At 47.8% G+C, this 72,089-nt stretch overlaps 2 protein-coding genes and 1 pseudogene across 3 annotated transcripts; 2 read left to right on the forward strand and 1 right to left on the reverse strand.

Moving 5' to 3' along the window:
* Positions 1 to 8,589: 8,589 nt before the first annotated feature.
* On the reverse strand, positions 8,590 to 31,027 carry LOC136465866 (subtilisin-like protease; annotated as a pseudogene).
* An 11,854-nt stretch (positions 31,028 to 42,881) lies between these two features.
* LOC136465867 (uncharacterized) lies at positions 42,882 to 43,322 on the forward strand. Its single transcript, XM_066464436.1, has one exon. The coding sequence runs from the start codon at positions 42,882 to 42,884 to the stop codon at positions 43,320 to 43,322; it is 441 nt and encodes a 146-aa protein (XP_066320533.1).
* Positions 43,323 to 50,723: 7,401 nt separating this feature from the next.
* LOC136467318 (gibberellin 2-beta-dioxygenase 6-like) lies at positions 50,724 to 55,904 on the forward strand. Of its 2 annotated transcripts, none has more exons than XM_066465968.1 (3): positions 50,724 to 51,486; positions 53,144 to 53,525; positions 55,218 to 55,904. In XM_066465968.1, exons 1-3 carry the CDS (start codon positions 50,969 to 50,971, stop codon positions 55,446 to 55,448), a joined length of 1,131 nt encoding a protein of 376 aa, XP_066322065.1. In that variant the 5' UTR covers positions 50,724 to 50,968; the 3' UTR covers positions 55,449 to 55,904. The 2 variants fall into 2 exon arrangements, with proteins under 2 accessions (XP_066322065.1, XP_066322066.1); XM_066465969.1 differs by having other exon boundaries at positions 50,725 to 51,486; positions 53,186 to 53,525.
* Positions 55,905 to 72,089: the final 16,185 nt, after the last annotated feature.

Genomic DNA, 72,089 nt, shown 5'->3' on the forward strand with positions numbered 1-72,089 from the left:
TCCATATTAGCGAGCTATAGATCAGATTCAACTAGCTAGTAAACCTTCTCAAGATCAGACATGCCTTAACCACGTACTATGCATGATCAAGATCGAAGTAGAACAGCCGATAAAACATAATTCGTCGTTTAAAGTAAGAACCATCGTGATGTGACAAAATAAATGATGGACTAAAAGGATGTGAGGCCGATCTAGATCGATCTTGATCGGATAGGTTAATATTGCTGAAACGAATGACACAAAGAACACCAGCAAGATCAGTAATTTAATGAATCTACCCGAAGAACGCCACCATTGGGTAGAGCTGATAACTTGACCTTAATCTAATTCGAGCAATGGAGGTCAAACTTAACCGATGGAGCCATACTTGAACTAGATAAGGATCGATAACTAGTTTATACTAGAGCTCGCAAGAGGTTGGCCGGACCGATGTAGCCTTACAAACAGAAGTATAAGCCATGATGGTACTTACAGACAAGTCGTAGGTTGGCCGGACCGATGTAGCCCTGCTTGTTGAAGAACTCGCCGAGATCTACACCACTCCTACTCCTAAGGGTTGACGTGAAGCCGAAAAAGTAATTGGTATTGATTCATTGGATATCTTGATACAATGGCCGGGGTTTATATTTATACCCTGGGCTAATAAGAGTCCTAAACGAACATGACTAGATAACAAAAAGAAATATTAAGGTACATGGACTCTAATTTCTCTTATGAAGAATTCTTGCTGATAAAGTTTCCTTGACCGATGTGTCTTCTCTTGTTATGCATCATTGAATTCACCATATATGCGTATATGCACGCCGATCTTTACTTGTTTTTGCATGCACCACGTAATAATCCTGGACCTGTCTTGGCGTTTCCATTCTTTTCATTGCTTCTTATGATACGGATGCTTTCCGTATTGCATGAGACTTGAATGGATGCGACCAAATATTAATTCGCCATGCATGCATAAGCACCCCTGGTAACCGACATAGAAGTCACGTGATGCACATCTTGTCTCTCCTTGCCGAGTATTAAATAATCTTTCCTTCCAAATATATTAAACATTCACCCTGTTCGCTTGTTGGTTTCAGCCAGGCTTATTCAACCAGCCAACAGTGTTTTCCTCTCACAACAAACCAGCACCAGCCAGCCTAAACCAGCCTAGAAACCAACCAGCGAACACGCCGATTGTCTCTGGCTCGTATGACAGCCGGACTCATCTCCTTTAATTCTTAGCTTCCTCAGGTACATGCTTACGTACAGCAGCATGCCAACCAATGATAATCACGTACTTGGAGATGCTTCCCCTCGCAATACACAGTACCCCATATCTGGACATCACTGTCGGTTCAAAAACCCCCTTCACTACCGGATTTTGAACCGACGGTGACATACCGGTAGTGATGTGGGATTGACATCACTGTCGGTTCTTAAAAACTGACACTGATCTACAGACAATAGTGTCGGTTCGTGGCTCCACCCGACAGTGTCTAGTTGAATAACACTGTCGGTTTGTAGTCCCCACCGACAGTGACGTTTGCTTCAAGAGTGTCGGTTCTTGCCCAAATCGGCAGTGTAGATCAAGCCAACACTGTCGGATTATGGCTCAAGCCGGCAGTGTTGATCAAGATAACACTGTCGGTTCTTGACCCAAGCCGGCAGTGTTGAGCAAACCAACCCTGTCGGTTGATGGCTGAAGTAGGCAGTGTTGATCAAGACAACACTGTCGGTTCATGGCTCAAACCGGCAGTGCGGAGCAAGAGAACACTGTCGGTTCATGGCTCAAGCCGGTAGTGTTGAGCAGTCCAACACTGTTGGTTCATGGCTCAAACCGGCAGTGTCGAGCAAGAGAACACTGTCGGTTCATGGCTCAAGCCGGCAGTGTTGAGCAGTCCAACACTGTTGGTTCATGGCTCTAACCGGCAGTGATGGTTATGACAACATTGTCGGTTTGTTGCTAACTGGCAGTGATGGTCCATTCACATTTTATTGTTTTATAATTTATTTTAATTTATATTTTTTCGTGGGATCGGGTTTCGCTTTATATACGCTACGTAGACGACATGTCCATAAATATTAAACATTACAAATGTTACAGTTACAGTTCAAATGTTATATCTAGATCTCGATCTCTCAAAACAAAAAAGAAATGTTCTCAGACTTCTTACAATAATCTGGCGAGCCGCTCTGGGCCATACTGGTCCTTGTACTTCACGGATTGTGCAATGGAAAATAGTCCATCTTTTTCCAATACCTCGGCTAAGATGAATTTTGACAGCTCCGATTATAGTGCGACGATCTCCATCTCTAGCAGCCTTTCGTGCTTAAATTTCTTGCGCTGTCGTTCCAAAAAGATGATATCCAAAGAGGAACAGTAAATCATTTTATTGAATTATTAACAGACATAAATGAAATGGGGATTATACACACCAACTTATCGGCTTCTTCCGATTTCCCGCCGATGTAGCGAAGCATTGCCCACATTACATAAAACCCGCATTCGTTGTTTCCCGCCGGCTGTGATAGGTACTTCCCCTCCATTTTGACAACCTTGAATGGGACCGGCTTCCCACCGATATAGCTTCTTCGGACACTGAGCAACATTAAAAGGAGAAATATTAGAAAGCGGGTATGTGTGATTAGAAAATAATATGTTATTAGGATCGCTTACTAATTCAGCACTGACACCAGTGCATCCAGATGATGAAATGGTATTTTCTTTGAGTCCCACACCTCGAGCAGATTTTTGGCAAGATTAATACAAATGAAGACGAAATGGTTGCTGCAATCACATAATCTTAATTATCGAATAATCTTAACAAAAAAAGAAGCATAAAATTAAAAGCCGAGAACACATACTCGCAGTTGTAGGCTAGAAGTATGTGGGTTTTCTTCTTCATCGTGAATTCGTCGAAAACAGCAATCAATCTCTGTTTCAGGTCTTCCACATCACATCCATAGAGGCCTAGACATGTCCTCTCATTGACTCGCATGGGGTCCAAGAAGCCTATGTAATCCCATTTGCTTTTTAGAATGCAAAATTTTGCTATACACCTACGTAAAATCAAGGGAAGAGCTCAAAAGTTAACAATTTGTGTATCGAGAGTGTAGTTAATTGTAATATCGTGCGTGTAGGGTACTTACATAGTCCACAGCGTCAATAGTTGAACATCGAGATCGCGTTTCTGGTATAGCTGGAACAAGCACTCCCACTCGACATCGAACTTCTCTTCTTCAGGATAATTGAAAACATGTGGCGAACGGATAATAACCTCAAAACCAAAGTTGTCCGTCTCTGTTGCTTGAGCCATGTAATATTCATGTAAATGGCACATATATGTTGCTAGATTTTTATACTCATGATCGTGAACCAAAAAATTGCCCCTTACATACTTCATTGCTGGTGTTGCCGTCCCTTGTACATCATAATAGATGGTCGCGGCCTCTTCCATGGTTAATCCTGGGTTGTCTTCGACGTACTTATGTATGTTCCTTAAATCTTTATTGTGTATTTCTTCGTTTCTTGTTGTAGCGTATTTATTCTGTGTTTGCCTTTCGAATTCGGACTTCAACATAAACGAAGGCAGTGAGGCACAGAGATTGAAGAAACTAATACAATCTTCCTTCTTGACGTGTGCTGTAAATTTTTCTTCCATCAAGGAGGTAACGCTGCCACTAAACGGCCTTTTTCTTTTCTGTTGGTCCACTTTGGGAGCATTAGCGACCGAATCCAAGGACCTTTTCTGCGACTGCGAGGATGTCCTTGATCTTGTTTTGGGCTGAGTTGGAGGAGGAGGATGACGACGAGAATTCTGTTTTCCCGACGCTGATGAAGATGGAGTCAGACGAGGAGGAGGAGGAGGAGGAGGAGGAGTCTCTTTTCTCGGGGCTGATGAAGATGGAGTCGGACGAGGAGGAATAGAAGGAGACCTCTATCTTCTCGGGGGTGATGGCTCCGGATGAGGAGGGGAGTGATCTCTATTGGGAGATGGTGAGTTATCATCGTAGGTGGGTGAAGACTCGTAGTCGTCCTCATCATCAGAGGACAGTTGGTGGTCAAGCTTAATGAAGCGCTTGCGCCAGGCCACTTAAGAGCCCTTGTTATGACCAAGTTTCGGCGTGTCTTCCGCTATGGGGTACTCAATGGGTATCTTGTTATACTTCTGATCAAGTATTCTATCAATGGTGACGCGAGCGTACCCTAGTGGAATTGGGCGGCCATTAATTATCCCGTCTCCCATAGGCCAGGCCTGGCCGAGCGCCACCTTGTCCTTTGTCCATTCTTGACGAATGTACAACCTGACATTGACGGGTTCAGTGATGTCGTCCACCAGATGAGGCACATTCGCCTCTTCTTCGTCGAGCGGGGTCGATCCGCAGCTGCTGCGACCCCTAAACTGTGGGCTAAAGGCAGTAGGAGTAGGGTTTTGTGGTACTGCTGACCCCTTGGACAGTAAAATTTGCTCGACTCGTGCTTCAACAGTCGCCTCAATCCGTGCTCCCATTCTGTCTTTCATCTCTTTTAGTCTCCTCAAATACTCTGCCTCATGTTCCTCTCTACCCCTCGAGCGGCTCCGGTAAGTGTTAGATTCTTGGGGGAATGCTAGTTTCCAAGGAACAACACCGGTTCCTCTAGTGCGACCAGGGTGCTCCTTGGTTCCGAGTGCTTGGGTGAGCATGTCTTTCTCCCTATTAGAAGTGTGAGTCCCTTGCCTCACCTCCTCAGTTACCTAGGAGATCCTCTGGATGAGTTCGCTCATGGGTACATTTGAGGAGCTAAAGCTCCCATCCTTGGCGTGCCGTACATTCCTCCCCATACAGTATATTACCGATCTAGGCTCCCAATCGGCGGTCTCAACCAGAACGCCTTCCTTAGCAAGGCGATCCATCTTTTAAAGTTCTGCTTCAAATTCTGGCGTCTTTTTGGCGTAGCCACGAGAGCCAAGATGATGAGGATTCGTCGCTTTCTGCGAATTCTCCATATTCTTCCTGCTCAGTTCTAAGTAGTCCTTGGATAACCTGTATTCCTTGAAAGCCTGCTAGAAGTCCTTCTGTTTGCTAAACTGTCCACCATCGAAATCTGGCTCTTTATTTTGGAGGACAAAATTCTTGTATAATGTTCCCTTGAAATTCTTGAAGCATGTTCCCATGATTTCTTCTGCTTTTTTCTTGACTAACTCCCTGTCATACTCGGCTGGGAAAGTGAAATACTCTGGGATCTTGACATCCCATATGTAATCCTTCTCGCTTTCGGGAACCCTCCACCGGTCATCATCTTTCCCAATCCACTTCCTGTACTTAATCAGGATGAAGTCCCTAACAAGTAACCCGAGGATGGTCTTGTATTTGGTCAAAGCTATAGGCGGTGAGAGTGGATCCCCGAATTCATCGAACTCAGTAATGTGCCAGTGTGCATTCCTACCAACAGGAACCTTTGACACGCCTCGCTTGGATCTGGCCCTCCTGCTACCCGAACCCTCTGGCTCCTCGACCGGTGGAGGCTCCTGCTAGAGACACCAAGTAAGCTATGACCCTCTCAATTGATTAGCGTGTGTGGCTACATAGTGACATGATACCAAAGTTACCTAGCCATCTTGGTCATTTTGACCCAGATCGAGCAGGCCGGACGGGGTCCATGGCTGCTCATTCTCACCGACCTGATTGACACCGTCACCGTTTGTCGGATCATGCGGCTTCTCCCGTCCCAGCGATATCTACCGCTTCTTATTGCCGATCAGTTCTTCGGCGACGGGGTAATAGGCGACGATGAGTCATGGCTGTGACACGATCATGGTTAGTTTTGGCCGCGGACAACTACTAATAGCATATGTTCATATATATATAATATGTTTAATGTAAAGTCTAATAATATGTCCACATACAACAAAGTCAAATAATAGCATATGTTAACCTAGAACAAATTCATTGTTTGATTGACCACATACAACAAAGTCCACCTACTCTTCTACGAAACTAAGCCTACATCAACTTCCAAATAAGAAAAGCGATGACCATAGCCATAAATAAAAGCATGACATCTTTCCAAGACCAATGAGCAATTCTCCTAATCTTCACACCTCCGGCGGGTGGCTTCTCTTCGATATCCAGTGCCAGCGGATGGCCATGGTTTGCATTCATTGGACCATAGTAGGCTGGATGCCCGTGGTTTGCAAGGTAGGCCGGATGACTATAGTAGGCCCTCAAAGCTTCAGCTTCTGTGTTGTATTTTTTGTGCAAATTACCAGGGTAGCGATTGACTTGAGCATAGCAATCTTCCCAGGTTCGATAAATCCCAGGCATGTGACCAACATGCACTACATACCATGCCATGGTTGCCAATACATTTAAGTAAATTAGGCATGCGGTAAGTGGTAATGGTAACTCACTGAACAAGAGTTATTATTCAAGTTATATGGCCAAACTAATTCTATTTAATGTTCTTTATCCTTGACATGATAAAAAATTACCTCAATAATTGGACTGTTTATTATTCGGAAATCAATGTGGTTTAGTAATCATACTTGCTGCTGCTGCCGAGCTAATTTTAAAAGTTGTTTTTAACTTTTTTCTAGAACAAACATCTATAGATGCCTTTTAAGCATGCTATACATTCCCCCTAAGATTGAATCCCCAAACAATCAAATATTGCTATAGTGTAATTTGGCGGTCTAGGACTGTGACAACAGGTCTCTGAAAATAGCATTATTTTTAAAATATACTAAAACTTATACAAGAAATAAATAATTTCTTATAGTATATATAAGAAAATATTAGATGAAAGGTCAAAGCAAAACATCTACAACAGAAAGGAAATAGGCAAGTCATTGTAATTAACCAACATGACCAGTCAAATAAAGTAGGACCCTATCAAAATATTAGAGTTGCATACATTCTTCATCTTTAAAACTATTTAAAAAAATTAGTTCTATAGGTCTAAAATATATATACTCCATCCTCACATCCAAAAACATTGAGCATCGGTGGCACTACAGACTAGACATTCATGATCAAACTGTATGCTAGCATTGCAATAAAGTAGCAGTAACATAAATTATGGCAAGTAAATTATCATATCAAACAATAAGTTGTAGTACTTGGTAAATGAAAAGCCTCTACTGATTCAAGTAAGCAGTTGTGGGACAAATTAGCCAGAAATTCTTATCTAACTCTTACACAAACAGAACACTTAGCGGGCATTTCATCTAACACTTAGCGGGTAGTGAGCCATGCACTCACCGTGTGGGTGGTAAAGCAGCTGTCCGCGGGCGCTCCTGAAGGCCTCGGCGGTGCTCCGGCGTCGTGCGATGGACGGTGCGGGGAGTGCTCCGGCGTGGGGCGGTGCACGGGCGTCGGCGTCGAAGAAGAGGAGCGCGGGGCTGGGAACGGCGGCGCAGGGAGCGGTGGACGGTTGCTCCAGTGTGGGGCGGTGCACGGGCCTCTGCGTTGAAGAAGAGGAGCGTGGGCTGGGAACGGTGGCGTGGGGGCGGTGGATGGGTGCTCCGGCGTGGGGTGGTGCACGGGCATTGGCGTCGAAGAAGAGGAGCGTGGGGAACGGATGGCGTGAGGTTGAAATTTGGATAATTTCAACTCGCAGCGGCCTTTTATACCAGATCTCATCACTGCCGGTTCTAACTAGAACCGACAGTGATGTACCCCCATCACTGCCGGTTCTAATGAGGAACCGACAGTGTTATGGGTACATCACTGCCGGACCATTCTTTAAACCGCCAGTGATGCAGGAATATAAATTGAAAGAAAATGCAAAAAAATTGTGCTGCATCCCTGATTCGAACCGAAGCCTACAAGTTCCAGAGCAGCGGACAAACCATTGAGCTATTACCTGATTTCGGAGAGTTTGAAGGAATTTATTCCTTTGAGTGATTATCTGTCCCTGCTTTGCGCGTAGGCCCTTCAACTCCCCGACCACGCTGGTCGCGCAGTTCCCATGAAGATTGAATAGCCGCTGTTTACCGAGGAGTCCCCACGAAGAGACACCATCCTTAGATTGGTCGTGGCCCTTCAGTTCCCCACGAAGAGACGCCGCGTTTACTCCCCGGCCACGCTGCTCGCGCCGGTTTCCAAACGCAGGCGCACGCGCTCCGTCTTCCCAATGCATGCGCAGTGGCAGTTCAATGGCGTTCCCAACGCAGGCGCGCTCCGTCTTCCGAGGGGTGGGAGTTATTGCACCATGATTAGTTCCACCCATAGACACGCCTATATAAGCCAGGCCACCATGCACGCAGTCGGTCGCCATTGCACCATCGCGCGTCAAGAAAGCGAAGCACACCCTTCCCACGCACACCTCGCTCCGGCCCTCGACGACCACCCGCCGCAACAATGCCTCGCCGCTTGAAGACAACATGGGCGATGCAGAACCCGTCGTCCTCACGTCACCCCCCGACGCCTCCACCGACGCCGTCATCCGAATCGGACCTCGAGGCGAACCTCGAGGACGATCCGGACCGTGAGACCGCATCGGAGGAGGAACCGGAACCTCTTCCGATGGATGAGGTCGTCTTCGACTCGTTGGACACGACTCGGAAGGAGGAGGAGGACCGGCACCTGCGCACCATTACATAGAAGGAGACCGACGACTGCATCCTAAAGCGCATCATCGAGATCTCCAAGGAGGAGGAGCGCCACCACGAGGAGGAGCGCCACTGCGAGGAGGAGGAGGAGCGCCGCCGCCGCTAGGAGCAGGAGACCGAGCGGCGTCTCGCGATGGATGCGGAACGGCGCCGGCGCAGGGCTGAGTGAAAGAAGCGCGAAGAGGAGCACCGACAGCAGGGGGACGACGACGCAGGCAGCACCGGCAATAATTAGTAGCACTAGTGATTAATCTATGTCTTAGGACAATGTAATAATTTATTGGTGCTCAAAAAACGGTGTCGTCGAATCCTTTATTTGATCATCTTCACCTTGGTGCTGAGAAATACCGTGTTGCAGCATGTCTGTGTTCTAGCAGTGATGGGGGTACATCACTGCCGGGCCATTCTTTAAACCGACAGTGATTTCAGTGTAGCGGTTATAGCATAAGTAAATTATCTTTTCATCTCCTTTCGAATACCTCCTACTGGCACAACGGTTAAGACCCCACAACTTAGCCCCCGATACCCGTGTTCGAATCCCGAGCACCCCAATTTTTTGGTATAATTTTATTATTTATTAAGCATTGTAAAGGTAAAAAAGACAAAATAAATAAACCAGACATAGATCCTATACTATTGCAGCGGTTAAGTGTCTGAACTCTGTAGTCCGAGACCCGAGCTCAAACCCAAGGGCTGGCATAATTATTTTTTAATTTTTTATATATCATCGCCGGTTTTCAAAATCAACCGATAGTGATAACAAGCATCACTGTCGGTTTTTTCTCATCACTGTCGGTTTATTGAAACCGACAGTGATGTTTATATATATTAAAAAAATTATTTTACATACTGAATAAATAGAAGCATATGTATTCCTATCTCGAAATGGCTTGAAATTTTTTTGGCAAGCTTGTACACCCAAATTAAGACCCCAAACAGGATCTTAGGTTTTTATGATCATTTTTTTATTTATTATATTTTTCTCTGTGCCCAATGAGACAAAAGAGGGTGAATTTCATCTTAGACCCAATAGATTTTTTCATCCACCCCCACAAAATTCTTATCCCTAGGGCACATTAGAGCCTATGTAAAAGTTTGGCACCATTCTGGATCTTTTGATGGGTAGACTCAGTTCAACCTATAATTAAACGGTCTCATCGCGCGGAAATTCAATTAAACCTCAGAAAGTAGCAAACCATCTTCGGAAAATCCAAAACTTGGTGTTTCCTTCACACGTGGCATGTGCAAGCCTGAGAAAAAGTTTGAGACCAATACGACATCGGAATGCATATGAACCACAGAAACCTTGGTAACCTATGTGTATAGTCATGGTTCGATAAAAAGGCATATGTACCTCCGTGAAGCATGTATACACCGCCTATGTTGAAATGGCTTGAAATTTTTTTAGCAAACTTGTACACCCAAATTAAGACCCCACACAGGATCTTAGGTTTTTATGATCATTTTTATTTATTATATTTTTTTCTGTGCCCAATGAGACAAAAGAGGGTGAATTTCATCTTGGACCCAATAGATTTTTTTCATCCACCCCCACAAAATTCTTATCCCTAGGGCACATTAGAGCCTATGTAAAAGTTTGGCACCATTCTGGATCTTTTCGTGGGTAGACTCAGTTCAACCTATAATTAAACGGTCTCGTCGCGCGGAAATTCAATTAAACCTAAGAAAGTAGCAAACCATCTCCGGAAAATCCAAAACTTGGTGTTTCCTTCACATGTGGCACGTGCAAGCTTGAGAAAAACTTTGAGACCAATACGACACCGGAATGCATATGAACCATAGAAACCTTGATAACCTATGTGTATAGTCATGGTTCGATGAAAGGGCACATGTACCTCCGTGAAGCATGTATACGCCGCCTATGTCGAAATGGCTTGAAATTTTTTTGGCAAGCTTGTACACCCAAATTAAGACCCCACACAGGATCTTAGGTTTTTATGATCATTTTTTATTTATTATATTTTTCTCTGTGCCCAATGAGACAAAAGAGGGTGAATTTCATCTTGGACCCAATAGATTTTTTCATCCACCTCCACAAAATTCTTATCCCTAGGGTACATTAGAGCCTGTGTAAAAGTTTGGCACCATTCCGGATCTTTTCGTGGGTAGACTCAGTTCAACCTATAATTAAACGGTCTCGTCGCGCGGAAATTCAATTAAACCTCAGAAAGTAGCAAACCATCTCCGGAAAATCCAAAACTTGGTGTTTCCTTCACACGTGGCACGTGCAAGCCTGAGAAAAAGTTTGAGACCAATACGACACCGGAATGCATATGAACCACAGAAACCTTGATAACCTATGTGTATAGTCATGGTTCGATGAAAGGGCACATGTACCTCCGTAAAGCATGTATACACCGCCTATGTCGAAATGGCTTGAAATTTTTTTGGCAAGCTTGTACACCCAAATTAAGACCCCACACAAGATCTTAGGTTTTTCTAATCATTTTTTATTTATTATATTTTTCTCTGTGCCCAATGAGACAAAAGAGGGTGAATTTTATCTTGGGCCCAATAGATTTTTTCATCCACCCCCACAAAATTCTTATCCCTAGGGCACATTAGAGACTGTGTAAAAGTTTGGCACCATTCCGGATCTTTTCATGGGTAGACTCAGTTCAACCTATAATTAAACGGTCTCGTCGTGCGGAAATTCAATTAAACCTCAGAAAGTAGCAAACCATGTCCGGAAAATCCCAAACTTGGTGTTTACTTCACACGTGGCACGTGCAAGCCTGAGAAATTTTTTGAGACAAATACGGCACCAGAATGTATATTTCTAGTTGCCCAACAAATGTTACACGAATTACATGCATGACAATAATTAAACACACAAAGCCGTACATATTAAAATTAGAATCCAATTAAACTATGACCTTGAAAACCTACTAAATAAACATTAATTACCATCAGAATCACTGCCGGGATCGATCGGGCCATGCACACTAACATGCCTCTGTAGCCATATATGGTAATTGATGTCACGGATTATGTATCCGCTTGTATCGATGAAGTCCAATGCCCGTATGAGTGCACTCTCTCGTGCCTCACAATACCGAAAGAATGGTCGGCCATAGATGTAACCTACTGAACGATCACTACCCCTGTTAGTAATCCTTATGCAGTACTGGCGTCCTTCTGTAGTGAGCTGGCCGAGGTTTCTATTGCAGAACTCCCAATCATACCCGAGTTGCTCCGTAGCTTGGTCTAGAACGGCCCACAAGCCACATGCAGCATAGGTAAGGTCCTATAGCGCAATCTGCATATGGTGAAAAAGAAAAAAATTAGAGAATGTTATTACAATATTAAACAACAAATAACCACGACTCAGGTATAAGTGACCATTTTACCACATCCGCATGGTTGTAGCTCGCAAACTATTCGCTTGCTTGCGGGATGGGGATATCACCAGCATTCAAAGCAAGTGCCTTGAAGTGCGAGAAATCAGGCACATCATAGCAAATACGTCGAAGTGCCTCTAAACAAATACGCACGGCAGTTAATTGGGCGCTTATCATGTCCGAGCTCAGTATTCCGGTCCCGTGGATATGGTTCCGATGATTTGAACCCCTTACAGGGATGAAAACACTGAGTTCACACGTCCATAGCCGACCACTTGCATTAGATGTCGTGTTCTCGACGATGTCCGAGATAAAGAACCAGCTAAGTGCTGTTCGCAGCCAATCTATTGAGGATATAGTCTGCGACATATATATGCATGCAACAATGATATTAAACTAATTACAGTTATTTGTTAGCATAAAAAAACAAAAGATGTTGGAAAATATTTCATACAATAGCTGGAACTGGGAACCGTGGAATGGCCACGTTAGGAGCGAATGGCTCATCGCTAGGGTGGAAACCTGGTTCTTGTGGTGGGGGAGGTCCGTTGTTCATACCACCTGATTGATAAAATGCAAAAAAAAATATGAACTTAAAATATATGGACAAAAAATTCTTCCAAGTAAAATATGGCAACATAATTAAATATAGGTCGAATGCAAGGAATAAGAATATATATAAATATAGAATGCAAAGAAACATGAATATAAATATAGATCAAATGAATATAGATAGAATATTGGAGAAGACAACATATCAATACCATTGAAAAATACAGGAGCCATGACCAAATCACGTAGAGAGAGAGTGAATATCTTGAGAAGTGAGAGTGAAACGTGAGAAATGAGATTGAGAGAGTTCGTGGGTGGGTGGGATCGATGTATGTGGCCGCCAGTTTATTTTATATAGGGGGGCATGGACATCACTGCCGGTTTTTAAATAGAACCGACAGTGAAGGTGTATATCACTATCGGTTTTTAAATAGAACCGACAGTGAAGGTGACTATCATTGTCGGTTTCTAAATAGAACCGACAGTGAATGTGCATATAAGTAAAGGATATATTTATTTAGATACTACAGTGGAAAAGTTTTAACAACAACGATATATTTATTTAGATAGTAATGAAATACATAAAAAAAATTACAAAAAAAATTAGAAATAAGTTACATATACGATAACAAAGACCTTACACTAAAATTCCATATACGATAACAAAGACCTATTTGCGTACAGGTCAATGTTACCATTTGTATCAACACATTATAATTTAACCACCTCAGTAGCATTCTTCTAGCACCAACTAGGGTCAAACAATAGCACCGAGGTGGTCTACGAGCTATACCGGTTGGAGATGACAAGGTGGCATCGATGAATCCATGCCTCTGCTGTACATGGCCTTTTTCTCGGTACAGTCCAGAGCACATCGGATTCAGCTCGGCACCGCACCGATGAACCAATGCCGCTTCGGGACGAGAAATTGCCCAGAGCACACCAGGTCTCTCTGGACATACAGTCCAGAGCGCACCACAGCGGATGGCTCTGTGAACCTCGTGGCATCTCCAATCTTCGGTGTTGCTCTATCTTCAGTAGCATTCTTCTAGTACCTCAAGTGTGCACCATTTTGGTGGACTACGATGCATAATGATATCTGTGGTTTGTTGTGAGAGGAAAACATTATATCATGGCTGATAAGGCCTGGCTGAAACCAACATGCATGGAGAGGCTAGCTCCTGGCCGAGGGCCATTTTATAGGGGCTAGCAGTCATGGTACATTTTTATTTCTGAACTAAAATTGTCGGGGTAGGTGGGAGCAGTGTTCCAACGGTTGTGGTCATGGGAGCACTGTTGGCATGTGAGGAGCATCTACACATCACTATTGGTTTTAGTTTAAAAACCGACAGTGAATTGGGCCTTCTGTGTCGGTTTAAGCAACCGACTGTGATAGAAGATATCATTGCCGGTTTTGAACCCAAAACCGGCAGTGAAGGGCCCTGCGGCCAACTTTAGGTAAAAAAATATAAAAAAACAGTGTCGGTTTGGAGCCTGCCATCACAGCCTTTTGTAAAAAATATAAAAAAGTTTGGCCTGCCTAGGATTCGAGCGCGGGTCTCAGAGTACAGAGTGCGTGGCCTTAACAGCTGAGCTAGAATGGGGAGTTCACTTAGTTTACTTTTCTTTATTTATTTATTAATAGAAATAATGCAGTTAGTTTATATTCTAAAATAACACAAAAATTTGTGTCTTGATTATTTAATTCTATGATAATTAATGTGTCTATAATTATCAAATAATAGTGTTTGTGAACATCATCTTAATATTTACTTACATAGTCAATAATTAAATTGTAGAGATGCGCACAAAATATAAATTAAATATTCAGTGCGAATTACTGATACAACGTCTACATAATGATTACATAGTTAACAATAATCTAACTATCTTTAGGTACATCAACAATGAGGGCCTCATTGTGATCAATTCGTACGTAAGCAGGTTCATCACCCTCTTGAAGGATAGGTAGGGGTACGTTCGCCCCGAATGCAGGCATTTCCTGATAGCCCCATGTAGTCTTCGTCCGTCACTCTATCGACACCGACAATCTTCCTTTTCCCTTCTAGAACTACTTTTAGCCTTCCTTTTGTCTTGTTGTCCCTTGCATAGAAGACTTGCATAACATCTATTGCAAGGACGAATGGGTCGTCTCTGTATGCGGTCTTAGTGAGATCAACGATAGTAAACCCTTCGCTGTCAGTGTTGATTTCCTCAAGCCAGACCCACTGGCAGCGAAAAAGAGCTGCCTTCAACGGACCATAGGCTAGCTCCCATATCTCCTCTATGAAACCATAGTATGTCGCCTGCACGTTGTCGTTTTCGTCGTGAGCATCAAAACGAACACCACAATTTTGGTATGTGCTCTTTCCATCTTGTTTTTTTGTGTAAAATGTGAATCCATTGATCTCATACCCTTGGTACTTAAGATATGTACTCGAAGGTCCCTTGGCTAAGGCATCCAGTTGATTACCCAACTTTATTCCAAGCAAGCGACGTCGCAACCAGCTGACAAATTCCTCCTTATGTTTTTTATCCAGCCAAGCCTGTGACTTGCTCGGATACAGAGTTTGCAGCGATTGCCTATGCTCGTCAATGTATGGCATCATACCCTCGGCTTGCTGGAGAACAGCGAACTGTGCCTGTCTGAAAGAAACAAAGTCGTTTACTGTAACAGATTTCTCCCCGACCGTTCCTTTGCCACATAGTCTTCCCTCGTGATGAGATTCTAGAACTCCGACCCTTTTGATGTCTAGATAATATGTGCAGAACTTAATGGCCTCCTCTGTTGACCATCCTTCAACCATGCCCCCTTCTGGCCTAAATCTGTTCCTAACATATCTCCTGAAAACTTTCATCAATCTTTCGAAAGGGAACATCTGATGCAGGTACATTGAGCCAAGGGCTCTAATTTGGTCAACAAGATGAATGAGCAGATGCAATGAGATATCAAAGTAAGTCGGCGGGAAATGCATCTCAAGCCTAATGAGAGTTTCGGCTATGTCCTGCTACAGCTGCTCTAGCGTGGACACATCAATGACCTTTTTTGAGATCGCGTTGAAGAACGAGCAAAGCTTTATGATTGGGGCGCGGACCTTTGGGGGGAGGATACCACACAGGGCAACAGGGAGCAGTTGAGTCATAATGACATGACAGTCATGGGCCTTCATAGGGCCATAGTTGAACTTGAGTTCTCTCATGTTCACTAGCCTCTTCGGGTTCACACAGTAGCCCATCGAGACTTTGAGTTCATTGAAGAAAGAAATAAACGCACGCTTTTCTTCCTTCTTCAATGTCCATGATGCAACCGGAAGTTCGAACTGGCCATTCTCTAGCTCCATAGGATGCAGCTCCTTCCTGATTTCCAAGTGTTGCATGTCCAGACGTGTGGCTAGTGAATCCTTCGATGTCCCCCCGGTGTCCATCAAGGTGTTAAGAGTGTTAGCGCACACGTTTTTAGTGATGTGCATGGGATCAAGACAGTGGCGTACACTCAGAAATGGCCAGTAAGGTAGTTTCTAGAAAACCGATTTTTTCTTCCAAACGCTCCCATCAGGCGCTGCTACTGCATTGTCCCCCTTCCCAAGGACAACCTCCAGTTTGTTGAGTTCTCGAAGTATCGCAGGCCCGTCTCGATATTTTGGAGCTAAGCGTTTCTCAATAGTACCGTTGAAATCTTTTCTGTTCCTGCGGTAAGGGTGATCCTTAGGTAGGAACCTACGGTGTCCCATATAAACTATCTTTGAGTTATTTGGTAGATTTACCGCATCGGTGTCATCCAAGCACTCGACACATCCAGTATAGCCTTTTGTCTTCTCTCCGGACAACGAACCTCGACCTGGTAGGTCGGTGATTGTAGCGATAAGTACTCCCTTGATCGTGACATGTTCCTTTTTGTACTCGTCCCAAATATTCGGCACACCCTTTTCAAACATCTCCACTAGTTCATCGATCACTGGTTCTAAAAACACATCGATGTCATTCCTAGGCTGTCTTGGCCCTTGGATCAGTAGTGGCATCTGGATGTACGACCACTTCATACAGACCTAAGGTGGAAGGTTGTATATACAGAGCATCACTAGCCAGGTGCTATGATTGCTTCTAACCTGGTCGAAAGGAATCATCCCATCTGTGCTCAAAGCAAACCAAAGGTGCCTTACCTCTCCACCGATGTCCTTATAGAACATAGTATTGACAGTCCTCCAGTCATGCCCATCGGTGGGGTGCCTCATCATTGTATCTTTCTTACGCTCTTCGCCATGCCAGCGCAACAGCTTGACTGACTTTGCACATGCAAACAGTCTATGCACCCGGGGAGCTATAGGGAAATACCAAACGACCTTTACGGGACCTCCTCTGGTCTTGGTACCCTCATCTGACGGTCCTTCCTTATACCGTGGAGTTTCACACTTGGGGCACTTGTCCAAGTCTTTGTATTTCTCTCCATGGTACAATATGCAATCATTGGAACACGCGTGGATTTTTTCAACCTCGAGGCCGATGGGGCAGATCATTTGCTTGGCCAAGTATGTCTTTTCTGGTAACTCATTTTTTTCTGGGAGCATTTTCCTTATTATAGCTAACAACTGATCGAAGCCTTTATCGCTCAATCCGTTTGTCGATTTGAACTCTAACAACATGATGTCGGCTTCCAGTTTGCTTATTGGACAATTCCTATACAATGGTGTTTTGCCATCTTGTCTTATTTTCTCTAGCTTTCTCAGCTGTCTTTCACTAAGACATCCGGTCTCTACATTACGTAGCAGCTGAGAAATACCATCGTTATCCTCGGTGTCGTCAGCTAGCGTGTTCCTAAACACATTATTAACTGTGGCCATAAGTTTCGTGTTGACACCGGGTTCCTCATCAGCATCGTGGATGGCTACGTCAGTCATGTCCACATCATCATCGTTTTCCCGCAGAATATTCACACCAACCTCGTCATGCATAGTCCATATCGTATAGTTTGGCATGAACCCCCTGGTAATCAAGTGTGATCGTATAGACTCATTTTGACGAAAGTTCCTATGATTCTTGCAATCTTTGCATGGGCAGAAGATAGGGTTCCCATTCCCAGCATGGGCTTTGGCATCGGTGATAAACTGGCTGACGCCATGCATGTACCGCTTGTCCATTCGGGACAGATGCATCTACTCTCGATCCATCTCTGCACAAAAAAATACTAAGACAGTAATTACAAAGAATTAATAAGAAATCGAGCTTCATGAACAACAATTATAGTTCGAAAGTACCATTTTTGGAAAACATTATTGTACACTAATTATTGAAAAATTGAAATTGGTAGCCCCGGCCCTGTAAATTGAAAATCGTAGTAAAAAACAATTATTGCACAATATTGAAGAACAACTATTCTACTCTACTTCTAAGAACTAAATATAGCATCACATACTAACAATGATGATCTTGACCACCATGGAATAATTAGCTAGGAATTTAAATGTGTTCATAGACACCAACCTTTTGGATGATGGATTCACCGCAATTGGAGCCTTGCATAAATGTCCAATTGGAAAAGTGCTATCTAGAATGGAGAAAGAACTAGAATGAGAATCAAGCAATGTAGCCTTCAAAACGAAGCTAATTAAGCAACAAAATCAAAGGAGTGGATGTTTGTTACTAACCTTAAAGCAAAAAGATCAAGCCATTCTTCAAAATCCAAGCACTAGCTTCATGGTGAAGAGCAGCCGCAACAATGGAGGAAAGGGCCCAAAAGCGCGCCTCTATTCTCAGGATGGAAGAGGGGAGGAAGAAGAGGACGGTTGCAACCTTTTTGTGTTGTAGGCTTATCACCATCGGCTCTTGGTTAGAACCGACAGTGATAGTGCCCAATCACTGTCGGCTCTTGGTTTAAACCGGCAGTGATGAGTGCCCGCCAAAACACTGCCGGTTCAAGCCACAAACCGGCAGTGATGTGATCCTTCACTACCGGTTTTAGCCTAGCCCCAATCATTTTTTCATTTTCAAGCTCATAACCGGCAGTGAAAGTACGTCACTGTCGGTTCTCACAAATCCGGCAGTGATGAGGCCAGCAGTGATGTGCAAATCTGGCGTAGTGACATATCATGCACATGATTTGATTAGCTTGATTATATATATATATATATATATATATATATATATATCCGGCTGGCTTCCTCTTCTTCATGTACATGAGCACTATTTGCATATATCCACATATCAACTGAGCCAAATAGGAATAGACGTGGCCAAATATGCTAATTGGCCATTCATGCAAATAGTTAGGCATTCAAGTCTGGTGATCACATATACATGTATATCTCCTTTGCTTTAATCTTGATTTTCCCGTATTTTCACGTGAGGAGCTTTCCGACGTCATGTCCCTCTCAAATATATTAAATAATATTTTCTGGCCGGCTCGTAAATATCCCTTAATTAGGAGACTTTCTTGCTTTTGACATCATCAGCCGATCTCTTCCTTTCCAGGACAAGCCTACTAAATTTTGGTGTAAACACATGCCCCCTAGTTCGGAGTATGAATTTTCATGCTTCGAACTATTTTGATCCAATAATCTCCTTTCTCGAGTCAGCGACATCTGATTGCAAATACTTGGCTTTGATGACTTACTTGGGCTGACTGTTCATCTGCTTAAGCCGATTAAGAGCTGGTCCCCGTGTTTATAACTATAATCGGCTATCAAATCACCGGTAAGAAGCTGAAGAATTCACTGGTAGCAATATTACCTTATTCCAAGCCTGACCTATACATGTGAACTTTGAAGTGTCTATCACGCCATCTTAGGTGGTTGACGAATGGAACGGATTAGAATCTAGTCACCTCACTTCTCCTGCTTAGAAAACTTGGGTTTTTGAAAGATTTTTAAACTAAAACATAGCTTTGCTCCCCAAATGATTCTCTCAGATTGCTCAATGTGCATAGTTCCGCACCAAGACATTGTTTCGTCTCTATTTACCCTACTTCTAAAAAGCGTATGTGGAGTTCGGGTAGGGACAAAGTATGTAGCATACTTACCTTGCGTATCGTAAAGTCAAACCCCGGATCCAAGGAGAGAAGTGTCGTACTCTTTGATCAAGATGTGCATGTGTGTGGAATATTTAGTGTCTAACCTAATTTTACTATGCTCTCTGAAATATATTTCTCTCTTGTGAATATTTTTGCGAGAACATGGATTATCTTAATTCTCATCTCTTGTTCTTTTCCCTTTTTTACTTTGGACCTCTTTTGTGTCCATCTTTTTATATTTTTGCATGACCCATGTCTCTTTTACAACAACTTTTGAGAGAAATATCATTAAGAACTTGGAGCATTTATTCTGATAAAATCTAGCAAACATATTTTTTCTTCTCCTAGTGTAGGAGCAGAACATTTTAAGGTAGATGAAAAGCATGTTTTTGCGTACTTCCGGTGTAGAAGCAGCACACATATGTAGCGTGTACGTGATCTTGATCTTGAGAGCATGATAAATCTCTCAACAAGGGTCAACGAGCCTTGACAAAACTCAACACAAAACAAGCAACTTATGTGGAAGGTTTTTAATAATAACATATGGCCTTGGTAGGAAATTCAACATCATCGAGGAGACAAGCTATCAATTTTGAATTTCTGTAATAAAACTTCCCAAGTACTTTGCAAAAGAAGGTTCCTTTCATCATACCATATCTCATTCATCAACTACTTAGATAACATATTTTCCCTATGATAGTTTGTTCACAAGTGATAGAAAAAGCAGGGAATAAAGAATATATACCTCACATCCGCATGTATGTACCTCCATTCTAAGCCTGGTCACCTCAGTGTGTTTTCGGCTTGCTCGGCGACCTCTGCCAGCTCGTGGCATCCCTGGTCGTCGTCGAAGAAGTCGGAAGTGACGGTGGCCTGGACAAACGGATGAATCCTGATGCACGGTGCTAAATCCTGAAGCAGTATAAAACAACTATTGGCCGAACGAACAGGTTAGAATCGGCCTTGAAATCTTTGATCATTAATAGAATGTTTTAGCCGATGCAACTCTAAATTGGGCTATGGTGGCCTTTTCCGCTCCGATTTTTCCAGTGAACAATAAGAACGATGAAGGCCATCGGCTTCCAAGCGATGCAGCAGTGACGCATTAGTTGTGATCGGCCTTCGGGCTAGATGCAATATCAATGAGAAGATTGAACCGCAACAATATGATATATATTGATCGTCGAGGGTCCATTGATGATGGCTGATGGCTGTTGTCGATGGTTGGAGAGGCGACGTCGGCTGACTTTGTATCGGCTATTCACTACTGTCAGGTCCGATACAATCATACCAACAGCTGATACTTCTCCTGTATATTTTCCATTTTTCTTTTGCTGCTTATATTCTCCTCTAGATGCAAGTGAGTAGCTTCAATCGTTTTTGGAACACCTACGCCTCCAAGCTTTTCCTGTCGCCCTCGTTCAGCCACTACCGGGGTATCTTTGCTAGTGGTTGCTCTGAGCCAGCCACGTTGCATCGTCGCTTGATGCCTCGACCGAGATGGAGATTGAGCCAGCACTGTCCCCTCAGCCGATCAGGCCCGTACCTAGTAGAAGTTTATAGCCCAACATGTTTGGGCCTTGTTTAGATTGGGGTTAGGAATCAGTATTTGATAATGTAGCACTTTCGTTTGTATTTGACAATTATTGTCCAATCATGGCCTAACTAGGCTCAAAAGATTCGTCTCGTAATTTACAATCAAACTGTGTAATTAGTTATTTTTTTATCTACATTTAATACTCCATGCATGTGTCCAAAGATTTGATGTGACGGAGAGAGAGTGAAAAAACTTACAATCTAAACAAGGCCTTGATTTCTTCTTATTGTCCGGCCAGCTAGCTACGAACCCAGGCAAACCAACGTGGCCGTATGCTCTTCTCCGCACAGGAATCTGGGGCCAATCGGAATTTTTCTGACACCATGTACACCGGCCGTGGGTTCCACCTTGTCCAGGCATGCAGTAGCCGATTGCAGCACAGGCCTATCGGTTATATAGCCGATGGAAAACATTATTCGCAACAGCCGATGAACGTCGTCGCTTGCCTAGTGCGTCGGTTATACTGCATGGTCACAAGGCGGCAGGAGCCATCGAGTCTCCGCGTGTGTGATCTTCGTGAGGTGGTGGCCAATGGCTGCTGCGGCTTCATATGCCACTCTCGCTCTCCTCGCCGCGTGGCATGAGGACCTTCACAGAACCTCCATATCAGCCCAGTAATCCTTTAGAGCGCATTTCCAGTGACGCCTTCCACCACGTCGTGCTTATGCTGCATGCGCCTCTCGGGTCTCAGCGAAGCTGACGCGGATACTGCTAGAGCATTCACCCGCTGTTGCCCCTTCATTTGAAGTTGTAGCTTTTCTTGATGGTGGTACCGTTGATAAGGTTATCGTTGCTGGTATCCACTTTCTCCGTTTTCTTTCTCGTATATAAACAACAAAGATAAATGCAATCGGCCCCTAGGCCTCTGCATCTTTCAGCCGATATAGTTGTCATCACATAAAGAACCTCATCATCAGCCTGTAACATATCAAATATACCCTTTTAGATATTCTGGTTTTGTGCATGCACGTAGTAGATTCCGATCAATCTTTCTCGTATGTGATGGTAACCTCCAATTGGCCAGAGCATTTAAACTCGGCCGTAGCAGCAAGATAATCATCAATCGATGGTGACTCTATCTTGTCCTTGACTTCCTAGGAAACGATGAATTTGCTAGCATGACTCCGATTGCACCAAGGCTGTATGTAGGGAAATTATTCTCTTCTTTGCTGATCCTGGCCATATTAATTTCCTGAATCTGAAGCAATATCACCTTGTTGCATGTGGATTCGTCTGACATATATGCATGCAAAGCCTTCAATTTCTAGCCAACAACATTAACAAACCCACACTTTCTTGAGGCTGACAGAGGTGAGCAGCCGATGGAGGTGAGCAGCCGACTCATGTGAGCAACCGATGGAGGCGAGGGAGTAACGGATGCTTTTGCCTGCAAGTCCGAACATAATATTGCTAATCCTTATTTGCTCGGCCATGTTACAAGATTTTTGTACGAGGACAACTTCTTTTTTATTGACCGGGCCAATTATTTAATATCTTTTTGCACCTTAAATTTTTCCCCTTCCCAGCCATGAAGTAAGCAAGATAATCCGAGCTTTTGAATCACGACCGAGTTCCTCTTCACAAGATGCTAGTGCATATTGCTCTTCTGGCTTAAAAAAATAAGAGTTAAATGCACCAGAGGTCCATTAACTTATGAGGAAGTTTCGGTTAGATCCATCAACTTCGAAAGTGGCTTTTTGGGTCCATAAACTTTGTACGTCGTATCACCTAGGTCCATTCCTCTCCACGTTGGCTTCTCGTGCTGACGTGGCATGATGCCGTGGCCATGCAGGCCAGCCGCAGCCTAGAGCAGAAGCCGGTGGACGGCGCCGCGCCACCCCACTTTGGAAGCTTGTATCTCTCCAACCAGGCCGAATTAGACTTTGGCACTTTAAGCAAAGTTGGAGATCTCGCGTAGCTCTACAACATTTGTTACTACCTCTTGTGCCAAAACTAAACGGATTCGGAGTTAAGAGGGGACAAAGATTGATGTTTCCGTGAATTTTTGCGGTAGTATTGCATGAATACAGAGCGCGGCGTCAGGGACGACGGCGGATGCGGCTGCGACCTGCTGCTGCTGGTCCTCTCCTCCATGGCCGGCCGCCGGCGCAACTCCAACAGCTTCCTCCGGCGCTCCTGTGCTCTGCCGCGTCCACATCGCCATCGCCGGGTACGTGATGGCCTTCAGCTTGGCGCAGGCGATGCGGCGCCCCGTTATCTCCTTCACGCCATTGTCCCCGATGCCCAGGCCGCAGAGGTAGGTGACGTACTCGCCGGCGCCGAGGTCGTACACCAGCCCTGGGTCGACGGCGCGGGACGGGTTCACGTACCCAGCGCCCATGCTGTAGAAGCTCGCCCGCCGGTACTGCTCGTCCTTGATCGGCACGCCCGCGTGGTCCGCTGTGTTCGACGAAGTCATGATCACCGACTTGATCGCCACGGGGGACCAGCGCGGGTGAAGGCTCTTGATGATGGCCGCGAACTGCATGAAGAAGGTCGGGTGCATCTCGCTGGGCGCCCATGCCGCCAGGATGTTCATGCCGGGACCGGTGATGTCCGGCTTCAGGATGCCCGGGCTCGCCTTGTTCGGCCCGCGCGACGAGAAGAAGGCCACGGACGGCGCCGGGGAAGAGCCCATCACCGTGCCCCGGAACATGACGGTCACCGTGGGCTTGGGCGTCGACTTGACGTACGCCGCGATCTTCGACCCTGCGGCGTAGCTCACGTGCGACGCCGGCAGAACGTGCGCGTCGGCGAAGGTGGTGTACCCCTCCGCCGCCTTGTTCATCAGGATCATGCCGGTGTCGCCGTACGCGGACACCATCTGCCCCTGCTCGACGTGCTCGGTGATGGAGCAGCTCTCGCACAGCACCACCTTGCACCTCACCTCGGCCTCTACCAGCGTGCTGCAGTCGTGGGCCTCCGGGTCGCCATTGCGGCCCGGAAAGACGAGCGGCAGCGGGCGCCCCGCGGTGTTGTTCCGGGGCTGGAACAGCGACTCGCCGTCGAACTCCTGCCCGTTGCCGAGCTCACCGTGGTGCGTATCGTGCGGTCCATGGTGCCCGCCGCGACCGTCAGCATCCACGGCGGGCCTGGGAGGGTGGAAGCCTGCGCTGCCGTGGCTGCATCGATGGAAGAGCTCGGCTGCGTCGTGGTCGCCCACGGCGCGCTGGACGGCGAGCTCCGGCGGGACCTGTTCGGCCGCGCGATGCCGGAGCTCTTCGCCCTCCCTCTGGCGGTAAAGCAGGGAACACTGCCTGGCAGCCGTATCGACGGCTACATCGGGCCTGACCCCGTGAAGGCCCCTGGCCTCGAGAGCCTGCGCATCTCCGAAGCCACAGACGTCGGCAAAGTCCACGCCTTCATAAATCTCGTTGGCCCCATGGAAACACTGCCTTCTGGTACGCAAACGCATGGATTATGCTGCTGTCTACGTGTTAAGGAATGTGATTTTAGTTGTCATGTTGTTGCCTGCTAACGGTGGGGCCATCGTTGCCGGCCGCGGCGCTGACGAAGATGTCGTGGTCCATGGCCTTGAACGTGGCGATGGCGATGAGGTCGTAGTTGAATTGCGCGCCGTCCGTGGCGCTGATGGAGAAGGAGAGCACGTCCACGACGTCCTTGACGGCGGCGTCCAGCCCGGCGATGATGTCCATGACGGAGCACCGGCTCCGCGTGCACACCTTGTAGATGGCCAGGTGCGCGTGCGGCGCCATCCTGGACGCTGTGCCGTGCGCGTTGCCGCGCACGTCGGCGTTCTGCACGAAGTTGCCCGCCGCCGTGCTGGCCGTGTGCGTGCCGTGGCCTACGTCGTCCACGGGCGGCGCCGTGTTGTTGATGGCCGTGCTCCCGAATGCATGCGCGTCGATGACCTTGTTGCTGCACCCGCCGCCGGCGATCGACCTGAACTGGCAGGTGCCCTTCCACTTCTTGGGCGGCGGCGGCAGCTCGACGTCGTTGAAGGACAGGTGGCTGGGCAGGATGCCGGTGTCGAGGAGCCCAATCACCACGCTGCGGCCGAACCCGGACCAGCTCCAGAAGCCGTCCTTGCCCATGTGGAGGCCGAGGAAGCCCGACGAGTGGGTGGTCGCCAGCGGCAGGAACTCCTCGGGGTACAGACGACAGGAGCAGGACCAGCAGCAGCAGGTCGCAGCCGCAGCCGCCGTCGTCCCTGAGGCCGCGCTCTGTATTCATGCAATACTACCGCAAAAATACACGGAAACATCAATCTTTGTCCCTTCTTTAACTCCGAATCCGTTTAGTTTTGGCACAAGAGGTAGTAACAAATGTTGTAGAGCTACGCGAGATCTCCAACTTTGCTTAAAGTGCCAAAGTCTAATTCGGCCTGGTTGGAGAGATACAAGCTTCCAAAGTGGATGGCGCGGTGCAGTCCACCGGCTTCTGCTCGCGCGCCCGCTGGCCTGCGGCTGGCCTGCATGGCCACGGCATCATGCCACGTCAGCACGAGAAGCCAACGTGGAGAGGAATGGACCTAGGTGATACGACGTACAAAGTTTATGGACCCAAAAAGTCACTTTCGAAGTTGATGGATCTAACCGAAACTTCCTCATAAGTTAATGGACCTCTGGTGCATTTAACTCAAAAAATAATAAGCTGCTTTTCAATATCCTCCTTATATATCTCGCTTCCAGCCCCATAAATATCAAAGTTGATTGTTCCTCAAACCTGAGCCGGCTTAAATAATTCTTTACTGCTACTTCTATTGATATTTTCATCGGCTCGCCCATTGCTTCATCGGCTATTGGACCTTGTTTTGCATCTATTCCACGTTGGCTTGAACTAATAAAGAATCAATATATGTTTTGTTTGTACTCAAGCCACGCTGCATGGACAAGTCCAACACCAAGTCCGATCCAATAATCATTACTTGATTTCCTTTCTTTCCTTCACCATGGGTTACATACGTGACTTTCAAAGCCTATCGATTTACCTTATTGGGTGCTCTGGTTGTATCCATCGGCTGGTTTGTCCCTATAGGCTGTAGTCAAGACGTCGAGCGACCTAACTTCTTCTTGCCTTTTGCTGGACATTTATATGCTTCCCTAAACAACTTCTCCCTTTTTTCTTTGTCACCTCTCTATCCCTTAGGACAATAACTGCTTGAAGTCGTCTATCAGCTGACAGGCTATCGGCTAATCAATATGTTAACAGATCATAGTTTCCCATCACTGCGCTAAGAACAAAGAAGGTACCTATTACCAATGCATGTCCTATCTGAAGTGAGCTCTGTCCTAGTCCCACATGCCTCCTTTCTCATGTCAACCTTCTCCATAATTAACTTAGCATCAAATCTAACTGAATAACATATAGCCGATAGACATATCTCATCGGCTTTCAGCTTCAATGTTATGATCTCTAATTGCCATCAGAATTTATGAACATGTCCCACCATAACATTGTCAAATTCACCTCCAAAGAATAATTAAAATTCCCCTTTGAATAATGACGAAGTGCATTGCAGATGGACTGACTCAATATTGATGAGAAGATCGAACCGAAACAATATCAATACCAATTAGTCTGATCCAATCTAAAATATTACCGGTAGCCGACTAGCCTACACGTCAAGAGGACATAATAAGAACATGCTTTGACAGCCCCGGTGTGAGTCATCGGCTAACTATTCCATTGGTCCATCAGCCTTGCTCATCAACTTGATGTAATAAAATATTTCAATAGCCGATATTCCTATGTACTATTTCGATAGCCGATGATATAATAATGTTTTTAAATAACCGATACACTTTCCACCAATGATGTCGGCTGTCTTCATGTACTCATAGGCTCCAACTGAATCATCAATGGTCATCGGCTGTGTCATTCTTCATCGGCGTCATGGTCTGGCCTTATCTTGTATATAATATTTAAATATAGTAAGTCCTCGAGCTAGCTCGTGCATGTAAATTTGATGTTTGCACCATATTAACTATCTTCCTTCCAAACTTGTCCTAATGACATCGGCTATCAGACTGATCGATTGGAAAGTCATCGGCTTCTGGGCAAGGCGTTGAACCTTAAGGTTAGCAGCCGATTCTGCTTTTGGACAGCCGATCTCCACGTACCAGAATTATAATAATTATTAATCTGATCTTCCTGTTTGCATATTGAGGCACATGTCGGCTTGTGGAGAGCCCATAGTTCCCTGTGCTGGAGGAGTGCCAATGGTAAAATCGGCTCCTATGTTGGTGAAATTGGCTATCCCATAGTCGATTAAAACTTTGTTGGTTCCCCCGTAGCCAATTGAACTGAACCAATCAATTTCTTGAAGACATCTGTCAATATTCTTGTATATCTAGTCACATCGACTGTCCCTGTGTGCCACCATTTTCTCAACTAGAAGCAATAATCTCCAAAGCATAGATAGCCGATGCATTTGCTCTTCAGCCTATGCTTTTTAGCATGGTCCATCGCCTTTTGTATCTTTGTTTAGATGACTATCAGCCGATGCTTATTAGCTTGATCCATCGGCTCAAAATTTCATCGGACAACTGAAATTGCTTCCTGAAAAGCCAAACTTCATACATGCACATACGCTCCGATCCTTTCTTTCATGCATGAATTCAAATAGTTATGCATCATATACATGAAGAGCTAGAGATCCTTTCCATGTCGCACAATGCTCTTCCGCTTGCATCTTCGAGAAAAAGGCCATGGCGTACATATGGCGAGGTAGAATATGAAGTCCAATGAGATGATCGCCAATTATGTCGATGCCTATATGCAAGCTCTTGGCATTTTTGTCATGTTCAATTGTGGATATATCTGACTTCTAATCAAAGGATTGTGGTCCCACTGAGCGTGCCAGAACACGTGTCGGCACGAAAATATCAACACGCAGCAAGCCGGAAGGATATGCTTGATGGAGCAAGGCTAGAGATCCGCTTGGCTACAACGTGGGACCAGTCGATCCTGTGAATTCCTAAAGGCGTGCCAGTCAATTTGACCTGCAATTGACAAGGAGAGAAAGTTTATCAGTAATTTAGGGTGGAATATGCTGGTTTTGCCCAGACAGTTCCAAGTGTGCTGCTTTGGGAGTCGCCAGATGGGGAAATCGACTAAATAGCCGATACGAGAAAAAATTGGCTTTTAGGGACTGCGATGTTCGTGGGTTGCGATTGATTTTACAGTAACGAATACAACGCACCTAGATATAAGTAACGTCATCAGCTAGATAAATATAACAAGTGTAAAGCATTGAGCCGATAAGTCCAACGAGAAATGATGTAACATGCGAATAGATTGACTGTATAGTATAAATGGATCTACAAACGCTCTGAATCTAATCTGTTACCATCAATAGTGAGGTTCGACCGGATCGATGCAGCTATGCTGATAACAACAAACTAAAGCCAAAGAATTCGTAAAACCATCTATATATTGACATGTTTCTGAAAGACATGCTACATGTGTGAAAGCACAAGCGAATAGGTTAAAATAGACGATTCCGGTATAAAAAGGGTTACAACACGTGAACAATCGACTATTTAACATGGACAGGTCTATAAACTCATCAGATCTAACCCGTTATCCTTAATAGTGGGGTTCGACCGGATCGATGATAGCCATAATAAAGATAATAAATTAAACCTTTAAAGTAAACAGATCTATTCACATTTAACATAATCATGAAGACACAACATAAGCATTAAAGTACAGGCGATCGACTATTTAGCCGATGCAGGCATAGCAAACAACCATGGTCATGCCTAGTCGAAAGAAAATCTACCAACTAGCATCCTCTGATCTAAAGTATTAACAGTGGGGATCGACTGGATCGTTACATCCATATTAGCGAGCTATAGATCATATTCAACTAGCTAGTAAACCTTCTCAAGATTAGACATACCTTAACCACATACTATGCATGATCAAGATTGAAGTAGAACGGTCGATAAAACATAATTTGTCGTTTAAAGTAAGAACCATCGCGACGTGACAAAATAAATGATGGACTAAAAGGATGTGAGGCCGATCTAGACGGATCTCGATCGGGCTGGTTGAAATTGCTGAAACTAATGACAGTAAGAACACCAGCAAGATCGGTAACTTAATGAATCTACCCAAAGGAAGCCACCCTTGGGTAGAGCCGATAACTTGACCTTAATCTAATTCGAGTAGGGGAGTTTGAACTTAACCGATGCAACCGTACTTGAACTAGATAAGGATTGATAACTAGCTTATACTAGAGCTCGCAAGAGGTCGGTCGGACCGATGCAGCCTTACAAACATAAGTATAAGCCATGACGGTACTTATAGAGAAGCCAGAGGTCGACCGGACCGATGCAGCCCTACTTGTTGAAGAACTCACCGAGATCTACACTACTACTCCTAAGGGTTGGCGTGAAGCCAAAAAAGTAATTGGTATTGATTCATTGGATATCTTGATACAATGGCTGAGGTTTATATTTATACCCTGGGCTGATAAGAGTCCTAAACGACGGGGGTGCTGGCGGAGGTCCTGAATGAAGTTTGGGCGCTCATCTCCGACGGTATGTTCTATGGAACGACGGGGGTGCTAACCTTGGTGGCGACCCATCACCCTGATCTGGACTTCATGGCCATCTACAGAGGATACGCCAATGGGTGGAGCACAGATGAAATCATGCGCTGGGGGAGAGTTTGGTGCCACATGCACAGATAGTTGCTGAGCAGGTCACCGCGTAGTGGGTGATAGTGGCTCGCCGTTCGTCCGTGGCTGAAGACGTGCACCGAGAAGATGTTGTCCAGCCTATGGTGGGAGTGGAGATTGGGTCGGAGGCAAGCGTCATCCTGCCCCCAACAGAGCCAAACGTCATCCCGACCGGAAGCGTGCTGCCTTCGTCCTTGTCGTCCTTATCGATCGTACCGACAGCCGATGCTGCCGGGAGGCCATAATAGAGTTTAGGATAGAAATAGTCGGTTCATGTAAGAGATGAGTTCATAGGGGAGCCCCCGTGTGAACAACTTTATATTCAGAAATATTCTAAGTTCATTTTGTGATGAAATCACTCGTGAGGGGAAGCTTATCCCATCCACCCTTGTTTTTACCCTAGCGTAGCTTTGTTTTTTGTCCTTTCTTTTTTGCACCTGCCCGTTGACCCGTAGGCTGCAACCTTAAGAACCTAGGCATGGCCCGCGAGGCTCAGCTACTCATAACTGTAGGTCGTGGTGGGATGTGATCGGTCGGGAGGTTAAAACACAAGTTACATAGGGTAATCAAAGGAACTGAATGCCCTTTTATTTGGGCGATGCCCTTGCGTTTGGACAAAAAGTATTACTATATGATAGTAAAAGGGGAGGGTGGTATCGCACCCCGTGGATCCTCCGAGTGACCTAGCCCGAGAGTGATCGGGCTAGGGTGCTGTAGGAGCAAACATTGAATGGAAAGAGAACGGTAAGACCGAGTTTTAAGGGAAGAAACGACATAACCATTCGATGTTCCATATGTTGGTGAGAATGTTGCCGTTGCCATCCTTTAGCTAGTAGGCGTCTAGCCAGATCACCTCGGTCACCGTGTAGGGTCCTTCCCATGGTAGAGAGAGTTTATGTTTCTCTTTGGTTGACTGGGTCCTTCGGAGTACAAGGTCACCGACCTCAAGGATCCTACCCCTGATTTTTCTTTCATGGTACCTGCGGAGAGTTTGTGGTAACGAGCAGAGTGGATGATGGTCATCTCACGAGCCTCCTTGAGCATGTCGACCGCATCCTGCTGAGCCTCCATGGCTTGGTCTTGGTTGAAGGCCTTTACTCTTGGGGCGCCGTGATCGAGGTCGAAGGGCAACACTGCTTTGGCTTTGTATGCAAGGAAGAAAGGGGTGAACCCTGTGGACCAGTTTGGCGTCATTCTTAGGCTCCAGAGGATCACTGGAACTTCTGCAACCCATCGCCCCTTCTTGAGTCGATCGAAGATGCGGGGCTTGAGTCCATGGAGGACCATGTCATTGGCCCGCTCGACCAGACCGTTGGTACGCGGGTGCCCGACCGAGGCCCAATTGATCCTGATGCCGTATCTGTCACAGAAGTCTAGGAACTTCTTCCCGGTGAAGTTTGTTCTATGGTCGGTGATGATATAGTTTGGAACACCAAACCGATAGATGATGTCGAGGAAGAACTTAACCACCTCTTCCGAGCGGATATTGGTGATGGGTTTCACCTCTATCCACTTGGTGAATTTGTCCACCGCTACGAGCAGGTGAGTAAAGCCGCTCGGGGCCTTTTTGAGAGGTCCGACCATGTTGAGGCCCCAGACTATGAATGGCTAGGTGATGGGAACGGTCTGAAGCTCTTGTGCCAGCAGATGAGTTTGTCGAGCATAGAAGTGGCATCCTTCGCACCTTGTGGACAACCTCCTCTGCATCTCGCAGCGCAGTGGGCTAGTAAAAAACTTGGCGAAAAGCTTTCCCGACAAGCGACCTCGGGGCCGCGTGATGTCCGTAGATTCCGGCATGGACCTCGATGTAACACCCTAAAAATTTGACTCTTTTGAAAGAGAGCTAAAATGATTTATTTATGAATTTTTGTGCACATGAAATATAGGAAAATAATTTTTCATTAATTTAAAATTCATCATAAGGTACTAACATGTGTGAGCATACATGCTGTTGCATTTTATTTATTGTGATGAATGGTGTTGATCCAAACTCCAAAGTAATTTGGAATATTTTTGAAAAGGGTTTGAAAATGGCTTTGAAATAAAAGAAAAGAAAGAAAAGAAAATTAGAAAAATAAAAGTATTTTTAAAGTTGTAAAGTTCATCTTGGAAAGCCTAACAAAATTGTCCTTTTTTTGAATAGGGAAGTATATTTGAAACTATACTTGAATTTGATTTGAATTTGGCTTAGTTTTGAGAATTAGAAATAGAAAAGGATTTGTTTTTGCAAAATCTCCCTTCATTCCTTTTCAGCCCAACTCCAGGAACCGGCCTGACCTTCTTTCCTCCCCCTTCCCAACTTGACCTGCTCGGCTTGGCCTGCTTGGCGGCCCTAGCTCGCCCCTCCCTTTCTCTTTCCCGCCTCCTGATTCTTTCTCTTTCTTCCTGCACCGGCCCATTCTACGCTGGCCCGCTCCGCGCCTGCCTATGCTTCGGCACCGTAGCACCTAGCTCGATCTGTCCCCACACGCGTCGCCCCCTTCTCCCTCACTGCCCCGCTGGCCCACTCGTTCAGGCACCCACGCTCCCCTTTCCTTTCTTCCCCGGCATGCTCCTTTCCTTTCTCACTCCTGCCGATGGCACACCACCTACGACAAGTCGTCGGTCCTCCGCGCATGCAAGGAAGGCGACCAAATCTGCCCGTCTCCCACTCCCCTTCCTTCTACCACGCCTCGCCCTGCCTATAAAGCTTTGAGCCACACCCCTTCTTCTCCCTTTCCTCTGTCCACGCTCAAGCTCACCAGCCGCCGCCGTGATTCCACATTCCGGCTCCCCAAATCGCGACGCCGACGTGTACCAAAGCTTCACCTTGTTCTCCTGCCCCCGTAGGTACAGTTAATTCCAAGTTTTGGTCATGGATTGCTCAGTTTTTCCTCACCCGCCCCCTCTCTCCCTCTTCAGCCACCGCCGCCATCGACCCGTGCCGTCGGAGACCTCTCGGACACCGCAACCACCTCGATCTGACTCGCGGTGAGCTCCCAAACCTCCTCGTCCCCTTCTTGTCTCGGTTAATGCCCTAGAACGCTGTATCATCAAGCGTCCAAGTCATCAGCCAAGGCACTGCCATGGGACCACCGCTTCGGTGTGATCCCCGTCCTAGTCTTGCCTTCCGTTGAGTTCGTAGGACCCCACGCTACGCATCTGTGCCCTTGGCTTGTCTCGGGATGGCCAGAATCATCCTCCTGATGTCCGCCGCCGTGCTACCTCGCCACCGGCCATGGAAAGCTCGTCGGAGCCACCGTGCTGTCGCTGGAGGTTGACCCGTACACGCCTACGCCGCCTGATTCACGATGAACGGTCAGGATTAGATGATACCGGTTGGATCATAACCGGTCCACCACAAGCCGTGGACTCGGCCCACGGTGCCACGTCAGCACCCACATCACTGGCCACTGCGCACGCGTGGTGCACCGCACCAGTCCCCGCATGCCACATGTCGGTCCAGTCAGCCGACACGGTCAACGAGTCAAGCCGTACGTATTTTGCAGAAAGCCCTTATATTTTTCGTGAATCAACCCACAATCCGTAGCAGTTCAAAATAAATACAAATCAGCCCTGCTTTTATTCATTTAGGACCCTATAGTTTCTAGAAATAGTGTGTACAGTCCAAAACATGTGTAAATTCAGATTTTTAATTGTTTTAATTCAAAAATGAGTTCGAGTTATTTACAGAAATGCCATTGAACCTTATTTCATGCGTAACTCTTGCATTTTAAGTCCGATTCGACCCGATCGAATTGAGTTAGGACCATATTTATGTTTTCTACATGTTTATACTACTGTTAGGCATGTTTTCAATATTTGAAATTCATGGGTAGATTTAATCTATTATTTAACTAAAGTAAAACTTGTTTAAATCATAACTTATTCATTTTAACTCCAAAATAGTCCGTTCAAGTTGCGTTAGATTCACAACGACGAGATCTACGCATTAGTAATAGTGTTTACTATATTACTATTTTAGAAAAAAAATCATGGTTTAAATCATATCTTGATTAATGATTATGCAACTAGATTTTATAAATAAAATATGATTTGTTTTACTTTAGTTTTATAATTCAAATCTAAAATTGACTTAATTCAATCTATATTTTTTATAAAATATCTTTTATATATGAATTCATATAGTTAACATAAATGAAGCCTATAGTTTTCTTTTCCACGTATAAAGCAAATCTCTCGGTAGTTGTATCTTTTCAACCGTAGCTCCGATTAGCGTGCCTCTCGCGACTGTGTGTTCGTAGCGATGCGTAGAATCATATTTCAAACTCTTTTACTTATTTTTCTATGATTGGTGTACTATTCTGATATAGATGCAATTGTATTCTATGCATGTATGTGTATGGATATTTGTGTGGTGTTCTACGATTACGTCTAGTCGATGAGATATACATGGTGATCCAGAAGAAGAAGGATGTTCAGGAATAAAGCTTACCGAAGGATCGATGTGTAAGGATCCATGTTTTTGCTAGTGCTTAATCAAAACCATGATCTTGTAACTTGACTAATGGTATATGCAGTAAACATTAAAACATGACTTTTTAGTAACATGGAAACAGGGGCTGGAGTGTTTAGCTACTTTCTAAATGCTTCAGATTCCTCTCCGTAAGGACTTATCTGTAAGCGATCATCCAGGACTTACAGTACAACTATGAGGGCTATATGGCTCTGGCTTTAGCTCAGTATGAGAACCTTTTCTAGCTTGTTAGTGGTTACCTTTATGGCGCAAGAGGGGCTCCGACGGGTATGATCTCGGCCTGCCAAGTGGGTGCACTTGTTAGTCACTCCTTAGATGGGAGTTTATGCTTATTGATGGGGAAACCTTAGCGGCCCTAACTTGTTAGACGAACCTTTGAAATGCTTCATAGTGAACCCTGCTGACCTTCCTTGAAAGTGGGTCAAGAGATTAGCTACCTCAGACGAAAGGGTAAATCATGACTCACAGTGAAAGTGTACAACCTCTGCAGAGTGTAAAACTGTTATAACAGCCATGCTCACGGACACTAGCGGCCTTGGACCCTTATGGAATAGAGATGATCACTGCTAGTTAATTGTACTAATAATTAATTGTTTATGCTATTTATTATTCATGTTTACCTGATCATGTGTTTATGGGAATGATAAATTCTTTGCCACTCAATTGCTTAAAAAGATGACCTATTAAAGCTAATCGCAGTAAACCAGTGTCAGCCTTTTGAGCCTCATGAACCCCATGTTATGTTGCTGAGTATGACATGTACTTATGCTTGCTTTACTTTTCTATACTTTGAATAAAAATCCCGGATGGGTACCAGATTGCTAGTCTAGAGGAATTAGGCTTGTGGTCAACCAGTCAGTCATCTTTGTGGATTTGGAGTCTTCGCCTGAAGATTGGAGTCGACTTTCCACTGTCTATACTATGAGGTTATATTCCTTTTACTAATAAGTTATGTAATAAGTATTGTCTCTTGATATTACCCTTATTTATGGCTATATGTGAGATTTGACTTCCTAGGCTCACATATAGTGTGTATCTGGTTTTGTCTTTAAAACCGGGTGCTGCACTCGAGGAGGAGCTGCTTCCCTTGGTCGGTCGGGATGCACTTCATGAGTACTCCCGACGGACTTTGCTTGTAAAGTTCATCACCGATGGCGACGAACGTCTTGACACATCGAGTGATTCATCATGCTTTAGTCCTTTTCGGTGGGAGAGCCTCCTCAAGGAGGTAGGCGAGTAGTGGTGCTCTCTAGTCAGCCTAATTGAGTGCCACCATGGTGACGTCGGTGGGCGACGTCATCGTGGAGGCGCCAAGGTTGGAGCCCCCGAGCACTTGGTCAGGGTTGGGGCACGTCGGGAGGTTGGAGCCCCTGAGTGCCAGATTGGTGTCGTAGCATGTCTGGATCGGATCCTCTAGAACACGGGCAGACGGGTCGTGGAGATCGTTGATGAGGACCTCATCTAGAGATGGAACCCGCCTGGCAGCCAATTTTGTGAGGAAATCGGCGACATCATTGTCCTTTCAGGGGACATGATGTAGTTCGATTCCTCGGAACTTGTCCTCGAGCTTGCGCACCTCCTAGTAGTATGCTACCATGAGAGGGCTCTTGCAGGAGGACTCATTCATGACTTGGTCGATGACCAACACCGAGTCACCGTCAACGTACAACCAAGTAGCGCCAAGCTCGACAGTGATGCGTAGTCCGTTGATGAGGGCCTCGTACTCTGCGGCGTTGTTTGAGGCCAAAAAATGAAGACAGATCAAGTAGCGAAGCCTGCTCCCATCTGGGGAGATCAGAACCACTCTAGCCCCCGAGCCAGGCGCCATAACCAACCCATCAAAGTACATTATCCAGTACTCATGGGTGACGTCCGGGGTCGGGAGCTGGACTTCCATCCATTCGGCGATGAAGTCGGCGAGAGCCTAAGACTTGATAGCAGTGCGAGGGACATACTTGATGTCGTGACCCATGAGCTCGAGTGCCCACTTGGAGATTTGTCCCGTAGCATCGCGGTTGCAGATGATGTCTCCCAATGGGTGCGAGGTAACGACTATGACCTCATGGTCGGTGAAGTAGTGCAGGAGCTTCTAGGTCGCCATCAGCACGGCGTATAGAAGCTTCTACACCTAGGGGTATCAAGCCTTGGCGTCGATGAGTACCTCACCGACAAAGTATACCGATCATTGAACCTTCAAGGGGTGTCTCAGCTCCTTCCTTTCGACTGATGAGGGCGGTGCTCACAACAGTGGTTGTTTGCCGTGATGTAGAGGAGGGATTCTCCCTGTTCGGGGGCGACAAGAACTGGGGCCGATGTCAGTGATGCTTTGAGGCTTTCCAAAGCCTGCTGTGCCTTCTCTGTCTAGACAAATGTGTCTGCCTTCTTGAGAAGTTTATAGAGAGGCATCCCCCGTTCCCCTAGTTGGGAGATGAACCGGCTTAGGGCGGCCAATAGCCGGTGAGCCTCTGTATGCCCTTGAAGTTGCGTAAAGGGCCCATGTTGGAGATGGCCATTATTTTTTTGAGGTTGGCTTTGATGCCGCGCTCAGACACGATGTATCCAAGGAGCTTCCCCTTTGGAACTCTAAAAACACATTTTTCGGGATTCAATTTGATATTGAACCTTCAGAGGTTTGTGAATGTTGTGACTAAATTTGTGATCAGGTCACTAGCTTGAGCCATTTTCACCACTATGTCATCTACATAGACGGTGATTGTTTGTTTTAGCTGCTTGTCTTGGTTAGGCTGTCCAGGCGGGTCGATTTGGTCGACGAAGCATCGCTGCATGCACCGTTGATAGGTGGCACCGGTGTTCTTAAGACCAAAAGGCGTGGTTACGTAACAGTATGAACCATACGGGGTGATGAATGAAGTCGTGAGCTGGTCGGACTCTTTCATAATGATCTGGTGGTAGCCTGAGTAGGCATCTAGAAAGGCGGGGATTCCGCATCCTGAGGTGGAGTCGACTATCTAGTCTATGCGTGGCAAAGGAAAATGGTCCTTTGGACATGCCTTGTTGAGGCCAGTATAATCAACACACATTCTCCATTTCTCGGTCTTCTTTTTCACAAGAACATGATTAGCTAGCCAGTCGGAATGGTATACCACTTTGATGAACCCGACTGCTAGGAGTTTGGTGATCTCCTCGCCTATGGCCCTGCGCCTCTCGTCGTCAAAGTGACGCAAGCGTTGCTTGGTGGGCTTCGAGCCCGGGACGAGGCATAATGCGTGCTCGGCGACCTCCCTTGGTATGCCCGGTATGTCAGAAGGTTTCCACGCGAAGACATCACAATTGGCGCGTAGAAAGTCGGTGAGCTCGCTTTCCTATTTGGTCGGGAGCTTGGTCCCAATCCGCACCGTCTTGGTTGGGTCAGCGGGGTCGATCCCCACCACCTTGGTTTCCATAGTCAGGTGGAAGGCACTTGTGGAGGTTGGCTCATTGCAGTCTAGGACTGCTGGAGTCGACAAATTCTTGAGCTTCAGGAGCTCGGTGGAGTTGATGATGGTAGTGGCGAGCTCGTAATGCTCGCTGTCGCACGTGTAGGCGTGCGAAAAGGTGCTACCCATGGTGATGACGCCGTTCGGTCCTGGCATCTTCAATTTGAGGTAGGTATAGTTGGGGATTGCCATGAACTTAGCGTAGCATGGCCGTCCCAAGATGGCGTGGTAGGATCCTGGAAAGAACACCACCTCAAAGGTGAGGATCTTTGAGCAGAAGTTGGCTCGGTCGCCAAACGTGATGGGCAAGTCAATCTGCCCAAGTGGGTACGCTTGCGTCCCTGGGATCACACCATGGAAGGTAGAGCTCACTAGGTAGATGTCTGACCAGGGGATGCGCATGGAAGGTAGAGCTCACTAGGTAGAAGGGGGTTGTTAAAGGCCCGGTCGGACTCTAAACTGAAGGGTCGAGAGTGACGGGGGCTCTAACGTGCGCTAAGTATTAGAGCGTATGCTCTGCGTAGCTTTAGAGTTCTAGAGCTATTGAGCTATTCAAGTTCTCAGGTTGAGTGCTCGAATCGTCTAGCTTTTCTTTTTTGAGGAGAGCCAGATTCTGAATCGCCAGATCCGTTTTTAGGAGAGAGCTCATCCCCTTTTATAGTCGAAGGAGATGGCCTCTTACAAGTCAGAGAAAGAGAGAGAATGTATACATGCGCTACCTAGTCTTGTTGCTCACGCTGTCGGGTATGAGACGGTCATCGGCGCCCATAATACTGTTCATGTCTAGATGCATGTGGCAGGCTCTACCGTGTTCGCCTCGTATGGCAAATGTCGGCGCCTACAATACTGTTTGGGTTCTGACACGCCTGGAAAGGTTGCATAGTGCCTTTCTGGCATGGCCTGGTGGCACCGTCCTGTAGGTGCACAGGGTATAGCAAGGTACGTTCCTTGGTATTACGGTTTGACTTGAGCGCCTTACCTTATCTACTCTGTCTGATCCCCGGGCCTTCACCGAGCGGGCATCCCTGGTCGGTCATTCCGAGTCGGCCCCGACCGTGTCGGTCGGGGAAGAGCTGCAAGCAGAGGTCCGGTGTATCCCGGTCGGAAAAGGAGGTCGGAGTCGGATTATGTCCCCACCTTGGCCAGGCCTTCCAGTTGGGAACCGGATCGTTCTCCCGGCCTGTCATTAGGTATCTGGGCCGTCCCGGGAGGCGCGCGTTGTTGCTACGCCGTCTGTTGGGCCGAGTTTTTGCTGGAAAACGGGCCCATTGGGGACCCCGGGTTCATGAACCCGACATTATGTGAACCCCGTCTCTGACACAAGGATATTATAGACGCGCCAAAAGATGAATCATCTATGTTATCTTTAATATGAGACGGTCTCTTTTAACCACTAGGTCTCTGATATCACACACTAGAGCAAAGAGAAAGATGAAGCCATTAAACGAGAGTAAAGAGAAAGAGCATCGATCAAATTAATCAAACACCATCTCGAACTCAGCCAAATAAGGATAAAAGAATTTACAAAAGAAAAATGACGAATTTTGGTGTCACGATGGCCTAGTCGTCTAGAGCTTGAAAACATATTAATTAAAAATTTATGAACTCAAAGTAAATATAAATCAAGACATGACTCAATAAATGAGTGAGGAATATATATGTATATATATTATATATATAATACTTTTTTCCCCTGCTTGGACAATGTAACATGGCATGTTTTGGTGGATCCTGGCAAATGAGATTGATGCTTCCAGCTCCTTCTAGCTCATGTTTTGTTTAACAAAAAAAATATTAATAACGGCGGCAGTAGTAGCAGGATAGCAGCAGCTGAGGATTGGAAATAAAGTTGGTCAGCTGACATGACGAGTTCGAATTGAAGGAGTAGAATATGCGTCGTCCACGCGTGATCGATCCTATGCGTGCGTGTGAAACCTTTGAAATCTTGCTCGATCTGAAAATAAAAATCTTAGCGTGACAGGGAAACCATTGGATTCTTGTGCCGAACGACCTAGCTAGAGAAACCCATGAATGAATTATAGATCTCAGACGGCAGGCCGGTAGCTTAATTAGAACGAAGCACAGAGACTTTGGGGGCAGCAGTATTAGAGTAATGAAAAGCTGCTGCTGGTGCTGGAAATTAAAGTTTGTCTGTACTTCATCAGGATGGGAAACAAACTGCCGCCCTTTACACTGCTTAATTATTCTTGTTCTTGCAACGAGAGAAGAGTACTCAATTTGAGGCCAGAACCAGGAGTCGTCCGAGTATACTAATCAGTTTGTTTTGACCTACATACGGTGCAAATAGTTTGAACAGCAGTGTCCTGCAATATACAAAAAGCATTGTTGGTCAGGCAATTTCCTGTAAACTTAAATTTATATCAAGTTTTGTAAGTTATTTTTTGGAAAATAAAATCGATCACCAATCGATTTGCAACATAATTAAGCTTGACATTGATAGACTCATTACTGAAAATGCATTCGTAATGTGTAGACTTTTCATTTAAAGGTTATCATACTTAGAACAAACCTAGATGGAATCAAATTTGAGACTGAATGAAGTATATTTTGGTAATGGTAACATCATTCCCTACACTCACTTTGTCCATTATATTAATCAACATTGTGATTCCTAGCTAGAAGTATTTTGGTTATGATGTATGTATGGTTCATTAATATAATGGACAAAGTGAGTGTAGGGAATATATTGATAGAAGTATTAATTAACATCAACATATCCTTAGCTATAAGTATTTTGGTTATGAATATATCGATACAACTTATATATCTATCTATCTATCTATCTATCTATCTATCTATCTATCTATCTATATATATATATATATATATATATATATATATATATAAGGACGAAATAGCAGTATATGTCGATCAATCGTGTCCACACAATGCGAGATGACGCAGCTGGGTGATGGAGGATGGATTCATTATCGGCGTACGTATAGGCCAACGGTATGGTGTATTCTGGAGAAAGAGGAGTAGCAAACTTTTGAGTTCACAGAAATATCTCATGCTCATTAAAAGGCTGCGTGTTTTTTTTTATTCGGGAAAAGGAAAATAGTGCGGATGCGGCGTTGTGCCTGTACTGCTTGATATATGAAACCTCCGCCGGTTGCAACCACCGAATCTAGTATTCTAGCTTCTCAAGCCATGCCCCACCCGCCCATGGTGCCCCAAAAGGAGCGGCATGAAGCGAGACGGCACGGCCCCTTGTCTACCGCCGGTGCCGATGTTTCTTGGTTAGAGAGAGCTGTTAGTTGATCTCTACCAATTGGGCTAATTGGGCTATTGGGTCTGCGTCCTGATCGGAGACGCCTAACCCTAATATGGTTGGTGAGCTCCCGTCACACAACACCATAAATAGGAGGTGGGGCCAGGACATCAAGCACGAGGTTCGCCTGAGCCGCCTAGCACCCCACATACAGTCATAAACCCTAATCGATCACAGAGGGGGCGCTGCCAGCGACGGAAAGCGCCACCACCGGCCAACGCCGCCGCTGCACGTTGAGCGGACGCGTGCTCTGGCCAAGGGCGTCGTGGCCAGGCCACTCGACGGCGGCGCGCTCACCCGCTAGGGAGCGTGCGCCGACGAGGGGGCCGGCGCCGATGCCGACGCCGTCATCACCTCGCCTCACTCGGTGTCGTCGCGGGGCTGAGAAAGAGAAGGTGGAGAAGATAACGGTCAGATCTAGAGTTTCGGGAGACTCTCACCGCAGCGCGTGTGGGACATCAGAGCACCGCCACCCAGACCGCTCTACGGCGGCGCACTCACCCGCCGGGGATCGGCGAGGGGATCGGTGACGGTGCCATCACCGCTTGCTTTCGCTCGGCTGCTACTGCTCGCTGCGCTGAGGAGAGAAAGGGGCGCGACGAAGAAAGAGAAAGGAAAGAGCCAAATGAGTTAGGGTTTCGGCGCCGCGGCCGGCCGAGGGGTTTTGATCAGCCGAAATCGTCGCCTGGCCGTCGAATCTAGATGGACGACTGAGAGCATGTCGGGCCAGATTGAGCCCAGGCGGGTGAGAGTTTTCCCGGCCCAGGCCCAGGTTGCGGCCTGGGCTCGGGGGAGGCGCTGTGAGCGCCTGCGCGTGTACTGCTACTGCAGGCCGGGCCGAGTACTGTCGCTGCTTACTACAGCTGCAGACCAGGCCAGAATGAACAGTAAATAACTTTTGAAGTTTATTTAATTTTCAGATACAGATTTGAATGAATTTTGATGAATTTCGGAGGTTTAAAATTTCTAGTAAAATTACACCAACGTGTTACTTTTTTCCAGAAAGTAGATATAAACAAGAAAATACTTCTGAAAAGTAGATAATTATTATTTATTCATGTTTCCGCTGCAATATTAAAGTTTATAATCTTCTAATTAAATTTGAACAAACGGAGAATTTAATTTGAAGAGTAGTCAATTTTAATCAGTAAATTATAATATTGTTATTTTTCTGACCAACGTTGATAATAGTAATATTATAATGTTTAATCATAAGTTTTCCATGCATTAATTCTATTTCTGTCCAACGGTGATATATAATTAGTGTATAAGAATATTGTATGTTGTAATTTTGACCAACGTTAAATTAAAGCATGCAATTATAATGTCATATTTTCTCACTATCTCTCTGACGATGTTTTCAGAACTCAACCCAATGGCATTCATCTCGCGAATACCGCCTCTAAAAGGAGGAAATTACAGAGTATGGCGAGAGAAGTATGAGCTCGCACTTGCACTGTCTGATAATGACTTAGGCCATGTTTGGTTGGGCTTTTGGCTTTGGCTTTTGGCCCCAAAAGCCAAAAGCCCAACCAAAGGGGCTGCTTTTGGAGGGTGCTTTTTCAGAAGCAACTGCTTTTCCGTAGTTCATTTTTGAAAGCTGGTTTGACCCTGCTTTTGGCTTTTGGCTTTCTGTTTTTCGAAATTGGTGGAATAAAAAGCTCTTCCATAGTTGTTTCAAGAGAGATAAAGATAAAAAGTATATTTTATACTTGTTTAATCAAACAGCTTTCAGCTTTTCTACAGCTCACAGCCCACAGCAGCTTTTCCACAGCTCACAGCCCACAGCAGCTTTTTCCCATAGCCACAGCTCAACCAAACAGGGCCTTAGCACTAACCTCCCCGTGTCCTACTGAGCCAGTGGGCCCGGTGAGCGAAGAAAACAAGTTTGATGCTGATTTCACTGCTCGGCAGCGAGATCATGCAGAAGTGTGGATGAAGTATGATCTCGAACGCAAGAAATGGGACATATCAAACCGCAAGTGCTTGATGGTGGCTAAGTCCACAATTTCAGATGCTATAAGGGGGTCTATCCTAGACTGTGATACTGCCACGGAGTACCTAAAGAAGGTGGAGAGTCAGTTCACTGGCTCTTCAAAGGCTTATGCTAGTACATTGATCAAGAAATTGTTCAATGAAAAATATACTGGTGGCAGTATCAGAGAGCACATTTTGAAGATGGGCAACACGGTTTTGAAGCTGAAGCCAATGGATTTGGGGCTCAAGGATGAGTTCCTGATTCATTTAGTTTTTGCTTCCTTGCCAAAGGAATATGAAACCTTTGTTGTCAACTACAATATACAGCCCGACAAGTGGAACATAGAGAAGCTCATCGTAATGTGTGTTCAAGAAGAGGAAAGGCTGAAGTACTTATAGGGTGACTCTACTAACCTTGTGAAGGACAAGAAAAAAACTTCAATAAGAATGCCAAACCTCAAGGGAAAGCCCCTCAGACTGAGCACCATCCGAAGAACAGCAATACTCAAGTTGAAAAGGATCAGTGCAAATAGTGCAAGAAGCTTGGACACTACCAGAGGGACTGTCCAGACTTCCTGAAGAACCTGCTGAAGAGATGTGAGGATTTCATTACATTCATAGATGAATCCTTGTATTTAAGTTATACAAAATCTACTTGGTGGATTGATTCAGGTGCAACCGTTCATGTTGCAAATTCATTACAGGGATTCCATACAAGGAGGACCCTGCAAAGAGGAGAAAGAATAATTAAAGTAGCAAATGGAGTTGAAGCCATTAGAGATCTTTCTCTAGAATTAGTTGATGGTTTTCTACTTAAGCTTTCAGATGTTCTATTTGTACCCTCTTTGCGAAGAAACTTAATAAGTGTTTCAAGTTTAGATGATGATGGATATGATTGCCATTTTGGTAATGGCAAATGTCAGATTGTTTATAATAATAAATATGTTGGTCTTGCCTTCCGACAAGACAAGCTTTATTTATTATCACTTTCTGAGAATGTGAATGATGTAAGTACTGAGAATGAGAATGCTTCCTCGTCTATGAATGCAACAAATAAGCGGAAGAGAGTGCATGATGTATCTTTGAAATTATGGCACTATCGTTTAGGCCATATTTCGAGGGGGAGAATAGAGCGATTGATTAAGAAATCAATTATTCCGCCTTTAGAATTTTTAGATTTAGAACAATGCATAAATTGCATAAAAGGAAAGTATGTTAAGAAAATAAAGATAGATGCCAAATAAAGCGCAGGAATTTTAGAAATAGTTCACACAGACATCTGTGGTCCTTTTTCTGTGAAGAGTGTGTATGGTTATGATTCATTTATAACATTCATAGATGACTATTCTCATTTTGGCTATATTTATCCAATTAAAGAAAGATCGGAAGCATTAGATAAATTTAAGATATTTAAGGTTGAAGTAGAAAATCAGCACAACTTAAAGATTAAGGTAGTAAGGTCTGACCGTGGGGGAGAGTACTACGGTCGACACACCCCATATGGCCAAGTTCCTGGACCATTTGCAAGGTTCTTACAAGAAAATGGCATAGTAGTCCAGTATTCTACACCGGGCAAGCCTCAGCGGAATGGAGTAGCTAAAAGACGTAACCGTACCTTAATGGATATGGTGAGAAGCATGATAAGTTACTCTACCTTACCGATAAGTTTATGGGTGGAGGCGTTAAAAATCGTCATTCATATTCTTAATCGAGTGTCAAGTAAGTCGGTGCCCAAGACACCGTATGAGTTGTGGACAGAAAAGGAACCCTCACTAAACTATTTACGTGTGTGGGGTTGTCCAGCTAAGGCAAAAGTATTTAACCCAAACATAGGGAAGCTGGACTCCAAGACAGTTAGCTGCCATTTCATTGGCTATCCAGAAAAGTCAAAAGGTTATCGCTTCTATTGTCCTGACAGATAAACAAAGTTTGTAGAAACAAGACATGCTGTCTTCTTAGAGGATGATATGATCAGGGGGACCATGGTAGCGCGAGAAATAAGTTTAGAAGAGAAGTGGGTATATGTGCCCACTCCTATGGTTCAGGAGCCATTCTTCTCGTTACCTGTTGTTGTTGTACCAACGGTGCAAGATACTGTAGTAACAACACCTATTGTTAGTTCTTATGTGGCAACAATGAATGAACATGAGGAACCTGTCCTTTAGGATCCCCAAGAATCCGTTGTCACACATGAGGGAGAGCAACAACAGCCTCAAGTAGAACAAGCGTCATCTAACGAGACCCCTAGAAGGTCTCAAAGAGTCAGGAGATCAGTCATTCCTGATGATTATGAAGTTTATGAAAGTGAGGAATTTGAAATGGAGGGTGATCCCACCTTATTTGAAGAAGCCGTGAGAAGCGCTCACTCATCCAAGTGGCTTGAAGCCATGGAAGATGAAATGAAATCAATGAAACCCAATGGAGTTTGGAACTTAGAAACAATTCCTAAAGGAGCCAAGATAGTAGGCTGTAAATGGGTCTACAAAACTAAACATGACTCCAAAGGGAATATAGAAAGGTTTAAAGCGTGAATTGTGGCGAAAGGTTTCACACAAAGAGAAGGCATAGATTACAATGAGACATTCTCTCCAGTCTCATGTAAGGATTCTTTTAGAATCATAATGGCGCTTGTAGCACATTACGACTTAGAATTACATCAGATGGATGTAAAGATGGCGTTCCTAAACGGGGATTTGTAGGAAAACGTTTACATGGCACAACCGAAAGGTTTTGTTGTGGAAGGAAAAGAACGCATGGGATGCCGCCTGAAGAAATCCATTTATGGATTAAAGCAAGCTTCAAGACAGTGCTATTTGAAGTTTGATAGCACAATAAGAAAGTTTGGGTTTCAAGAAAATGTAGAGGACAATTGCGTTTATGCAAAGTTCAAGAATGGAAAATACATTTTCCTAGTCTTGTATGTGGATGATATCTTGCTCACTAGTAGTGATGTTAATCTACTACTAGAAATAAAGAAGTTCTTGTCCTCAAAGTTTGATATGAAGGATCTCGGTGAAGCTTTGCTCGTCCTAGGAATAGAGATTCACCGAGATAGAGAAAAGGGGGTTTTAGGATTATCACAAAAGGCATACTTAGAAAAAGTTCTAAAGAAATACAATATGCAAAATTGTAAGTCTTCACCTGCTCCCATAGTCAAGGGCGACATATATGAGGAATTTCAATATCCCAGGAACCAATATGAGATCAATCAAATGAAAGCGGTTCCATATAGTTCAGCTGTCGGAAGTTTACAATATGCTCAAGTGTGTACTCACCCTGACTTAGCTTTTGTTACTGGGTTGCTTGGCAGATATCAGAGTAATCCAGGAATAGAACACTAGAAATTAGTAAAGAAAGTTTTATGTTACCTGCAAGGTATGAAGGGTCTCATGCTAACGTACAGAAGATCCAATTCCCTACACATAGAGGGGTATACAGATTCTGATGATGCGGAAGATGAAAGAAAGTCCACGTCAGGATACATATTCACTCTTGCAGGAGGAGATATATTGTGGAAAAGCTCAAAGCAAACCGTCACTACATTGTCCACAATGTATGCCGAGTTTGTAGCATGTTATAAGGCCATAGAGCAGGTGAATTGGCTAAAGAAATTCATGCCCGGGTTGAAAGTGGTAGACGACATACATAAACCACTCAAGTTATACTGCGATAATAATCTAGCAGTATATTATGCTCACAACAATAAGTCAAGTGGTGCTGCCGAACACATTGACATAAAGTATTATGTTGTGAAAGACAAAGTCCAGGATCATATAATTAGTCTTGAGCATATAAGAAAAGAAAAGATGCTCGCGGATCTGCTTACAAAAGGCTTACCACCCAGCGTATTCAGAGAACACTTAGTCAGCATGGGTTTAAGGGAAAGCCTATGATTCCTGAATAATAAGGGCCTAGTTAAGAATCTGTTTCAAAACAGAGAGGTGCATTGTAGCTATTTAATCTAATGGCAAGAGACCGTGATGATAAGGCACGCTCTATGCACTGATCTGTGATGGAATGAGAACAAGAGAAAGTAAGTAAGTTAAGTTTAAGTTATAAGTGAGATCAAGGGGGAGAATGTTAGTTGATCTCCACCAATTGGCCCAATGGCCTATTGGGCCCTTGGATCAACGGCCTATTGGGCCCTTGGATCCGCGCCCTGATCGGGGGCGCCCAACCCTAATATGGTTGGTGGGCCCCCGTCGCACAGTGCCATAAATAGGAGGTGGGGGCCAGGGCGTCAAGCACAAGGTTTGCCTGAGCTGCCTAGCACCCCACCCACAGTCCTAAACCTTAACCGATCACAGAGGGGGCGCTGCCAGCGATGGAAAGCACCGCCACCGGCCAACGCCGCCACTACACTGCCACCCTTCGACACAGCACCGCCACCGGGTCTTCACCAAGCATCGCGATGGTGAGCCCGTCTTCCTCCAAGGCGGACGATGATTTGCACCCCCTTCACCCCTCTCTCTCTCTCGCACTCTATCTCTTATCTTGTACTAGTAGATGTTCTAAGACTCACTGTTTAAATCAAAAGCAAGTAGACACGCTAGATCTATGGCTAGTGATCCTATTTTAGGTCTAACAAGAGCAACTCTTGCTAGCTGTAGCAACACGCCTGCTTCCAATTTGGATAGTGGAGGTAAAAGAAAAAGAAGTCACCTCTAGATTTATTGGCCTCCTATTTTTCCTCTCCCACTGCCTATTCCTATTGGTCCTCTACTCACCGCCCAAATTTTGAACCACACTTCTTCCTTCCCCACACGCAACTCCACGGTGTGACCTGCACCGATCCTCCACTGCTCGACGTGACCGCCGCAGCCGGGAGCTTCGCCGCGGCCATCAGAGTCCGCCCCTCCTCTCTCCGGGGCCTCCTCTCTCTGGCTCGTCAGGCGGTCCTCGGCGCAAACTGGCCTCCCTAGCGTAGGCGTCTCCTTGGTACGGGCCATCCTCCCCGGCACGAGCGCTCGCCGGCGCGGATGTAGGCTAGCCTCCACGTCGGCCGGCTTCTTCCCTGGCGACTCCCATCCCCGCGTGGAACCGGCCGTCTCCAGGCGCGGGCGCGCCATCCCTGGCGGCGGCCATCTCCTTCCCGCCACGCATCTTCGCTGCCGTAGAGTAGAAGAGGGAGAGGATGACAAAAGGGCCCCATGTGTCATTCAGTACTGGAATGTATTTTAGGTAGTCTGTTATGTTGAGGAGTTGAAAGAAAAAAGTAGGTAGTATAAAATATAGGTGGCTATCCAAACAACCAAGTAGAGAGTCTGATTTGGGTAGCATTGCTGGTAACTAAAAAACTAACTCCAGCAACACCCCTTACTTGACCTCCTACTTTGGATTTGGGTTGTGGAGGAAAAAAAAACCAACTCCAGCAAGCCCCCCTTCCTACTTTTTTTTGTCCGACTTCTTCCCCGCGCAGCCTGCCCCAACGCACCCCCTCCCCGGTGACATGGTCTGCCCCGACGATTTCCTCGACGGCGCGGCCAGGACCGGTGCGCCTCTCCCCGACGATGCGGCCTGCCCTGACGGCTTCCCCGGTGCGCGGCTAGGACCGGCGCAGCCCTCCCCGGCCACTCCCCCACGTGGCTCTACCTCCCTGCCGCCGGTGCGGTTCCCGGCGGGGCACTGCCTGGTCGTGCCTCCCCGCCGCCGGCGTAGCCTCCTTTGGCCACTCCACGGTGCGGCTCCCGGTGGGGCATGGCTCTGCCCCGACGCGATTCTTCCCCGGCATTGCCTCCTCCGCGCCCTGGCAACCTCCTCTAGCCACTCCTCCGGCGGCGTCATGCTCCCATCCCCATGACCGAGTTCGTTAGTGGTAACAAAGAAGGGGTTATTCTCCACAAAGATAGATTTGGGAGGTCTATTTTAGGTAGCGTTGTTGAAGAAAAAAAGTAATATAAAAATGTGTAAGCTACCTAAATAGAGGAGTAAGAAGTGTGTTTTAGGTAGTATTGCTGGAGAGAGTCACCTGTGTATATGTGCCCAGGCCTGGGCCTCGCCGTATACTTTGTGCATGCATGCGGCTCAATGGAAGAGCAGCCTATGTACGCGACTAGCTAGCCTGCAGCTGCAGGCCATGTAATCCGGTGACGAGCGGCGAGAATGTGCCACAGATATTCGGCGTGTTTGCTGTTTGGATTTTGGGTCGATAAGCTTGACTGGTGCTGGTTTGTTGTAAGGAAAAACACTGTTGGTTAATTGATAAATTCTGACCGAAACCAACGAGGGAACAGACTCGTTATTACAGGACCATCACAGCACAGCAGGTTTAAAGCTACTTGCGTGGTACTGTAGCGGTAGGGCGCGCCCCGCGCGCGTATGGTATGCCTCCGGTCAGGGATCGATGGACTCAGGGCGGCCATGACCTGCTGCCGATCGAGGCTGGGGCGCAGGCGCAGCCGGTGCGGGTCCGACAACGCTGTCGCTGACCTGTGTACACCGTACCGTATCCTTCCAGAGAATTCCCGCTGCTGCCGTCCCTGTACGACGTACGCACACGCACGTTCAGCGTTCACTCTTCAACTTCAATCCGGCCGGTCCCGTACTAGTACTAGTAGTTGATAGTAAATTAATAGAGTGTCCGCATCGCCATGCACGCCCGGTGCTAGTGACAGGCCTCCTGCTGGCCCAGTCAAAACACGCGCTGCGTACGCGTCTACCGCCTCCAAGTGTCGGCCTGCGCCGGCGCGCCTCGAGTCGACTAACCACCACATAAAGATGGCAATGGGGACCCGCGACCCGATACCCGATGGGTATTTACTCCATTAGGGTCTGAATATGGACTAAACACACTACCCACGGGTACATAAATGGACCAAACCCTTCACCCATCGGGTACGCGGGTATGGGTATGTTCCAGCAGTCCCCATACCCGTTAACCCATGGGTGAAAAATACCTAGCCCAAAAGTAAACAAGCCCACCAGCCCATAAGGTAAAACCCTAGGTATATAATCTTATCCCCCATTCCCCACCCCTCCCAACCCTATCCCACCCGCCTGATCCCCCGCCGGCCGCCGGAAAAAAAAACACTGCTCGCAAAAAACAACGTCGCCGCAAAAAACAACAGCGCCCCCTCGGCCCCTCGTCTCGCATCGCATCGCTCCAAATCCAAGTGCCAGGAAGTCGCCACATCTGACCCGACGCCATGCCGGCGACGGAGCAAGGAAGCGTCAACGGAGTGAACGGACGGTGATTCCCCAGTTCCCCTTCCCCTTCATAGTTCATATGCTTTGCAGGCGTAGCCGCGCAGAGGCGCTCCACGCTCGTTGCCTCCTTCCCTACACTAACCTGCTCCTTCACTCCAGCGTCAAGGGACATCGTGGAGGTCCTGGAGGACGGTGACCGCCTGAAGCCGTCGGATCCTGTGTTCGTCGACGCCGTGAACACTCTGAAGTTGCAAGATCTGGAGGTCCAAGCTGAAGCTGCAGTAGAGATTATTATATGCTATTATTTGTCTAATTTTATGTGCTCTGTTACTAGTGGCTGTTGTTGAATTGTTGATTTTTATGTGCGTAAATAAACTATTGACGGGTACGGGTGACCCGCCGGATATGATTTACTCGGCCGGGTATGGGTCTGGGAAAAATTCCCCACCCATAGTGGGTATGGGGATTCTGGCGGTCTCAAATTTTTATGGCAGGTACGGGTCTGGAGTGACCATACCCGATGGGGATTTACCCATTGCCATCCTTACCACCACAATTAGTAGCACAGCTTAGTTAAACGCCTAATAATAATATAACACTCGAGATTCGGCCGTACCCATGCAAGATTAATTTAAGCTTGCTCGCCACGAGCCCACGAGCGTGCCCAGCTGCGTCGTGCGTGTACTACGGTGCAGACATGCCCGAGGCGAGGCGGCGCTAACCTGCAGGCTGCAGCCAGCCAAGCCAAGCCACCGCGTCGACCGCCAGTCGCCACTGCTATATATAGAGCCAGCACGGTCGCACGGGCAGACAAGCACAGCACACAGCTAGGAGGTAGCTAGCCCCCCATCAGGCTACGACTAGTGTTTGCTCGATCGACCAGCAGGAGCCAGCCAGCCATGCCGGCCTTCGCGGGGAGCGCAGCGGAGCCGCCGCTGGCAGACAGCTACTACGCGCTGCTCCGTCGCCGCCGCGGCGGCGCTGATGAAGCAGGCGCCTACGCGACGTCGACAGTGCCTTCAGACGACGACGTGCCCGTGGCGGAGTGCGAGCTCCCGATGATCGACGTCGGGTGCCTGACGAGCGACGACGGCTGCTCCTCGGAGGCGGAGCGCGCGGCGTGCACGGCCGCCATCGCGCGCGCCGCCGAGGAGTGGGGCTTCTTCCAGGTGCGCAACCACGGCGTGTCGCAGGCGCTCCTGGACGCGATGCGGCGGGAGCAGGCGCTCCTGTTCCGCCTGCCGTTCGAGGCCAAGGCCACGGCCGGCCTGCTCAACAACTCCTACCGCTGGGGCACCCCGACCGCGACGTCCCCGCAGCAGCTGTCCTGGTCCGAGGCCTTCCACGCCCCGCTCGCCGGCGTCTCCGGGTCCGCCGCCGGCGGCACCTGCAACTTCGGCGAACTCACCACCCTCAGGTTCGTATACGTGCGCAGTATCACTTCTGTTAAGTGTGAACGTCTGCTAAACTACAAGTACCGTGCTTTTTTTTCATTTTTGTGCCTAGTTTTTTTTTTTTGGGAACGAGAACGAGCTTAGTCGTACAGCGCTCGACATGTGTATACCCGCTGTCGATCAGATTCTTGTATTCTATCTCGTCGTGCAAGTTGAACTAGTTCTGCCCAGCATTTTCTCAAGTACCAGGAATAATATCTATACTATAGAAAAAGCTTTCCTATCATCATAGAGGGACTGATGACAAAAAAAATACTTAGGCCCTGTTTGATTTCTATAAGTCAGGTGACTTATTAAGTTAGGTGACTGAAAATCAGTGACTTATAAGTGATGCCTGTTTGGTTGTAGATGACTTATAAGCTCATGTCCGTTAAGTGAAAGGTGTGGGCCCCACGCGAAAAATGGTGGCTTATAAGTTTTAAGCAGGGGTGAACCAGCTTATTTCTTATAAGCAGGGGCGATTTATAAGTTGATGGTGTTTAACAAAATCAGTCACTTATTTCACTTTTTAACTTATAAGTAGGTGACTTATTTATAACCAGGCCCTTATATATGATTCGATAGGGTTGCATGACTACGACGCTGATTAGCTAGTGCGGCGGAATAAGTACTAGTAGTACTAGCTGCCACGACGTAATTTGGCCGGGAAAAGGATGGGCGCTTGGATTTACGGCGGTTAATAAGCTGGCTAGGCACCATCATCCTCCAAAGTGTGTAGTGGCTGCTGGTGGGCTGCCACTGTATAACTCACGTCTGTCTGATGTCCATCAGTGGATACTCATGCAAAGTTAGTCGTTGACCCATGATGAGTAGTACAAATTCATGATTGATTTACTATGCATTTTTTACGGCTAGCAACAATGAGGTTATTATCTCTCTCTCTCTATATATATATATATATATAAATATATATTATATTATTATATATATAAGAACTTTAAATTTAAGGCATTTCACATCAGCGCGCACTCGTTCATCCGTCGTCTCCACCGACTCAGAACCCTGGAGATCAACAGTACCGGACGCGTTACTGTTCATCCGGCGCCCGATAAGTTTTTTTTCCCGATAAGTTTTTATTTCCCCAAAAAAGAAACAGTGTCAGCCCGATAAAAAAATACCCATTTTTTTTTCCAACCTCCTTCCCACGCGAAGCGTGGGCACCCATATAATATAAGTGTGCATGTGTCCTATCAGTGGTCCTCTCTCATGAGTCTAGCAAAAAACTTGGTGAACTGGTGATCACGCAGTCAATCAAGTTAATGAAACATCAGTGGATTTCTTTTCGTCCATATTCTTGTCTTATTTTTCTATTCTTTCTATAGAGTATATAAGAAAAATTTGATATTCCAATAATAATTGGCCGGGCTCGCTCGAAGCATTGAATCTTGTTAGTACTAGTTGCATATTATATAGATAGCAATAAAATATAGGGGGGTTATTAAGGTCTTCAGGTCGGCACAACAATATATTATATTATATTATATTATATTATATTATATTATATTATATTATATTATATTATATTATATTATATTATATTATATTATATTATATATATTTAGGTTGCACACAGTTGTTATATCATATCATATAGGCCGGAGAAAGTAAGGAAGCCACCAGGAGCAGGAGTAGTCATGATCGTGCCGACGTCGCTGTATGCAGGGATGTGACTCGGGAGGTGGCGGGCGCGATGTCAAAGCTGGCCGGCACGCTGGCGCGCGTCCTGGCGGAGGCCGTCCTGGGGCGGGGGCGGCCCGCGGCTGGCGAGCGCTTCCCGGAGGGGTGCGACGAGACGACGTGCTTCCTGCGGCTGAACCGGTACCCGCCGTGCCCCATCTCCGCCGACGCCTTCGGCCTGGTCCCGCACACGGACAGCGACTTCCTCACCGTGCTCTGCCAGGACCAGCAGGTCGGCGGCCTGCAGCTCATGAAGGGGGCCAGGTGGGTGGCCGTCAAGCCAATCCCAGGCGCCCTCATCGTCAACATCGGGGACCTCCTCCAGGTACGTTGTTACGCGCATCATTTTGCACGTTGCAATTGCTGTGTTCAGCGCCGGTCCTACCATGTTGAGGGCCCTGGCGGACTTGTCGCGACGGTCTCTCTGGACCATGTATAAAATCTTATAATATATAGACGCTAATTTTATTTGTGAAGCGAAAACAGATCCAATAATGCATTTTTAATTTAATATGTCTGATAATTATGAAAGAAAAAAATAACTATATAAGTACAAAGTACTATAAATCGGGAATACTATATAAATAATTAATTTGGATTAAAAAATGAATAAGGAAAAAATGCCTAGGGCCTGACATGAACTGAAACAACTGATCGGCAATCTCAATTGGCAAGAAGGCAAGAACTAAGATGTCATCGTTGTGGAGGTGGAGCCCTGCCTAGTCGCCGCCGTCGTGCACCGTTCTCTGGCAGTCCAGCTCTCCACGGTGGCGCCGCTCGTCGCCGCCTCGCCGGCTCCACGTGACAGCGTGTGTGCGTCGGGCGTCGGCGCGTGACGCGAACTCGCGAGTCGTGATCACGATCAGAGTGCAGCGTGACTCATTGCCTCATCTCAGCGTCGTGGTGAAAACTAGGAAAGAAAGCTAAAAAGGTTGACGATCTTCTTGGGCTGGCTGGCCAGTTCTCTACTTCTCTTCTCATTAGTTTGCTGATGCTTAATAGACTATAGGGTTTAGAGATTTGTATACATGAGTTTGAGCCCCTCCCCCGCCAAAGCCCTCCGCCATCGCACCCCGTGCCCCTCCCTAGGGCCGGCACAGCCTGTGTTTATTTGCCGATCCATCGGTCGGTCGTCGTCCTAGCTAAGCTACTTACTGGCTACTGTACTACTAGCAGCAAATTAAAGCCCACACCGATCGATCGATCGTCTTCTGCACGAGAAGAAACATCTATCACTCACAAGCTGTCTTCATTCGTGCAAGTACAGAGTCTAGTATATGATGAACATATATAAGTGGTGTTTGGTTTCTTAAACTAAAATGGACTAAAATGGAGAGAGAGGATAATAAATAAGAGGCATGGGTGTCCCCAATATCTTTTAATCCATTTTAGTCTAATTTTATGGACTAAAGGACTAAAGGATTTTAGTCCACTTTTAGTCCAAGTATTTGACTGTTTAGTCCAAGTAAAATATAGATTTTAGTCCAAAATACTTTTGTCCATGAAAACCAAACACCCCTGTTCCGATTCAAACTCTCTTCAAAAGTGGGGCTTGCTGTCCCGTACGTCCTCGGACACGCACAGCGCGTCGCGCAAGGCTGGAACGCTGTTCATGACGGTACTGCATGCACATGTACTGCTGCTTTTCGGCAAAAAAAAAAAAAAAAAAAAAAAAACCGTACTGCTGTTCCGCCGATAGTTGGAGCCTTCGAGGGACAGGAACCTCACCTGTCCATGCATGATACTACGCACTCACATCTCGCCACATGGTGTATTGCAGCTTTTGCGAGGGAACCAATGGGAGCTCTCGATCACGCCAGTACAGCTACTATATGGAGTACTATAAAGTGATCGCCATTATCCAAAAAGAGAGATTATATAGTCCTAACTTACCTACAATGTAGCAGTAGTTAGTAGGATCATCAGCATCATTCATGCATATGCAAATTATGCATTGTTTTACCCCCAATGTACGGTGGCTTCCTCTTAGTTTTTGGTGTGTGGTTGCATTTTGAAGGCGTGGAGCAACAACAGATACAAGAGCGTGGAGCACAAAGTGATGACGAACGCCAAGACGGAGCGCTACTCCGTTGCCTACTTTCTCTGCCCGTCCTACGACTCGCCGATCGGCACGTGCGAAGAGCCTTCTCTTTACAGGACATTCACCTTCGGAGAGTACAGGCGAAAAGTGCAAGAAGATGTCAAGAGAACCGGGAAGAAGGTCGGCCTCCCTAATTTTCTCGTGTAATGCATGCACGTGTGGTCTACATACGCTTCACTGTCTCGTATCGTCACTTCACTGCCGGTTCAACCTCCGCCCTCCACTATTGCTTCGCTGCCAGATTTTGAATCGGTACAAGAATGATATTGAGTTTAAACCGGCAGTTATATATTGAGTTTTTGGACCATGTCAACGCATGTTCCTTTCTGTATACCTGCAGCTGGAGTGTGTACAATGGAGAGTGCAATAGTGCTGTGTGATATTGGTATAGACATTAATAAGTACTAATTTGTAGCTTATTTTGATGTAGCTAGTAGCATACAAGAATGTAGTAGGATCGAGAGCGTGCATATATCTTTGTTAGTATAACGATCGTTGCCGCTGATAACGAACAGATCGTTTTGTGTTTTTTCATTTCTCAGTGAGTTGTTTTCCTGTATAAGAATGAAGTTACATGTAGGCTGGTGGAGATTTTATTATGGAAAAATTAGCTGTGTAGCATAAGATCGTGATCTCCGTAAAATACCATCGAAAGTTTGATGCTTCGTAAAATACCACTGAAATATTGAACCATGAGCTGAGAGTAGCATTCTGTTAAAATAAAGTCACGGGAGTGACGAAAGCCACCGTTGTGCCCGTATGCGATGTTGTCGCGGATGCTCGCCGCGAACAGGAACGGCTCCTGCGGCACCCCGCAACCACGTGCAGCGCCCGCAGGTTGTGCTTGCGCATGTCCTTTCCAGATAGAACTATAGGAGCACGCGCCAGGACGTGGGCTCGTAGAACTGCTGCACCAGCGCTAGTAGGTTTCAGTGGCCAGAAGCACGCGTCCTTACCGAGTTGAAGATCAAGCACACGTCCGGCAGCAGGTTCCGGCGGCCAGACGCAGCGCATCGCCTTCGCCACCGCCGGACCATGGCCATGTCGGCGGCTTGGACGAGACCGACGAGGCGCCGAGGATGACGCAGCTGCCGAGGGTGGAGCCGAAGTCGGCCTTCCACTTTAGGAGCACGCCATCGTTAGTGCTAGCTCGATGTGGAGGCGCCATAGCTTTGCGGAGCACCTTGGAGCGTGAGTGGTAGACTGGTGGGAGACGTCTGCGACGGGCAGGGGCAGTGGCTCGGAGTGCTAGGAGATGACCGCCGTGGCGGGGGACAGGATCTGGCTGAGCGCGTGGCAATGCCACCGACCAGGACGCGCGCGATGTGCACAACGCGCCGCGCCCGCAGCTAGCGCCTGGTGCGGCAGGGAGCCTGGATGAAAGGTCCTAATGGCTAGAGGGGCTAAATAGCTTATTAAAAATTTCTACAACAACACTTAGCAAACCGGTTAGACAAATATGAGGCAAAGCGAGTGTTTTGCTAGCATACTAAAAATGCAAGCCACCTACCACAATTCTAGTTTCTATAGTCTCTATCCACATAATGGCTATGCCATTACACTAAGTTAGTGTGCTCTCAAAGGCTAACTAAAGAGCCACACTAACCAAACTAATAAGCTCTCACGACTAACTACACTAAAGAGCTTGACAACTAGTTTGCGGTAATGTAAAGGGAGAGAGCAAGATGGTTATACCACCGAGTCGATGAATGAACCAATCAATCACAAGAATGAATACCAATGAAGACCAATCACCTCGAAATCAAATGATGACACAATGATTTTTTACCGAGGTTCACTTGCTTGCCGGCAAGCTAGTCCTCTCGTTGTGACGATTCACTCACTTGGAGGTTCACGCGCTAATTGGCATCACATGCCAAACCCTCAATAGGGTGCCACACAACCAACACAAGATGAGGATCACACAAGCCACGAGCAATTTACTAGAGTACCTTTTGGGTCTCCATCGGGGAAAGGTCAAGAACCCCTCACAATCACCACGATCGGAGCTGGAGACAATCACCAACCTTCGCTCGATGATCCTCGTTGCTCCAAGCCATCTAGGTGGTGGCAACCACCAAGAGTAACAAGCGAATCCCGCAGCAAAACACGAACACCAAGTGCCTCTAGATGCAAACACTCAAGCAATGTACTTGGATTCACTCTCAATCTCACAAAGATGATGAATCAATGATGGAGATGAGTGGGAGGGCTTTGGCGAAGCTCACAAGGTTGCTATGTCAATGCAAATGGCTAAGAGGGTGAGGTTGAGCCGGCCATGGGGCTTAAATAGAGAGCCCCCATGAATAGAGCCGTTGGCTCCTCTGTCCAGTGAAACACGGACTGACCGGACACGCTGATCAGGTTGACCGGACGTAGGACCCCAGCATCCGATCGCCCGATGCTCGCCACGTGTCATCAGCCTCAAATGCGGAGCGCCTGATCTTAACGGCTAGTCTGCTTCGCGCCACATGTTAAGTTGTGATTGGACGCACTGCTTAAAGTGATCAGACACTCCATCACTAGAGTCCGGTCATTTCCAGTAAGGTTCTAGAGAGGCAAAATCATGACCGGGCGCGTCCGATCCACCATGACTGGACGCGCTGGTGCATCTGCTCCTCCTCTTCTCTGTGCACCGCCACGTCAACAGGACCGAACGCTGAACGGTGTTCAGCCAGAGTCCGGTCACTTTTCTTCTCCGAGTCCGGTCACAGGGCAAATCGAGCCCGAGAGCATCACCTTCTTTTATAATTGACCGGACACTGGAACCCTGAGTCCGGTCACATAGAACTGAGCTTTTGGTCACTGTTTGACAGTGAAAAACACCTCCTTCAATTCACCAACTTCTCCACCCTTGCTCAAATATGCTAACCACCAAGTGTACCACCTTGTGCATGTGTGTTAGCATATTTTCACAAATATTTTCAAGGGTCTTAGCTTTCCACTAGATCCTAAATGCATATGCAATGAGTTAGAGCATCTAGTGGCACTTTGATAACCACATTTTGATACGAGTTTCACCCCTCTTAATAGTACAGCTATCGATCCTAAATGTGATCACACTTGCTAAGTGTCTCGATCACTAAACCGAAAAGCTCCTATCAATTTCACCTTTGCCTTGAGCTTTTTATTTTTCTCTTTCTTCTTTTCCAAGTCCAAGCACTTGATCATCACCATGGCATCACCATCATCATGTCATGATCTTCATTTGCTTCACCACTTGGAATGTGCCACCTATCTCATAATCACTTTGATAAACTAGGTTAGCACATAGGGTTTCATCAATTCACCAAAACCAAACTAGAGCCTTCAATCTCCTCCTTTTTGGTAATTGATGACAACCCTTTCACAAAGACATGAATTAAAATTCAATTGAATCTATGTTGCTTGCCCAAGCATATTTACCGTGTGTAAAAGGATATGGACAAGTTTCATGAACCCCAAATGGTAGCAATTGCTCCCCCTATATATGTGCTACGAGTTTGGATTGTAGCTTGCACATATGTTTAGATAGGAAATATATGAGACAATGTCTACCAAATGATGCTAAGGTATAAGAGATGGACCTTTGAAGCGTGATACCAATCGGAGTGCACCAATATACCATCTGTCGGTGTTCCGAGTAAACACCAACGAGTAAATTTGTATTATTGCACGTCTGGCTCGAATGGTGCACTAAGAGGACACGAGGTTTATACTGGTTTGGGCAGAGTGTCCCTACGTCTAGTTTGTTGGTGCTGCTCGTATTACTAGCACTGAAAAGTTGTAGTAGGGGATACAAACGGGCGAGAGAGAGACATGTCCCAAGTCTCTGGTGGAAAGAACGAATGGGTGCCGAGAGCTCGGTCGCTGCTCAGCTATGTGTTCAAGGTTCGATGCTAGTGCTCTTGATATTATGCCGTGTGGTGAACCGATGCCCCTTTAATGGGATGCCCTACTTTCCCTTTTATAGGCCAAGGGAAAGCACGGGTTACAATGGGAGAAAAAAGGAGAATGAGAGGCAAAGGAAGTCCTTCAGGGTCACCGGGCCTTCCTTTTCCTCTATGCGTTCCCCGCTGACATGGTAGTGGTGACACGGATAGCTCCACACCAGGTGCCTGTCCACGGATAATGCCATGCCCTGGCATTATCAGTGGGTCATCACGTCCCACTCTGCCTTGGTGGGCGGCGTGACGCACCATCATGCTGATCAACGGCCGTATAGGGAGTAGGTAGCATAGTGACCACGCATCAGTCACTGTGAGCGATGTGAGTTCCCTAGAATGACATGTCGTCGGGATAGGTCATGCTGAGACATGACTGCTCCCTGCACAATGCCAGAAGTTTGACCTTGGGTCATACTTTCTGGACCATAGTGGTTGACGACAGCGTGAGCTTCCGTTAGGATCTGTGCCTGAGGGATCAGGTGAGTCAGAGCCAGCCCTTAGACATCGGGCGAGGTGGAGCCAACACTCAGACATTGGGCGAGGCGGAGCCAACACTTAGACGTTGGGCGAGGCGGAGCCAGCACTTAGATGTCTGGCGAGGCAGAGCTAGCCCTTAGATGTCAGGCGAGGCGAAGCCAGCACTCGGGGGTTGGCCGAGGCAGAACCACCCCTCAGGGGTCAGCCGAGGTGGAGCCATCCTTAGGGGTCGGACAAGACAAAGCTCGGGGCCTCAGTGGTTGGCAAGAGCTAGAGCCAACCCTCGGAGGTCACCCGAGGCAGAGCCAACCCTCGGGGGTCGGACGAGGCTGAGCCAACCCTTGGGGGTCAGGCAAAGCAGAGCCCATCAAGAGGCGTAGTCATGCTCTTGACCACTCGGATGAATCAATGTTGATGGTTATTAGCTCCTCCTCTTTGGGTACCCTAGTATTAGTCCCCGATAGTAGCCCCCGAGCCCTCGGGCGATTCGGGTAGAATCACTTGGGTGGGTGTAGCCCCTGAGCCTACAGAGGAGTAGAATACACCTTCAGAGGTTTTTCCAAAAGGGAGGACTCTGAGGGCCCTGGGCTTCTTTTGTTGCCCACCTGTGTGGACGGTGATTCCTTCTTACCGAGGTTGGACCCTTCATGGGTATGGCCATGAGATTTGGTGGTTCATTTAGCTAGATAGTTCAATTGGGGTCCCGGCATCCTGTTCGCGGGGATCCGGCTAGGGTCAGCCTGGATGAGCCTCGATCGTAGGATGAGATGCTCGTGGTGCTCGTGCGCCCAGGTACTAGCCGCTTGTAGGCACATCCCTTTCCATCCCTTATCTTAAGGGTGTTTGGAGCGGCTGTCGAACCTGTTGATGGGACAACCTTCGAACCCCTAGGACTAGGCGAGCCATAGAGGTGTTTTTTGATCCGTATTCCTCTTACTTGAGAAGAGTTGTGGCCCGCCCTTGGAGGCAAGACATCCGACGAGTCTTCCAAGGGAAAGGATCGGGATTGCGTGTGCATATCCCATGGTGTGACATTATGGTAGATCATGGCAGGCGCGGAGATCTAGGCGAACAGTTGGTTTCCTCGCATCCGTGGCCCCTATAAAACCAAAGGGTTCACCCCCAGGGTTTCATACCTTGCCTTCTTGCCTTTGCATCTGTAACCTCCGCCGCCAATCGCCTAGGCTTCCTGTGTCCGTGTCCCAGCCACCGTCAAGCTCGCATCCACCCGCCGCTATCTTCCAATGGATCCGTGGTGCCGCTCTGACATCACCTTCCAGCGTATGGAGGTCCTCGTCTGTCACGACCTTCTCTGTGCACGGAACTCAGTCGAGGAGTGGTTGCTGCCCGGTGAGGAGGAGATGTCGTCACCGCTCAATGTCTATGTGGTGTCTTTCGCGCACTTCCATGAGCGCGGGTTCGCTGCCCCCACTCATAGATTTCTCCGAGGGCTGCTGCACTACTATAAGATCGAGTTGCAGCACCTCAATCCCAACGGGATCCAACACATGGCGGTGTTCATCACTCTGTGCGAGGGATTCCTGGGGATCAGTCCCCACTTTGATCTATGGGGGCACTTCTTTGCCATCACCCTCCAAAAGAAGAGGGAGAAGGGAGGTAGGCAGGAGCTGCATACGCCGATGGGATGCATTGGCATCCACCTCCAAAACAATCGGGTCGGCGAGTACCCGTCGATGCGGCTGTCGACCTCCAACAAGGGGTGGCATTCTTAGTGGTTCTATCTCAAGAACGACGCTGCCACCCCCCTGCTAGAGTTCACCAGGCGCCTAGTCGAAGAGGCCCTAGATTTGTGGAGGAAGTGGGGTGTCCCAAAGAAGGACAAAAAGAAGATCTAGGACCACCTTGCCATGATCTGCATCCTAAAGGAGAGTGGCCTAAAGGGGTCAGGCATCACCGGGGCCTACCACATGAGGTGGGTGGCACCATTGATGAGACGGGTGCTTCCGCTGTATGCGATGGCGCCTAAGGCGTCATTCAACAGGAGGGCGCTTGCCGAGGGAGCGCTCTCCCCCTCCGAAGTCGTGTAGCGCATTAAGGAGGCGATGGAGCCTTCATGGGATGACGCGAGCGCCCCCTTGATTTCATGTACCTAGTGCTGTGGCATCCTCCGATGCGGGTAGAACCAGGCTACGTCGTCTTCGTAAGTTTCCTCTCCTCATGCCTCCTCGTCAATTGATCTCCCGACCTCTTGATACTAACATCGAGATGGGGAGCCAGCCAAGGGACCTCGTCCTCATGGATCACCCGGCTCTGTTGCCGAGGGATTCGTCCTTGAGGGCGGTGAATCACACCGAGGGCGAGTGGCTTAGGAAGGGGAAGGAGGACAAGAGGAAGAAGAGACAGCGGAAGCTATAGGTGCGGGAGCGAGGGGAGGACATCGACAACGATGACGATGATGATGAGGAAGATGATGATGGGATAGTTGACGACATCAAGTGGGATGACCTAGAGAGCGAGGATGTGCTAACAAGTATCCACTCATCCTTGCAGGAGTCAGGACCCTTCCCATTCCATAGAGGGGAGGGCATGTCCATGGGGCTAGCGGAGACGGGCCATACTATCGGCCTGCCCTAGGAGCCAACAGGGGTGGGCGGATCTGCCACCGTGCCTGAGGTACCAGCGGAGGTGGGTGGCTCCGCCGTCGTGCCCCAAGATGCAAGGGGAGCGAGCCCCTCTACCTAGGAGCAGGGGGTAGGCTCGAAATGGCCTCGCCCCGATGAGGTGGAGCAGAGGTCTGGGTTTTCAACCCCTAAACATATCTGCCACCCAACAATGCCAATGTATGTCACCAGCTCCTCTATTTTTCTTTGTTTTTCTCGGTTTTCATCATGACTTATGCTTTTCATTCCTTGCAGTGTCGTGAGACGGCGCAATCCTTTGGCGCTGGCACCAAAGAAGAGCGTCGCCCTTCAAGTGGGGCGACAGCCGTCGGTTGGCGTCGCACTCGTTTTGGGGGGAGAGGCGCCGATGTGACCACATCGTCGGCCGGTCGGGCGCCGCCCATGGTGACGCCCGTGCCCTCGGTGGGACAAGCAGGCACAAGGGCTCAAGGGATGCCCTTGGAGGTCTCCAAGCATCCAACGACGGTGGCGACACAACTACCAATGATAGGGCGGATGGGGCTACCGACCGTGCTCATGGCGTCGACTGCGGTGGGCATGACATAGCCGGTCGTGACCCCACCAACATAGGTGGAGGTGCCAGCGGCTATGATAGGCGGGTCATAGCTAGGCGCTATCGTGGTGATGCCTAAGGTACCGGTGTGACCCGATGCATCGATAGCCCAGGCAACGGTGTCTAGTGTGGGCCGGACGGAGGGGGACATGGCCGAGGGGTCTCCGGACGTCGTGGTGCTGGGAGAGAGGTCGGCACCCCTACCGCTGACCCCTTCTGTCGCCGGAGGAGGCGTCCTGGCAAGAATGTCGCGGCGAGAGGGCTCGGTGGCGCTTGGAGTCAGCTCTGGCCCTGACGTTGGTGGGTGGCGACTTGGCCACGCAGGGCAAACCCCTGCTCTAGTGGACAAATCTAGTGGACCCAGCGTCGATGCTCTTCACCCTCGATGCCACCGCCGAGAGCATGGAGCGGGAGAGCCTCGATGTGGGAGTCACATCCATGCTCAAAGCTCTAGACCATGCCCGGGGTGCCTTGGCTGACGTTGTTGTTCCTGCTGGCCAAGTACTTGCTTGATCCTGCTTCTTGCCTTTTCCTTTCTCCACATATTTTTGTATTCTGACCATCATCTTCTTTTAGTCGCTCATCGCTCGTAGCCGGGGGAAGTCGCGGTTCCTTCATGAGCAAAAGGGAACCTAGGACCGCCTCATCGAGGAGGCACGACTACATGGGGAGGTGATGGCTTAGCTTGCTGTCGCTCAGCAGAAGGTGGCCGAGATGACTCCCCTTGCCGAGGAGGCGAACAATCTCTGATTGTAGGTGGCCAAGGCCCGTCATCATGCGAACGAGGCCAAGAGGGCGTTCGAGGCCCTATCGGCGAGGTCGCGAAAGCACAATGAGGAGGCCACTAAGGTTAGGAGGGAGTGGGATGAGCTGCTCCAGAAGGACGCCGAGACCCACCGGTCGATCTTCAACCTTCTGGTCGAGGTTGAGACAGAGCGGGAGTTGAAGCTAGGAGCTAAGGTGAAGCTCGTGGACCTAGAGAAGAAGGCGAGTCTAGACGCTACGGTGGTCACCCAACTACGCAAGGAGCGGGACAAGCTGCTCCAAATCGTGGAGAGGCTCTGCTCAGAGCATGGCGTGGCTCGCGAGGAGCGCGACCAGGCCCTTTGAGAGCACGATGACATGCAGCAGATGATCGGCTCCCTCTAGGCCAAGCTTGGAACCACAATGACCTAGAGGCTACCGGCTGAGGGCATCTCTCTAGGCCGTGGACCTCGCCGAGGTGAGGAGGAACCTTCAGGCGGAGAGCGATGAGCTTAGCATCCTAAGCGCCGCCCTTGGAGTGGTCTGCGATGACTTAGAGGTGGTGTAGTCGAAGGGGACTAGTTCGCTTGTGGCCCATGCCGTTGAGATCACGGTGCGGGTGTGCCAGCTCAAGAGGAATGCCCTTCATGCCGGGGTCAACCAATCCTTCATGATTGCTCATTCTCATTATGGGGACAGCATCGACCTAGAGATGATGAGCCTCGGTTTCATGCCTGGATACGAAGCCCATGAGCTGAGACGGCGGTGGTTCCCCTTTTGCCGAACCTAGCAGACAAGATAGAAGACATAGTTCCCCCCATAGGGGTTAGTTAGTCAGATAGGTCATGTAATCATTCATGTAACAAGCAAACAAGCTCTGACCCTTCTATACTATCGAACAAACTTATCATTTTGTTTTGTTTGATTGAGTTTGTTTTTCTTCCCTTTTTATGTGTGAAAAGGAGTTCGTGTGTTCCGACCCTTCCGTTTGTTAAGACCATAGGGCCCGAAGTGCAAGAGGGAAACTCTGATTATGCTGGTAAGCAACAGTGCCATAGCCGCAGGGGCATAGATTTCTCGTAGTTCGACCAGCCATGCTCAATCGTTCGTTTCCACAGACCTTGCCACTAGGTTTAATGTGAGGGAAAGGTTGGGTGCAGGAACTGTTTCAGAAAGGGTGTATTTATGCCCTTATCAGCCCCCGAGTGAGGCCTGACCCCTTGCCATTGCTGGGGTCGGGTTTCACTAAAGATCAAGGAGAAGATAGTGAAACTAGTAGGAGATAGCGTCTCTTGTTTTCGCACGTACTTCCCCCCTTAGGTTCTTAGCCATTGTTCTATGATCACATGTTCAGTCTCCTTGCAAGTCCAACTTTCCTCGAGACCCCACGCATAGTAGGGGTTTGGTCGAGGGTTGGCTCGTCTTTGTGATTGTCACTCCATCCGTGGTTCCACAATCGAAGGGGTTGAGCAAACGTCACTTGCCTCGATGGCTAGAGTGACGTGCTCGATGAGCTCACTAATGGGCATGTTCGAGTGGAATCCGGGTCTATCATTTGTGATAGGGTCGGCAAAGCCCTCATGTGGCATTCTGCTGCTCCTTAACCCACCTTCCAACAGATGCCCCCTTAATGGGGATTCTATGGGCTTGGCTAGAGGTCAGGATCGAATGAGAAGGTCGAGATGACCCCGTTTGCTTCTAGGCAGGTCAGGCGAAGGCCACTGGGGCACATATATGTTTTCTCCCCTGGCTCTTGTTCGATGCGAGGCAGCCTCGAGCCCTCCGTGTGCCGGCCTTTGAACCTCGGTCTCCCAATTTTAGGATTGGGTGGCTTGAGCCCCTGAGTCCCATGAAGCACGGTAGGGGTCGGCCGTGTTTCATGCGTCACCCCATCCTCGGTTTCTGCAACTGGAGGGATTAGCTAACAACACTTGCCTCGATGGCTCGAGTGTCGCGCTCGGTGAGCTCGCTAATGGGCATGTTCGAGTGGAATCCAGGTCCATCATCCGCTGATGGGGTTGGCATAGCCCTCATGTGGCATTCCACTGCTCCTTAACCTACCTCCCGATAGATGCCCGTGTCACTCCGGAGAGCAACCCAGGTGGCCCGTTGGCCCCTCCTCGATGGAGATTCTGTGGGCTTGGCTCGAGGTTAGAATCAAACGAGAAAGGTCGAGATGTCCCTGTCCGCTTCCGAGCGGGATAGGGCAAGGCTGTTGGGGCTTATCTCGGTTTTACTCCCCTGGCTCTATTTGATGCGAGGCAGCCTCGTGCCCTCCGTGGGCCAACCTTCAAACCTTGGTCGGTCACCGCTCATATCGAATGAGATGACTACCGCTTCATGACGCGACGTGAAGCGTTGTGATGCAGCAATTGCATATGCAATGCTCTGATATATGGGATGAATGAATGGATGAATGGATGAATGAATTTATGAATGAATGCATGAGAATGGATGAATAAATGATCATGTAATGGAAAAAGAAAGGTAGGAATCGATAAAGTTACCTAGATAGCTCAAGTGACGGGTTTGGGGAGCTCTTACCGGATATGTCCTTGTGGGGTCTGAGTCCGACGTTTGTGACAGAGCCGGCGTAACCTTCATGAGGCATCCCAATTCTCCATACCCGTCTCTTGGCAGTGGTCGGAGCCATCCGATCAACCTGGGTGACCTGTCGGTCTCACCTTGATGGAGATTCCACAAGTGGGCCTCTCCGAACCCTTCTCGAGAAGGTGGAGGCTAAAGCTCAGGGTGCGTGGACAAAGCCTTTGATCATGCTAGTGGGCGAAGATTGTTTCATAGCCGCTGGGGCATAGGTTTCTAGCGGTCCTACCAGGCTTACTCAGAGTTTGTTTCTGCACCCTCTGCCTCTAGTTTTTAAATGTAAGGAGGGGTCAGGCATGGAGAATGTCTACCGAATAGACACTCTTGCCAGCCCTAGAGCGATGTTTGACCCCCTACCATTGCTGGGGTCAAAGGCTCGGTAACAAAATTAATGCGTGAAGTCTCTCGGCAATGGCTTGAGCCGTTCGATCGACCTAGGCATAGGTTTTACCTCGATGGTAAGAGTGATGGGTTCAGGAAGCTCTCACCGGATGTGATCGAGCGGGATCCGAGTCCGTCATTCGTGACGGGGTCAGCATAACCCACATGGGGCATCCTGCTGCTCCCTATCCATTTCACGATATTAGTCAAGCTGTAAGATCGACTTGTGTTACTTGCCGAGACAAGGTTTTCCTGTGGACATAGAGGATGAGAACATCCCACGCAAAAAATTAGTTAGGCAGATAAGTTAGGCGGAGAACTTGTAACAAACGGACAAGCTCTTAAATTTCGTTATAGCAAATAACTTTTTAGTTCTTCTCCCCTTTTTGTATTAAAAGGTTAGTGCATTCTGACCCTTTCCACCATTAAGGTCGTAAAGCTCGGGGTGCGGGTGAGCAAATTCTGATCACGCTAGTGAGCAAAGGCGCCGTAGCCGCTGGGGCATAGGTTTCCCACAGTCCGACCAGTTATACTCAGAGCGTGTTCCCGCAAACCTAGTTCCTAGGCCTTAACGTGAAAGGGGGTCAAACACAGAGAATGTTTGCTAGGCGGATAAACTTTTAAACGCGTACCGACCCTTTCCATGGCTAAGGCCAAAAAGCCCAGGGTGTGGAAAAGAAGCTCTGATTATGCTTGCGAGCAAAGGCGCCATAACCGCTGGGGCATAGGTCTCTCACAATCCGACCAGTTATACTCAGAGCCTGTTCCTGCGACCCTAGCTCCTAGGTCTTAACATGAGAAAGGGACGGACATAGAGACTGTCTACAAGATAGATATGCTCTTATTAGCCCCCGAGTGAGGCCCGACCCCCTACCGTTGCTGGGGTCGGGTGTCACTAAAGATTGGGGAGTTCGATAATGATACTGATAAGAGAAAGTGTGCATTTATTAAGGATAAAAGCGACATAGCTGCATGATGTTCTAAGCATTGGCGAAGACCCCGCCGTTGATGGTCTTGAGCTTGTAGGCACCTGGTCGGACCACCTCCACGACGATGTATGGTCCCTCCCATGTAGGAGAGAGCTTGTGGCGGTCCTTGCTACTCTGGGCAATGTGGAGGACTAGGTCTCCCACGTTGAAGGCCCGACCCCACACTCATCGCCTGTGGTATCGTCGCAACGCCTGCTGATATTTAGCTGAGCGGAGGAGGGCAACGTCGCGTGCTTCATCTAGTTGGCCCATGGCATCCTTGAGGGACACCTTGGCCCCTGTTCATCATACACCCTGACCCTTGGCGCTCCATAGTCGAGGTCAATCGGAAGGACGGCCTTGGAACCGTAGACCATGAAGAATGGCGTGTAGCCGGTGGCCCAGCTAGGGGTCGTCCTTAGGCTCCAAAGCACCATGGGAAGCTCGGCAACCCACTTTGTGCCAAACTTGCCCAACTGGTTGAAGATCCTAGGCTTAAGACCCTATAGAACCATGCCATTTGCGCACTCGATCTGCCCGTTCGTGTGGGGGTGCGCCACAGTAGCCCAATCGACCCGGATGTGGTATTCATCGCACAATCGAAGGAACTTCTTTCTGGTGAACTACGTGCCATTGTTCGTGATGATGGAGTTTGGGACTCCAAAGCGATGGACGATGTCAAGGAAGAATAGCATGGCCTGCTCGGACTTGATTGCGGAGATTGGTCGAGCCTTTATCCACTTTGTGAACTTGTCTACGGTGACAAGCAAGTGGGTGTAGCCCCCGGGTGCTCTTTTGAGAGGTCCGATCAGATCGAGCCCCCAGACTATGAACGACCATGTCATGGGGATCGTCTGGAGCGCTTGGGCGGTAGGTGAGTCTGCTGAGCATAGTACTGACACCCTTCATAGGTGCGCACGATCTACTCGACATCGGCTATGGTGGTTGGCCAGTAGAAGCCTTATTGGAACATGTTTTCGACTAGGGTCCTAGGCACGACATGGTGACCATAGACCCCACCGTGGATATCACTCAGCAAATGCTTCCCTATTCAATAGGGATGAAGCGCTACAGGATCCTGATGTGGCTTCGCTGGTAGAGTTTGCTCTCTACAAGGACAAAGGACTTGGCACGACACACAAACCATTGAGCCTCCATCTTGTCCATCGACAATTACTCATGGAGGAGGTAGTCGAGGTAGAGCATCCTCCAGTCGACCAAAGGGTTGGGCTCTGTCATTGGATCCTCTTTGAGCTCCATGACTTCGAGGCTAGATGGAACTGACGGTTGGTCAGCCCCCGAGCCTAGGGTGGGTGGACCATCACCGGCTTGCTCCAACCCCTCATAGCAAACCGAGGGCTTGTGCTGGTCGGTGGCGAAGATGCCCTCCGGCACCGGCTCTCGGCCAAACGCCGCTTTTGCCAGCTGTCGGTGTTTTGGACTGGCGGACCCTCAACCAACTAGTAAATTTGTACTGCATGTTCCCAATCCCAGATGGTGATGCAAAGAGACACAAGGTTTATACTGGTTCGGGCAATGGGTGCCCTACGTCCAGTCTGAGAGTTCGATCTTGTATTCCTTGCACCGAAATGCTCATAGTAGGGGGTTACAAGCAGGGCGAGAGAGGGAGCTTGTCCCAGGTCTCCGTGTAGAGCGGCATGGATTGCTTGAGATGTTGATCTCAAGCAGCGGGGAAGCTCATGTGTTCGTCCGTGCATTTATGCGTGAGTTCATCGCGTGGGCGTAGGCCTAATCGTAAGTCTCCGATCCTAGAAACAGCCCTGGTCCCTCCCTTTTATAGTTGAAGGGGAGACAAGGGTGATACATGCACTATCTACACGGCATCGTGCGGACGGAGGTGGCATGTCCGAGCCCTATAGCCTGTTACTGTGGCGGCGTGGGCGACGGAGTGGTCTCATCCTTGAAGTACTGGGTCGACGCGTCGGTCACATCCGATCCTGTGTGTCGTGGGAGCTCCAGTGTTATCTCGAAGCGAGTGTGGTGGTCGGTGTGCTGGTCACTGTGTGTTGACTGCGTGAGAAGCCGAGGCTCAGTTGGTGCTGAGGTCGAGTCATCGTGGGAGGCTCGGCAGACGTGAATCCCGGGGTTGCCGAGACCCTGAAGTAGATTGCCGAGGCTTGGAGGGAGTAGCTGGTCTCATACGCTGATTCTGAGGCTATGGTGACCTAGACTTGACTCCGCATGCCGTGTTGTCTCTGGGGCAGGGGTTAGGTGGCACAGTGTGGTGCAGGTGCTGATCGTGGGCACAGCACCAGAGCACAGTGGCCGGTAATCCCCGCTGCGCCCTGTCCAGGTCGGTATGGCGCTGATGCAACTTCTTGTCTCATCGGCCACTCTGCAGTGTCGAGCCGTCGTTCGGCTGATATCGCGGGAGTAGTTGGCGCATTAATGGGACGCGACACGCTGTCGGGGAGACTGGTCGAGGCGGAAGTGACGGGTTGTTGCCGAGCCGGCCTCGAGCGATACGGAGAATCGCTGTCTCGTCCGAGGCTTCACGCGTGGGGCCTCGGGCGAGACGGAGATTTGGTTCCTCATTGAGGCCTCCCGTGCAAGGCCTCACATGAGGCAGAGATTTGGCAGGCCGTCGAGGCCTCCCGTGCGAGGCCTCGTGCGAGGCGGAGAGCCGGTGGGCTCGGACAATGCCGGAGGTCAACCGATGGTTTACCTTTTGGCTTTGTCTTTGATAGGGCTTAAGTGATTCTTTCGGTAAACGTTCAGGGTACCCTGTTTCATGGTACCCGACACCAGCGTGCCGGCCGGCTCATTGAAACGCCTTGAAATGTGGTTGAGCTCAAGGCCATCGAACTTGTCCTCTAGCTGGCGGGCATCTCAACAGTATGCAGCCATCTTGGCATTGTGGCAGCTCGACTCCTTCAAGACTTGGTGGATGACCAGCTAGGAGTCACCCTAGATGTCAAGGCATAGGATGTCCAACTCGATGGCGATGCATAGGCCATTGATGAGTGACTCATATTCGGCCACATTGTTGGAGGAGGAGAAATAGAGATGAACCATGTACCTCATGCGTACCCCGAGGGGTGACACAAAGATCGGCCCCATGCCGGCGCCTTTCTTCATCAGCGAGCCATCGAAGTACATCGTCCAGTACTCTTGGTCGACGACCGCTGGTGGCATTTGGACCACAGTCTACTCTGCTAAGAAATCAGCCAACACCTAGGAATGAATTGGCCGTCCAGAGGCATACGTAATGCCCTGACCCATTAGCTCGAGTGCCCACTTCATGATTCTTCCCATGGCATCCTAGTTTTGGATGACCTCGCCGAGGGGAAGGACGTCAAGACTGCCACCGGATGTTACTCAAAGTAGTGGCGTAGCTTCCTCTTGGTGATGAGGATGGCGTATAGGAGCTTCTGGATTTGGGTATAGCGGGTTTTAGAGTTGGATAGGACCTCACTAATTAAGTACATGGGGTGCTATACTTTGAGGGTGTGCCCTTCTTCTTCTTGCTCCACTACCAGGGTGGCACTGACCACTTGCGTGGTGGCCACGATGTAGAGCAAAAGGGGTTCTCTGTCGATCGGAGGAACTAGGATTGGAGCCTTTGTTAGAAGCTGCTTGACCGTGTCAAGTGCTTCCGAGGCCTCAGACATCCATTCAAAGTGGTCGGCCTTCTTCAGAAGTCAATTAAGGGGGAGACCTCATTCACTGAGGTGCGAGATGAAGCGGCTGAGTGCGGTGAGGCATCCTATAACTCGTTGTACCCCTTCATGTTCTGAATCGACCCCATCCTTGTGATGGCTAAGATCTTCTCCAGGTTGGCTTCGATGCCACACTCAGAGACAATGAAACCGAGCAGAATACCCCTTGGGACCCCAAAAATGCACTTCTCGGAATTGAGCTTGATGTCGTTTGCTCAGAGTTTAGCGAAGGTCTGCTGAAGGTCAGCTATGAGCTTGTTAGCCTGTTTGGACTTGACCACGATGTCGTCTATGTAGGCCTCAATGGTCCACCCGATGAGGTCTCCAAAACACTTGAGCATGCCATGCTGGTATGTAGCCCCAGCATTCTTTAGACCAAACAGCATTGTGGCATAGCAGAATGATCCAAAGGGGGTGATGAAAGATGTCATGAGCTGGTCGGACTCTTTCATCGTGATTTGATGGTACCTAGAGTATGCATCAAGGAAGCCGAGGGTTTCACATCCTGAGGTAGAGTCAACTATTTGGTCTATGCATGGCTATTGGCATGAAAATGTCGACACACGGTAAGCCAAAAGGATTTGCTTAGGATGAGCCTGGAGATCTGCTTGGCTTCAACACAGGGTTAACCGATCCTGTGAATTCCTCCCAAGACGTGCTAGTCAATTTGACCTACAATTGACAAGGAGAGAAAGTTTATTAGTAATTTAAGGTGGAACATGCTGGTCTTTGCCCAGATAGTTCCTAGTGTGCCGCTTCAGGAGCAGCCAGACGGAAAAATCGACTAAATAGCCGATATGCACAGAAATCGGC

Source organism: Miscanthus floridulus, chromosome 7, assembly GCF_019320115.1.
Source record: "Miscanthus floridulus cultivar M001 chromosome 7, ASM1932011v1, whole genome shotgun sequence".
Lineage (NCBI taxonomy): Eukaryota > Viridiplantae > Streptophyta > Magnoliopsida > Poales > Poaceae > Miscanthus > Miscanthus floridulus.

Excerpts from the sequence above, each read along its gene's own strand:
- LOC136465867 (XM_066464436.1), top strand. The coding sequence starts at position 42,882 with ATGAAGTATGATCTCGAACGCAAGAAATGGGACATATCAAACCGCAAG.
- LOC136467318 (XM_066465968.1), top strand. The coding sequence starts at position 50,969 with ATGCCGGCCTTCGCGGGGAGCGCAGCGGAGCCGCCGCTGGCAGACAGC. Across the intron at positions 51,487-53,143 it reads GGCGAACTCACCACCCTCAG|GAGCAGGAGTAGTCATGATC; the intron begins GTTCGTATACGT and ends GGAAGCCACCAG. Across the intron at positions 53,526-55,217 it reads ACATCGGGGACCTCCTCCAG|GCGTGGAGCAACAACAGATA; the intron begins GTACGTTGTTAC and ends TGCATTTTGAAG.